The 72089-nt window shown below is 41.1% G+C and overlaps 2 long non-coding RNA genes and 2 pseudogenes across 2 annotated transcripts; 1 reads left to right on the forward strand and 3 right to left on the reverse strand.

The window, feature by feature from the left end:
• Positions 1 to 16567: 16567 nt before the first annotated feature.
• Positions 16568 to 18248, reverse strand: LOC129356006 (uncharacterized). Its single transcript, XR_008605341.1, has 3 exons — positions 18147 to 18248; positions 16775 to 16833; positions 16568 to 16673 (listed from the first exon to the last, which is right to left on the reverse strand). It is a non-coding gene; the product is annotated as an uncharacterized LOC129356006 (long non-coding RNA).
• A 714-nt stretch (positions 18249 to 18962) lies between these two features.
• Positions 18963 to 20018, reverse strand: LOC129356007 (uncharacterized). The gene is made up of 3 exons (XR_008605342.1): positions 19951 to 20018; positions 19757 to 19855; positions 18963 to 19387 (listed from the first exon to the last, which is right to left on the reverse strand). It is a non-coding gene; the product is annotated as an uncharacterized LOC129356007 (long non-coding RNA).
• A 333-nt stretch (positions 20019 to 20351) lies between these two features.
• Positions 20352 to 26384, forward strand: LOC129356002 (GTPase IMAP family member 9-like; annotated as a pseudogene).
• Positions 26385 to 40822: 14438 nt separating this feature from the next.
• Positions 40823 to 43037, reverse strand: LOC129356013 (interferon-induced very large GTPase 1-like; annotated as a pseudogene).
• Positions 43038 to 72089: the final 29052 nt, after the last annotated feature.

A 72089-nucleotide genomic window follows, 5' to 3' on the forward strand; every position in this document is an offset into this window, starting at 1 on the left:
AAATCCCTGGGAGGAGTTCGATCAAATACGAAGGCTGCAAACTGCAAAAATGGGTCAAAATCCGAACTTCAATCCAAAATGGCCGACTTCCTGTGGGGTTTAGACCATGGCTCCAAGAGACTTTTTTGTAAGTCCTGACAAGGTACACACGTGTACAAAGTTTCGTAATTGTAGGTTAAAGCATGGCTTGGGGCTGATCATTTAAAGTTTTCTAGGGGGCGCTATAGAGAAATTAGGCCACGCCCACCAAATATTGTGATGGATTCCTGTCCGGGAGTAGATGACTGTCCATCCTTGTGAATTTGGAGCAGCTGCGCCCGAAAATGTGGAATTGAGAGCCAAACGTATGGCGATGGCGTTACAGGTCACTTCGCCACGCCGCCACACCCACCTGCTGCATTGAAGCTGGTCGGGGTTGGAATCCTAAATACACCAACATGTCCTCTGTGTCTGGGAACAGATTCATGTTGATGAGGTCAAAGGGGTCAGATAGCGACCGTTGACAGTAAAACATGACACTTCCTGTTCTCAGGGGGCGTGGCCTACGTGATTCATCACTTGACCATAGGATATTGTAGGAGACCCGATGATGATCAATCACAGAAACTTTGGTGCCTCTGTGAGTTTCTGTGTAGGAGATATAGCAGTTTAATTTTTTATGGCGAGTAGGTGAACTTTGACCCCTGCTAACCCCTCTTCAGCATACTCCAAAACTCACCGTTTTGATAACTTTTGATGGGACATGCCTTATGAACAGACTGACCGAGTTTGAAGCCGATCAATGGAAATCCCTAGGAGGAGTTCGATCAAATACGAAGGCTGTAAACGGCAAAAATGGCCTCAATATTGGACCTTCAATCCAAAATGGCTGACTTCCTGTGATACTTGCACTATGACATTAATTGTAAATTTTGAGCATCTTGGGGAGCTCTACAAGTGTACCAATTTCATGTCTCTACGATGAAGTAAGTGAATAGCAAAGGGTCCTTTGAAATTTCTAGGTGGCGCTATTGAGCCATTTCTTGTGGAATTTTTGCGACGACTTCAAAATACGTAAATTTGAAACAGGCTTAAGGCCTCCGCCAAGTTTGGTGAGTTTTTGAATATGATAAAGCCCCCAAAAAGCCAATTCATTTGGAGGGAGAATCGTAATAATAAGAAACAGTAGGAAAACAATAGGCCTTCGCAGCGCTTAGCTGCTCGGGCCTAATAAGAAACAGTAGGAAAACAATAGGCCTTCGCAGCGCTTAGCTGCTCGGGCCTAATAATAAGAAACAGTACAGAAACAATAGGCCTTCGCAGCGCTTAGCTGCTCGGGCCTAATTAAAGCTGCAAGCAGCCTCGAACGGCCCTCGCAGCCAAGCGCCGCTCCGGCCTATTGCCACCGCGGGTGCTAGCAACCGTCGCCTCACGCCAGCCACCACAGAAGCTCTCACGCAGTTTTCAGCTCCTCCGCCCGCACCGCGGAAACTGTTGCTCAGTTTCCATCAACGCTGACCACGTGCTAACACAGAAGTTGTTGCGCAGTTTCCGCGCCCGTCCACCAGGCGGTACGCACTGATGCGTTCGGAGGCGCTCCTTGACGATTCAAAAAATGTGGCAGATTCATTGGTTTAGCGAGGAAATATAGCTGGCGGATTAATGTAGGACGCGCAGTGGAGTCAAAATATATTTCAATGCTGTTTTGCTCTTTAGAGGTCAACAAAGGTCATACGTATCCAATTTGGCGTCAGTCGGATGATCCACGTGTCATTTACAGCCGATCATATGCACATGGCGAAGTACTACAGTTCGTCATTTTTCATCGTTTTCAGCTGTGTTTCTAAAGCACTTTATTTCATTGTTGGAGTAATACTTACTCAGAGTGGCGAATTACTGAAATGGTTTGTAAGAAGTAAGAAAACGCTACATTTACTGCATGATTTAATTCAACAAAAAATTATCTGAGACATTTCTATCCTTTTGGAAATGTCATGGCAACGCTCTCACAAAGTTTTCACGCCCATCCGCCCGTGGATCTGTTTGTCATTGGTGGAGGAACACTGACACCTACTGGCGAAATACTGATATTGTTCTTCATCCTGTTTATCTGCTGTTTCATTTGTGGAGCAATACTGACCCCAAGTGGCGAATTACTGAAATGGTTTATAAACGCCAAAAATGGGATCAAAATCTGAACTTCAATCTAAAATGGCCGACTTCCTCTGGGGTTTAGACCATGGCTCCAAGAGACTTTTTTGTAAGTCCTGACATGGTACACATGTGTACAAAGTTTCGTAATTGTAGGTTAAAGCATGGCTTGGGGCTGATCATTTAAAGTTTTCTAGGGGCGCTATAGAGAAATTAGGCCACACCCTACAAATATTGTGATGGATTGCTGTCGGGAGAGGATGAAGATCCATCCTTGTGAGTTTGGAGCAGCTGCGCCCAAAAATGTGGAATTGAGAGCCAAACGTATGGCGATGGCGTTACAGGTCACTTCGCCACGCCGCCACGCCCAGCTGCTCCATCGAAGCTGGTCCGGGTTGGAATCCTCAACACACCAACATGTCTTCTGTGTCTGGGCACAGTTTCATGTTGATGAGGTCAAAGGGGTCAGATAGCGACCATTCAGAGTAAAACATGACACTTCCTTTTCTCAGGGGGCGTGGCCTAAGTGATGTCATCATTCGACCATAGGGTATTGTAGGACACCTGATGATGATCAATCACTCAAACTTTGGTGCCTCTGTGAGTTTCTGTTTAGGAGATATAGCAGTTTATTTTTTTACGGCGAGTAGGTGAACTTTGACCCCGGCTAACCCCCCTTCAGCATTCTCAAAAACTCACCGTTTTGATAACTTTAGATGGGACATGCCTTATGAGCAGACTGACGAGTTTGAAGCCGATCAATCGAAATCCTAGGAGGAGATAGATCAAATATGAAGGCTGTAAACGGCAAAAATGGGGTCAAAATCTGAACTTCAATCCACAATGGCCGACTTCCTGTGGGGTTTAGACCATGGCTCCAAGATACTTTCTTTTAAGTCCTGACATGATACAAATGTGTACAAAGTTTCGTAATTGTAGGTTAAAGCATGGCTTGGGCTGATCATTTAAAATTTTCTAGGGGGCGCTATAGAGAAATTAGGCCACGCCCACCAAATATTGTGATGGATTCCTGTCGGGGAGTAGATGAGGGTCCATCCTTGTGAGTTTGGAGCAGCTGGGCCTGAAAATGTGGAATTAAGAGCCAAACGTATGGCGATGGCGTTACAGGTCACTTCGCCACGCCGCCACGCCCACCTGCTCCATCAAAGCTGGTCGGGGTTGGAATCCTCAATACACCAACATGTCTTCTGTGTCTGGGCACAGTTTCATGTTGATGAGGTCAAAGGGGTCAGATAGCGACGGTCCACAGTAAAACATTACACTTCTTGTTCTCAGGGGGCGTGGCCTAAGTGATGTCATCATTCGACCATAGGGTATTGTAGGACACCCGATGATGATAAATCACAGAAACTTTGGTGCCTCTGTGAATTTCTGTGTAGGAGATATAGCAGTTTATGTTTTTATGGCGAGTAGGTGAACTTTGACCCCTGCTAACCCCCTTCAGCATTCTCAAAAACTCACAGTTTTGATAACTTTAGATGAGACATGCCTTCTGAACAGACTGACCGAGTTTGAAGCCGATCAATCGAAATCCTAGGAGGAGTTCGATCAAATACGAAGGCTGTAAACGGCAAAAATGGCCTCAATATTGGACTTTCAATCCAAAATGGCCGACTTCCTGTGATACTTGCACTATGACATTAATTGTAAATTTTGAGCTTCCTGGGGAGCTCTACAAGTGTACCAAATTTCATGTCTCTAGGATAAAGTAAGTGAATAGCAAAGGGTCCTTTGAAAATTTCTAGGTGGCGCTATTGAGCCATTTCTTGTGGGATTTTTGTGATGACCTTAAAAATCAAAATTTTTAAACAGGCTTAAGGCCTCCGCCAAGTTTGGTGAGTTTTCCAATATGATAAGGCCCCCAAAAAGCCCCCCAAAGAGGTGGGAAGAAAAATAATAATAAACAGTAGGAAAACAATAGGCCTTCGCAGCGCTTAGCTGCTCGGGCCTAATAATAATAATAATAATAATTAAAGCTGCAAGCAGCCTCGAACGGCCCTCGCAGCCAAGCGCCGCTCCGGCCTATTGCCACCGCGGGGTACTAGCAACCGTCGCCTCACGTCAGCCACCACAGAAGCTCTCACGCAGTTTTCAGCTCCTCCGCCCGCACCGCAGAAGCTGTTGCTCAGTTTCCATCAACGCTGGCCACGTGCTAAGACAGAAGTTGTTGCGCAGTTTCCGCGCCCGTCCACCAGGCGGTACGCACTGATGCGTTCGGAGTCGCTCCTTGACGATGCAAAAATGTGGTGCAGATTCATTGGTTTAGCGAGGAAATATAGCTGGCGGATTAATGTAGGACGCGCAGTGGAGTCAAAATATATTTCAATGCTGTTGTTCTTTTTAGAGGTCAACAAAGGTCATACGTATCCAATTTGGCGTCAGTCGGATGATCCACGTGTCATTTACAGCCGATCGTATGCACATGGCGAAGTACTACAGTTCGTCATTTTTCATCATTTTCAGCTGTGTTTCTAAAGCACTCTATTTCATTGTTGGAGTAATACTTACTCAGAGTGGCAAATTACTGAAATGGTTTGGAAGAAGTAAGAAAACGCTACATTTACTGCATGATTTAATTCCACAAAAAATTATCTGAGACATTTCTATCCTTTTAGAAATTTCATGGCAACGCTCTCACAAAGTTTTCGCGCCCATCCGCCCGTGGATCTGTTTGTCATTGGCGGAGGAACACTGACACCTACTGGCGAAATACTGATATTTTTCTTCATCCTGTTTATCTGCTGTTTCATTTGTGGAGCAATACTGACCCCAAGTGGCAAATTACTGAAATGGTTTATAAACGCCAAAAATGGGATCAAAATCTGAACTTCAATCTAAAATGGCCGACTTCCTCTGGGGTTTAGACCATGGCTCCAAGAGACTTTTTTGTAAGTCCTGACATGGTACACATGTGTACAAAGTTTTGTAATTGTAGGTTAAAGCATGGCTTGGGGCTGATCATTTAAAATTTTCTAGGGGGCGCTATAGAGAAATTAGGCCACACCCTACAAATATTGTGATGGATTCCTGTCGGGGAGTGGATGAAGATCCATCCTTGTGAGTTTGGAGCAGCTGCGGCCAAAAATGTGGAATTGAGAGCCAAACGTATGGTGATGGCGTTACAGGTCACTTCGCCACGCCGCCACGCCCAGCTGCTCCATCGAAGCTGGTCGGGGTTGGAATCCTCAACACACCAACATGTCTTCTGTGTCTGGGCACAGTTTCATGTTGATGAGGTCAAAGGGGTCAGATAGCGACCGTTGACAGTAAAACATGACACTTCCTGTTCTCATGGGGCGTGGCCTAAGTGATGTCATCATTCGACCATAGGGTATTGTAGGACACCCGATGATGATCAATCACAGAAACTTTGGTGCCTCTGTGAGTTTCTGTGTAGGAGATATAGCAGTTTATTTTTTTTATGGCGAGTAGGTGATCTTTGACCCCTGCCAACCCCCCTTCAGCATACTCAAAACTCACCGTTTTGATAACTTTAGATGGGACATGCCTTATGAACAGACTGACCGAGTTTGAAGCCGATCAATCGAAATCCCTAGGAGGAGTTCGATCAAATACGAAGGCTGTAAAAGGCAAAAATGGGTCAAAATCCAAACTTTAATCCAAAATGGCTGACTTCCTGTGGGGTTTAGACCATGGCTCCAAGAGACTTTTTTGTAAGTCCTGACAAGGTACACACGTGTACAAAGTTTCGTATTGTAGGTTAAGCATGGCTTGGGGCTGATCATTTAAAGTGTTCTAGGGGGCTATAGAGAAATTAGGCCACACCCTACAATATTGTGATGGATTCCTGTCGGGGAGTAGATGAAGATCCATCCTTGTGAGTGTGGAGCAGCTGCGCCCAAAATGTGGAATTGAGAGCCAAACGTATGGCGATGGCGTTACAGGTCACTTCGCCACGCCGCCACGCCCACCTGCTCCATCGAAGCTGGTCGGGTTGGAATCCTCAATACACCAACATGTTTTCTGTGTCTGGGCACAGTTTCATGTTGATGAGGTCAAAGGGGTCAGATAGCGACAGTTCACAGTAAAACATTACACTTCCTGTTCTCAGGGGGCGTGGCCTAAGTGATGTCATCATTCGACCATAGGGTATTGTAGGACACCCGATGATGATCAATCACAGTAACTTTGGTGCCTCTGTGAGTTTCTGTGTAGGAGATATAGCAGTTTATTTTTTACGGCGAGTAGGTGAACTTTGACCCTGCTAACCCCCCTTCAGCATACTCAAAACTCTCCGTTTTGATAACTTTAGATGGGACATGCCTTATGAACAGACTGACCGAGTTTGAAGCCGGTCAATGGAAATCCCTAGGAGGAGTTCGATCAAATACGAAGGCTGTAAACGGCAAAAATGGGGTGAAAATTTGACCTTCAAGCCAAAATGGCTGACTTCCTGTGATACTTGCACTATGACATTAATTGTAAATTTTGAGCATCTTGGGGAGCTCTACAATTGTACCAAATTTCATGTCTCTAGGATAAAGTAAGTGAATAGCAAAGGGTCCTTTGAAAATTTCTAGGTGGCGCTATTTAGCCATTTCTTATGGGATTTTTGCAATGACCTTAAAATACAAAATTTTGAAACTCCCTTTACGCGTCCGCCAAGTTTGGTGAGTTTTTGAAAATGATAAGCCCCCAAAAAGGCCCCTCTTTAGGGGGCAGAATAATAATAATAATTAAAGCTGCAAGCAGCCTCGAACGGCCCTCGCAGCCAAGCGCCGCTCCGGCTATTGCCACCGCAGGGTACTAGCAACCGGCGCCTCACGCCAGCCACCACAGAAGCTCTCACGCAGTTTTTCAGCTCTTCCGCCCGCATCGCGGAAGCTGTTGCTCAGTTTCCATCAACGCTGGCCACCTGCTAACAGAAGTTGTTGCACAGTTTCCGCGCCCGTCCACCAGGCGGTACGCACTGATGCGTTCGGAGGCGCTCCTTGACGATGCAAAAAATGTGGTGCAGATTCATTGGTTTAGCGAGGAAATATAGCTGGCGGATTAATGTAGGACACGCAGTGGAGCCAAATATATTTCAATGCTGTTGTTCTCTTTAGAGGTCAACAAAGGTCATACGTATCCAATTTGTCGTCAGTCGGATGAACCACGTGTCATTTACAGCCGATCATATGCACATGGCGAAGTACTACTGTTCGTCATTTTTCATCATTTTCAGCTGTGTTTCTAAAGCGCTCTATTTCATTGTTGGAGTAATACTTACTCAGAGTGGCGAATTACTGAAATGGTTTGTAAGAAGTAAGAAAACGTTACATTTACTGCATGATTTAATTCAAGAAAAATTATCTGAGACATTTCTATCCTTTTAGAAATTTCATGGCAACGCTCTCACAAAGTTTTCACGCCCATCCCGCCCGTGGATCTGTTTCTCATTGGTGGAGGAACACTGACATCTACTGGTGAAATACTGATATTGTTCCTCATCTTGTTTATCTGCTGTTTCATTTGTGGAGCAATACTGACCCCAAGTGGCGAATTACTGAAATGGTTTATAAACGCCAAAAATGGGATCAAAATCTGAACTTCAATCTAAAATGGCCGACTTCCTCTGGGGTTTAGACCATGGCTCCAAGAGACTTTTTTGTAAGTCCTGACATGGTACACATGTGTACAAAGTTTCGTAATTGTAGGTTAAAGCATGGCTTGGGGCTGATCATTTAAAATTTTCTAGGGGGCGCTATAGAGAAATTAGGCCACACCCTACAAATATTGTGATGGATTCCTGTCGGGGAGAGGATGAAGATCCATCCTTGTGAGTTTGGAGCAGCTGGGCCCAAAAATGTGGAATTGAGAGCCAAACGTATGGCAATGGCGTTACAGGTCACTTCGCCACGGCGCCACGCCCAGCTGCTCCATCGAAGCTGGTCGGGGTTGGAATCCTCAACACACCAACATGTCTTCTGTGTCTGGGCACAGTTTCATGTTGATGAGGTCAAAGGGGTCAGATAGCGACCGTTCAGAGTAAAACATGACACTTCCTGTTCTCATGGGGCGTGGCCTAAGTGATGTCATCATTCGACCATAGGGTATTGTAGGACACCCGATGATGATCAATCACAGAAACTTTGGTGCCTCTGTGAGTTTCTGTGTAGGAGATATAGCAGTTTATATTTTTACGGCGAGTAGGTGAACTTTGACCCCTGCTAACCCCCCTTCAGCATTCTCAAATACTCACCGTTTTGATAACTTTAGATGGGACATGCCTTATGAGCAGACTGACCGAGTTTGAAGCCGATCAATCGAAATCCCTAGGAGGAGTTCGATCAAATAGGAAGGCTGTAAATGGCAAAAATGGGGTCAAAATCTGAAATTCAATCCAAAATGGCCGACTTCTTGTGGGTTTAGACCATGGCTCCAAGAGACTTTCTTTTAAGTCCTGACATGATACAAATGTGTACAAAGTTTCGTAATTGTAGGTAAAAGCATGGCTTGGGGCTGATCATTTAAAATTTTGTAGGGGGCGCTATAGAAAAATTAGGCCACGCCCACCAAATATTGTGATGGATTCCTGTAGGGGAGTAGATGAGGGACCATCCTTGTGAGTTTGGAGCAGCTGGGCCTGAAAATGTGGAATTGAGAGCCAAACGTATGGCGATGGCGTTACAGGTCATTTCGCCACGCCGCCACGCCCACCTGCTCCATCAAAGCTGGTCGGGGTTGGAATCCTCAACACACCAACATGTTCTCTGTGTCTGGGCACAGTTTCATGTTGATGAGGTCAAAGGGATCAGATAGGGACCATTCTCAGTAAAACATGACACTTCCTGTTCTCAGGGGGCGTGGTCTAAGTTATGTCATCATTCGACCATAGGGTATTTTAGGGCAGCCAATGATGATTAATCACAGTAACTCTGGTTCCTCTGTGAGTTTCTGTGTAGGAGATATAGCAGTTTATGTTTTTATGGCGAGTAGGTGAAATTTGACCCCTGCTAACCTCCCTTCAACATACTCAAAACTCACAGTTTTGATAACTTTAGATGGGACATGCCTTATGAACAGACTGACCGAGTTTGAAGCCGATCAATCGAAATCCTAGGAGGAGTTCGATCAAATACGGAGGCTGTAAACGGCAAAAATGGGGTCAAAATCTGAACTTCAATCTAAAATGGCCGACTTCCTGTGGGGTTTCGACCATGGCTCCAAGAGACTTTTTGTAAGTCCTGACAAGGTACACATGTGTACAACGTTTCGTAATTGTAGGTTAAAGCATGGCTTGGGGCTGATCATTTAAAGTTTTCTAGGGGGCGCTATAGAGAAATTAGGCCACGCCCACCAAATATTGTGATGGATTCCTGTCGGGGAGTGGATGAAGATCCATCCTTGTGAGTTTGGAGCAGCTGGGACCGAAACTGTGGAATTGAGAGCAAAACGTATGGCGATGGCGTTACAGGTCACTTCGCCACGCCGCCACGCCCACCTGCTCCATCGAATCTGGTCGGGGTTGGAATCCTCAACACACCCAACATGTCTTCTGTGTCTGGGCACAGTTTCATGTTGATGAGTCAAAGGGGTCAGATAGTGAAAGTTCACAGTAAAACATGACACTTCCTGTTATCAGGGGCGTGGCCAAAGTGATGTCATCATTCGACCATATGGTCTTGTAGGACACCCGATGATGATCAATCATAGAAACTTTGGTGCCTTTGTGAGTTTTCTGTGTAGGAGATATAGCAGTTTGTTTTTTTATGGCGAGTAGGTGAACTTTGACCCCTGCTAACCCCCCTTCAGCATACTCAAAAACTCACCGTTTTGATAACTTTAGATGGGACATGCCTTATGAACAGACTGACCGAGTTTGAAGCCGATCAATCGAAATCCCTAGGAGGAGTTCAATCAAATACGGAGGCTGTAAATGGCAAAAATGGCCTCAAAATTGGACCTTCAATCCAAAATGGCTGACTTCCTGTGATACTTGCACTATGACATTAATTGTAAATTTTGAGCGTCCTGGGGAGCTCTACAAGTGTACCAATTTCATGTCTCTAGGATAAAGTAAGTGAATAGCAAAGGGTCCTTTGAAAATTTCTAGGTGGCGCTATTGAGCCATTTCTTGTGGGATTTTTGTGATGACCTTAAAAATCAAAATTTTTAAACAGGCTTAAGGCCTCCGCCAAGTTTGGTGAGTTTTTGAATGATAAAGCCCCCAAAAAGCCAATTCATTTGGAGGGAGAATCGTAATAATAATAATAATAATAATAAGAAACAGTACAGAAACAATAGGCCTTCGCAGCGCTTAGCTGCTCGGGCCTAATTAAAGCTGCAAGCAGCCTCGAACGGCCCTCGCAGCCAAGCGCCGCTCCGGCCTATTGCCACCGCGGGTACTAGCAACCGTCGCCTCACGCCAGCCACCACAGAAGCTCTCACGCAGTTTTCAACGCCTCCGCCTACACCGCGGAGCTGTTGCTGAGTTTCCATCAACGCTTCACACGTTCCAACACAGAAGTTGTTGCGCAGTTTCCGCGCCCGTCCACCAGGCGGTACGCATCGATGCGTTCGGCGGCGCTCCTTGACGATGCTAAAAAATGTGGTGCAGAGTCATTGGTTCAGCGAGGAAATATAGCTGGCGGATTAATGTAGGGGCGCAGTGGAGTCAAAATACATTTCAATACTGTTTTGCTCTTTAGAGGTCAACAAAGTTCATACATATTCAATTTGGCGCCAGTCGAATGATCCGCGTGTCATTTACAGCCGATCGTATGCACATGGCGAAGTACTGCAGTTCGTCATTGTTCATCATCTTCAGCTGTGTTTCTAAAGAACTCTATTTCATTGTTGGAGTAATACTTACTCAGAGTGGGGAATTACTGAAATGGTTTGTAAGAAGTAAGAAAATGCTACATTTACTACATGATTAATTCAACAGAAATTATCTGAGACATTTCTATCCTTTTAGAAATTTCACGGCAACGCTCACAAAGTTTTCATGCCCATCCGCCCGTGGATCTGTCATTGGTGGAGGAACACTGACACCAACTGGCGAAATACTGATATTGTTCTTCATCCTGTTTATCTGCTGTTTCATTTGTGGAGCAATACTTACCCCAAGTGGCGAATTACTGAAATTGTTTAAAAACGCCAAAAATGGGGTCAAAATCTGAACTTCAATCTAAAATGGCGGACTTCCTGTGGGGTTTAGACCATGGCTCCAAGAGACTTTTTTGTAAGACCTGACATGGTACACATGTGTACAAAGTTTCGTAATTGTAGGTTAAAGCATGGCTTGGGGCTGATAATTTAAAAGTTTCTAGGGGGCGCTATAGAGAAATTAGGCCACGCCCACCAAATATTCTGATGGATTCCTGTCAGGGGTGGATGAGGATCCATCCTTGTGAGTGTGGAGCAGCTGGGCCTAAAATGTGGAATTGAGAGCCAAACGTATGGCGATGGCGTTACAGGTCACTTCGCCACGCCGCCACGCCCAGCTGCTCCATTGAAGCTGGTCGGGGTTGGAATCCTCAATACACCAACATGTCTTCTGTGTCTGGGCACAGTTTCATGTTGATGAGGTCAAAGGGGTGAGATAGCGACCGTTAACAGTAAAACATTACACTTCCTGTTATCAGGGGGCGTGGCCTAAGTGATGTCATCATCCGACCATAGGGTATTTTAGGAGAGCCGATGATGATCAATCACAGTAACTTTGGTGCCTCTGTGAGTTTCTGTATAGGAGATATAGCAGTTTATTTTTTTATGGGGAGTAGGTGAACTTTGACCCCTGCTAACCCCCCTTCAGCATACTCAAAACTCACCATTTTGATAACTTTAGATGGGACATGCCTTATGAACAGACTGACGAAGTTTGAAGCCGATCAATCGAAATCCCTAGGAGGAGTTCGATCAAATACGATGGCTGTAAACTGCAAAAATGGGTCAAAATCCAAACTTTAATCCAAAATGGCTGACTTCCTGTGGGGTTTAGACCATGGCTCCAAGAGACTTTTTTGTAAGTCCTGACAAGGTACACACGTGTACAAAGTTTCGTAATTGTAGGTTAAAGCATGGCTTGGGGCTGATCATTTAAAGTGTTCTAGGGGGCGCTATAGAGAAATTAGGCCACACCCTACAAATATTGTGATGGATTCCTGTCGGGGAGTGGATGAAGATCCATCCTTGTGAGTTTGGAGCAGCTGCGCCCAAAAATGTGGAATTGAGAGCCAAACGTATGGCGATGGCGTTACAGGTCACTTCGCCACGCCGCCACGCCCACCTGCTCCATCGAAGCTGGTCGGGGTTGGAATCCTCAATACACCAACATGTTTTCTGTGTCTGGGCACAGTTTCATGTTGATGAGGTCAAAGGGGTCAGATAGCGACAGTTCACAGTAAAACATTACACTTCCTGTTCTCAGGGGGCGTGGCCTAAGTGATGTCATCATTCGACCATAGGGTATTGTAGGACACCCGATGATGATCAATCACAGTAACTTTGGTGCCTCTGTGAGTTTCTGTGTAGGAGATATAGCAGTTTATTTTTTTAGGGCGAGTAGGTGAACTTTGACCCCTGCTAACCCCCCTTCAGCATACTCAAAAACTCTCCGTTTTGATAACTTTAGATGGGACATGCCTTATGAACAGACTGACCGAGTTTGAAGCCGGTCAATGGAAATCCCTAGGAGGAGTTCGATCAAATGTGAAGGGTGTAAACGGCAAAAATGTGCTCAAAATTGGACATTCAATCCAAAATGGCCGACTTCCTGTGATACTTGCACTATGACATTAATTGTAAATTTTGAGCATCTTGGGGAGCTCTACAAGTGTACCAAATTTCATGTCTCTACGATGAAGTAAGTGAATAGCAAAGGGTCCTTTGAAAATTTCTAGGTGGCGCTATTGAGCCATTTCTTGTGGGATTTTTGCGACGACTTTAAATACGTAAATTTGAAACAGGCTTAAGGCCTCCGCCAAGTTTGGTGAGTTTTTGAATATGATAAAGCCCCCAAAAAGCCAATTCATTTGGAGGGAGAATAATAATAATAATAATAATTAAAGCTGCAAGCAGCCTCGAACGGCCCTCGCAGCCAAGCGCCGCTCCGGCCTATTGCCACCGCTGGATACTAGCAACCGTCGCCTCACGTCAGCCACCACAGAAGCTCTCACGCAGTTTTCAGCTCCTCCGCCCGCACCGCGGAAGCTGTTGCTCAGTTTCCATCAACGCTGGCCACGTGCTAACACAGAAGTTGTTGCGCAGTTTCCGCGCCCGTCCACCAGGCGGTACGCACTGATGCGTTCGGAGGCGCTCCTTGACGATTCAAAAATGTGGTGCAGATTCATTGGTTTAGTGAGGAAATATAGCTGGCGGATTAATGTAGGACGCGCAGTGTAGTCAAAATATATTTCAATGCTGTTGTTCTCTTTAGAGGTCAACAAAGGTCATACGTATCCAATTTGGCGTCAGTCGGATGATCCACGTGTCATTTACAGCCGATCATATGCACATGGCGAAGTACTACAGTTCGTCATTTTTCATCATTTTCAGCTGTGTTTCTAAAGCACTGTATTTCATTGTTGGAGTAATACTTAGAGTGGCGAATTACCGAAATGGTTTGTAAGAAGTAAGAAAACGCTACATTTACTTCATGATTTAATTCAACAAAAATTATCTGAGACATTTCTATCCTTTTAGAAATGACATGGCAACGCTCTCACAATTTTACTTCATGATTTAATTCAACAAAAATTATCTGAGACATTTCTATCCTTTTAGAAATGACATGGCAACGCTCTCACAAAGTTTTCACGCCCATCCGCCCGTGGATCTGTTTGTCATTGGTGGAGGAACACTGACACCTACTGGCGAAATACTGATATTGTTCTTCATCCTGTTTATCTGCTGTTTCATTTGTGGAGCAATACTGACCCCAAGTGGCGAATTACTGAAATGGTTTATAAACGCCAAAAATGGGATCAAAATCTGAACTTCAATCTAAAATGGCCGACTTCCTCTGGGGTTTAGACCATGGCTCCAAGAGACTTTTTTGTAAGTCCTGACATGGTACACACGTGTACAAAGTTTCGTAATTGTAGGTTAAAGCATGGCTTGGGGCTGATCATTTAAAATGTTCTAGGGGGCGCTATAGAGAAATTAGGCCACACCCTACAAATATTGTGATGCATTCCTGTAGAGGAGTGGATGAAGATCCATCCTTGTGAGTTTGGAGCAGCTGTGGCCAAAAATGTGGAATTGAGAGCCAAACGTATGGCGATGGCGTTACAGGTCACTTCGCCACGCCGCCACGCCCAGCTGCTCCATCGAAGCTGGTCGGGGTTGGAATCCTTAACACACCAACATGTCTTCTGTGTCTGGGCACAGTTTCATGTTGATGAGGTCAAAGGGGTCAGATAGCGACCGTTCAGAGTAAAACATGACACTTCCTTTTCTCAGGGGCGTGGCCTAAGTGATGTCATCATTCGACCATAGGGTATTGTAGGACACCCGATGATGATCAATCCCAGAACTTTGGTGCCTCTGTGAGTTTCTGTGTAGGAGATAGAGCAGTTTATTTTTTACGGTGAGTAGGTGAACTTTGACCCCTGCTAACCCCCCTTCAGCATACTCAAAAACTCACCGTTTTGATAACTTTAGATGGGACATGCCTTATGAACAGACTGACCGAGTTTGAAGCCGATCAATCGAAATCTCTAGGAGGAGTTCGATCAAATAGGAAGGCTGTAAATGGCAAAAATGGGGTCAAAATCTGAACTTCAATCCAAAATGGCTGACTTCCTGTGGGGTTTAGACCATGGCTCCAAGAGACTTTCTTTTAAGTCCTGACATGATACAAATGTGTACAAAGTTTCGTAATTGTAGGTTAAAGCATGGCTTGGGGCTGATCATTTAAAGTTTTCTAGGGGGCGCTATAGAAAAATTAGGCCACGCCCACCAAATATTGTGATGGATTCCTGTAGGGGAGTAGATGAGGGACCATCCTTGTGAGTTTGGAGCAGCTGGGCCTGAAAATGTGGAATTGAGAGCCAAACGTATGGCGATGGCGTTACAGGTCACTTCGCCACGCCGCCACGCCCATCTGCTCCATCAAAGCTGGTCGGGGTTGGAATCGTCAACACACCAACATGTTCTCTGTGTCTTGGCACAGTTTCATGTTGATGAGGTCAAAGGGGTCAGATAGCGACCGTTCTCAGTAAAACATGACACTTCCTGTTCTCAGGGGGCGTGGTCTAAGTGATGTCATCATTCGACCACAGGGTATTGTAGGGCAGCCAATGATGATTAATCACAGTAACTCTGGTGCCTCTGTGAGTTTCTGTGTAGGAGATATAACAGTTTATGTTTTTATGGCGAGTAGGTGAATTTGACCCCTGCTAAACCCTTCAGCATACTCAAAAACTCACAGTTTTGATAACTTTAGATGGGACATGCCTTATGAACAGACTGACCGAATTTGAAGCCGATCAATCGAAATCCCTAGGAGGAGTTCGATCAAATACGAAGGCTGTAAACGGCAAAAATGGCCTCAAAATTGGACCTTCAATCCAAAATGGCCGACTTCCTGTGTACTTGCACTATGACATTAATTGTAAATTTTGAGCGTCCTGGGGAGCTCTAGAAGAGTACCAAATTTCATGTCTCTAGGATAAAGTAAGTGAATAGCAAAGGGTCCTTTGAAAATTTCTAGGTGGCGCTATTGAGTCATTTCTTATGGGATTTTTGCAATGACCTTAAAATACAAAATTTTGAAACTCCCTTTACGCGTCCGCCAAGTTTGGTGAGTTTTTGAATATGATAAAGCCCTCAAAAAGCCAATTCATTTGGGTGGAAGAATAATAATAATAATAAGAAACAGTACAGAAACAATAGGCCTTCGCAGCGCTTAGCTGCTCGGGCCTAATAATAATAAGAAACAATAGGAAAACAATAGGCCTTCGCAGCGCTTAGCTGCTCGGGCCTAATAAGAAACAGTAGGAAAACAATAGGCCTTCGCAGCGCTTAGCTGCTCGGGCCTAATAAAACAATAGGAAAACAATAGGCCTTCGCAGCGCTTAGCTGCTCGGGCCTAATAAACAGTACAGATACAATAGGCCTTCGCAGCGCTTAGCTGCTCGGGCCTAATAATAAGAAACAATAGGAAAACAATAGGCCTTCGCAGCGCTTAGCTGCTCGGGCCTAATAAGAAACAGTAGGAAAACAATAGGCCTTCGCAGCGCTTAGCTGCTCGGGCCTAATAATAATAAACAGTACAGATACAATAGGCCTTCGCAGCGCTTAGCTGCTCGGGCCTAATAAACAATAGGAAAACAATAGGCCTTCGCAGCGCTTAGCTGCTCGGGCCTAATGAGGAGAATAACACATTTATGTAAACCTGTTTTATTTATTCTCAGTAAATGCACTTCTTAGTTTTAATTAGAACATGTATTTTACTGACCTTCATCGTTTGTACCAGCTTGTTGATCGTCAGTATCAGTTTCAACACATGTTGCATCAGGGTCCAACATGTGTTGGATAAGATCCTTTGGTTCATCATCAGTGCTGGGTACCTTAACATAAATCACAAAATATTTAATTTTATTGTCATAAAATGGATTGATGATTAAGTTATTTTCTATATATTTCAGATGTTTACAATGTTCCTGTGTACCTTCATTGTGGTAGAGGAATCTTCAACCTCACCCATTTGATCATAGTTTCTGTCTCTCTCTGAAAGAAAATTAGAAAAAGGTTTTGACTTTAATTTGCATCTGGAAACTCGACTCACCTACAGACCAGCATTACGCTCTGAGAGACAGTTAAAAAAAAAAAAAGTTTACGAAAAGTTTGCAAAGCAAAACTGTATTATTTGTTTAGAGATAAAATGAAAGAGCAACAACAAATCTTCCAAGACCATTTACAGATCATCAGTTAGTTTAGCTGCCCTTCTTCAATTAATCTGAGATTACACTAAAAAAAAGGTATATTAATTTCTGTGGAAAATCACTCAGAAGTGATTCACTTTGTACTCTACTGGCCAAAATGATAAAAACATTTTCAACATGTCTAATATGAATGGATGTGTATATTCTGCCTTCTGGTTCCTTCACTGATTGATTGCAGTTGTTGTCCGACTTAAAGGTTTCAATACACATTTAAATGTGTTGAAACTAAAGGTGTTTCAATAAAAGAGAACCTGCAACATGTTCTACCCTTCGCTTTGTACATAAGATAAAAAAAGAAGAGGGTTGATGAGTGAACCTTGGGGAACGCCCTGGGACAGACGGGCTATGGAGGAGGCAGTAATGAGTAATTAAAGTGTTCCTGCATGTATTTATAGGAATTCAGCTTTTCAGTGAAGGCCTCAGGGGCTTGTTAGACACCATGAGTTTCTTTTTCATTTTCAACAACCACTTTCAGCTTCTTTTATGGTTGAGCAGCACCATGACCTTGAGTCAGACTTTTATGTTGTACAATTTTCCTTTTTGTGTTTGAGATGTTAAAGTAAATATTACATTGGGGGGGTGCAGCCAGCAACAGCTTGTTTGCATTAAAGTGACAGTAACCCAACAGCTAATACAGATGAAGATAAAATGGGAAGCCAACAGGCAGAACTGCGCAGGTAAAATCTTGTGACCTTAGAGTGAGTTCATAATAATGTAATAAATATGTAGCCCAATGATCAATCCAAACTTTATTGAAATAAAATAGGTTCCCTTTAATACCTTCAGCCTCCAATTAATGTAAAGTTTGGATTTACTTCAGTCACCTTTTCAGGAACCAGATAATCATCTCCTCCAGACTTTTGAAATTCTATCAACAATTTTTTTTCAAATGGCTTTTTCTATGAAGCTGCATATTATTTTTTTAAACTATTTCACACACTTAGAATGAGGGAGTAAATATGTATATATGTTATCTCATAGTGAGAAAATTCAGGTGGAACAGCAGCATCAAGGCATGTAAGTTCACACAAAAATAAAAACATTATGAGAAACTGTGTGTATTAAAAAACTGAAGATCTGACTGAAATTTGTACTGACCTGTTCCAATGTGTCCTGTCTTTGTCAACAGTTCTCTGACTTGGTCCTCTCCTCCATCTTTATTGTTGAAAAGATGGATTCTCCATGAAAAACGGTCAACAATTTTGGGCGGATTGTTGGTATAACCCAGTGCTTCTCAATTATTTTCCGTTACGCCCCCCCTAGCAAGAAGAAAACTATTCGCGCCCCCCACTCCCCACCGTGACTATCCATCTCTGCATAACATTTTTTCCTTATTAACATTTTTTTCGCTGAAAAAACTCTAGCGGCTTATCGGCGTGATTGGGATGTAACGTATTTAAGTGACGCGCTAATTTATTTGGCTTCATGCTGTCCGCTGCGAGCATTTTTAGACACAGCAAACACAGCGGTCTTTCCTCTTCTCCAACTGTAGCCACAGTGAAGCCAAGCGCTAAATACGCTTCGTCGTATTTCCTCTTCTTAGCTTTCGGTTGACTTTCTGTTGTCTCATTATCTTTGTCTCTCTCCGCTTTTCTTTTCATCCCTGTGAAAAACTTTTTCATGTTGGGGGTTGTTGAATAACGGAGGCCATAGACAGAACGCAGTCGGAGCTTTTTGTTGACTTAACACTGCTAACCAAGGCAAACCTGTTGTCTTGTAAGTCATAAAATGTTGCACTGTCGCAAACGTGACAGAAGTAACAATGAGAGCGCCACTGCCGCCTACTGTGCGCAATTACACTTTATACTAGTACGGCCAAAAAAAGCCTGTTCCCCAGGATCACACGCCCCCCAGGTATCGCACCGCGCCCCCCAAAGGGGGCCCGCCCCACTATTTGAGAAGCACTGGTATAACCTAAAATAAATTGCTCTAGTGATGTATTTAACCTATCTCCTCCTGTGAAGAGCAGGAAACAATTTTTCATCCTCTGAGGCCCGAGGACTTTCTCTACAGCCTCTACAGCCTTTTCATCCTCTTGAGTGAAACGACCAACTTTGATCACCAGCAGGTAAAGAGAGGGAGTGGAGTCCGGCAAAAGATTCAGAAGAACTTTTGCAATCTGCTCCTGTGATGTTAATATGTCTGCAGTGTCTATCACTAAAATTTGTCTCCCAAACAGAGTTACAGGTTCCACACAAATATTTTGGTCACTGACTCAAAGTGTGTTTCTGCCTTAAACACTTCCCGTCCTAGAATGGTGTTTGCTGAAGAACTTTTCCCAACTCCAGTTTTTCCCAGAAGAACAATGTTAAGATGCTGATCCATGACAGAACAGCGATCTGTTGAGAAAATGCAAAACACTTTAGTTTCTGCTTGTTGTCTTCGGAGTTTACAGAACAATTTCAATGTAATGATATTGCAAAGCTCAATGAAAAAATAAAGATGTCAGTTTTTATGCACAATGTTAAGTGACTCAAGGTAGAAAAAAAATAATTTCAATCAACATTTAATAAAACTGATGAACTATAAACACATTATTATATGATAAAAAATTATATGATATGATAAAAATTTCTCGCTAAGGGGTCTGAGTTACAAGATTAATTTAATCTGTTATTCCTGGGAAATGGTGGTCATATATATATATATATATATATATTTATTTATTTATTTATTACTTATTTATTACTTAGAGCTTTATTACTTACTGATTTCCACCAAACGATTAAGGCTCAAGATGTCTCCTGTCGGGATCTGAGCTGAACACACTCCATCTCTCAGCTTTCGTTTTCTCCTCCGTCTTTTAACTTGACATAAAAATAAACACATGTAAATGTTGAGAATAAAAATCTCTCAGGTAGATTTCATCCGTTCTGTTGCGTCCTGCAAACGGTCCACTTACCTCTTCATAGGATGAGACAAGCACAGAATGTCTCGACAACAACTCGGACCAAGATGGCGTCACATTTTCACAACTTTTGTCTATAAAAGTTGTTGTCAGGCAACGTCACCTGACGTCTTTCAAAGTAAAATTCCTCGTTCAACTTTTTATTGATTCAGTTTGTTACTGTCTAAAGTAATTAAGACTGATTTGAAAATGATAATAAAACTAAAATAAAATGTTTTCACTTCTATTTAACCTACAAAATAAATGTTTGTTAATACATTTATTTGGAGGTAATTAAAGTAAAATAAATAGAGATAGAGGTGAAAGATATTTAGTTACAAATTTATAGTTTGTAAATGTTATATGATTAGCTGAGTTTATACAATTTACTTGGAGAGAAAAATAGTTCTTTTATTGACCTACTTGCTTTATTTTATTTTGACGGTGTATCACCGGAAATGGCCAAAACCTCGATCAAGTGTCGCTGATTTCTGAGCAGTAAATGACTGAAATAAAACTTCACAGTGTTGCTGTTGGGATGACGGACAGCAGAGAGAAAGGTGAGTTTGAGAATCTTTTACGTGTTTTTATTGTTGTGATTGGTTTAGAATAACTTCTGAATAGTTCATAAGACGCGTTCAGATTATGGAATAACTTTAAAAAGGATTTAATCGTCTTTTTGGTTCCTGAGTCTAAGTTCTGTTGTCATTCCTGATAAATGTGTCCGTTTGAGCCGTATGTGAGACGGAGTTCGGTTACAGTACAAAACAGGCATTGAAATTTATAAATATCCCCTTGCAGGGAGGAGTGACCTTGGTGTGTTGCCTATTGGGAATTTGAAAATATTATCTATTATTATTAAATTAATTGCACTACCGTCTCTGTCTCCAGGCCCCGCAAAGAGACTTGTCCGCAGAATGAGCAAAGAAGAACCTCCAAAAGGTTTGGTCTCAGCTGTGGTTGCAGTTTCAGTTTTGATGGGATTTTTTCCCCCCAAATACTTTAAAATTACATTTTATATTATTTTCTCAGTTACTGTGAATGAATTTTGTCTTTATTGAAGGATATTCAGCACAATGACAAAACTAAACTAAACACTAGTATTGAAAATTACAACTAAGGAATTAAATAAAATAATGTAAAATGTATTATATACATGGAAAAAATAAAAGACGTATTAATGTGTAATTTTGTTATGTTGGTGCCTTTTTACTCAGTTATGTCATCAATTTTGACAGAGTGTCATATATTTCTGAAATCATGGTGGGGACTCACAATGTGGGAAAAAAATTAAATATGTAAGCTATTTTATCAAAATACTTAGTGCACAGCATTTTGTTGAAGTTGTTGACACAGACACACCAGCAATTTAGTCTCTTGAAACATACCTGGAAATTGTCTTCCCTGTTCATTGAACTATGTTGAAATATTTCTTAAATTCCAACATCATACATATTTATTTGTGGACAAACCATTAATGCATCTGATTTAATATTGTTTACATGCTGTTCCAAATTACCATGTACTTTATCGATTCTAGAGAGGGAATCTGTTGCCATCGCAGACACAAAATACATTCTTTGAAAATCCAGAGTTATGTAAATTACATTTTCAATAACACAAAAATAAAAAATCGGTGAGAACAGATAACTTGGAGCTTAAGTTTTATTTGAGGGATTAATTTATTCTTTATGTTATTGAAAGAATAAATCGTGCAAGAAAGGCTCTGGTTTCCAGGGATGACTTTCATGTTTGCTGCTGACCATATCAGTCCCTCAACCAAGCAACAAGGCTGACAGATTGGGAGAAAAATGTTGTTGACACTTTCATGCTAATATTTTCTTACCTGTAGCTTTGCAATACAATTCTCAAGGTAAGAAAAAAAATCCTTTTTAGTTATTTTTTTCTCAATTATATGACCTCCATTATGTAGTTACATTCAGCCAACTACATAAACACTTAAGAAATTATTAATGTCGCTGGCAGATTTCAGTTTGAGAATATTTTCAACCAAGAATAGGAAATGAGATACAATTGTGGTCAAAAGTTTGCATACACTTGTAAAAAACATCATGTCATGGCTGTCTTGAGTTCCCAATAAGTTCTACAACTCTTATTTTTCTGTGATAGAGTGATCGAAACACATACTTGTTTGTCACAAAAACAGTCATAAAGTTTGGTTCTTTCATAAATTTATTATGGGTCTGTTGAAAATGTCACCAAATCTGCTGGGTCAAAAACATACATACAGCAACATTAGTATTTGGTTACATGTCCCTTGGCCATTTTCACAGCAACTAGGCGCTTTTGGTAGCCATCCAGAAGCTCCTGGCAAGCTTCAGGTCGAATGTTTGACCACTCTTCTTGACAGAATTGGTGCAGTTCAGCTAAATGTGATGGTTTTCTTGCATGAACCTGTTTCTTTAGTACTGTCCACATGTTCTCAATGGGGTTTAAGTCAGGACTTTGGGAAGGCCATTCTAAAACCTTAATTCTAGCCTGGTTTATCCATTCCTTTACCACTTTTGATGTGTGTTTTGGGTCATTGTCCTGTTGGAACACCCAACTGTGCCCAAGACCCAACCTTCGGGCTGATGGTTTTAAGTTTTCCCTGCAGAATTTGGAGGTCATCCTCCTTCTTCATTATCCCATTTACTTTCTGCAAAGAACCAGTTCCACTGGCAGCAAAACAGCCCCACAGCATAATACTACCACCACCATGCTTGACAGTAGGCATGGTGTTCCTGGGATTAAAGGCCTCACCTTTTCTCCTTCAAACATATTGCTGGGTGTTGTGGCCAAACAGCTAAATTTTTGTTTCGTCTGACCACAGAACTTTCCTCCAGAAGGTTTTATCTTCGTCCATGTGATCAGCAGCAAACTTCAGCCGAATCTTAAGGTTCCTTTTCTGAAGCAAGGGCTTCTTTCTTGCACGGCAGCCTCTCAGTCCATGGCGATGTAAAACACGCTTGACTGTGGAGACTGACACCTGTGTTCCATCAGCTTCCAAATCCTTGCAGTCCTGCTTTTTGGTGATTCTTGGTTGACTCTTGACCGTCCTGACCAATCAAAAAAATAAGAGTTGTAGAACTTATTGGGAACTCAAGACAGCCATAACATTATGTTTTTTACAAGTGTATGTAAACTGTTGACCACAACTGTACATGGGTTGGACAATGAAACTGAAACACCTGGTTTTAGACCACAATAACTTATTAGTATGGTGTAGGGCCTCCTTTTGCGGCCAAGACGGCGTCAATTCGTCTTGGACAAGTATGGAGCCAAGGGAATGCCATGATATGGCAGCCCAAACCATCACTGATCCACCCCCATGCTTCACTCTGTGCATGCAACAGTCTGGGTGGTACGCTTCTTTGGGGCTTCTCCACACCGTCACTCTCCTGGATGTGGGGAAAACAGTAAAGGTGGACTCATCAGAGAACAATACATGTCTCACATTGTCCACAGCCCAAGATTTTCGCTCCTTGCACCATTGAAACCGACGCTTGGCATTGGCACGAGTGACCAAAGGTTTGGCTATAGCAGCCCGGCCGTGTATATTGACCCTGTGGAGCTCCCGACGGACAGTTTTGGTGTAAACAGGAGAGTTGAGGTGCACATTTAATTCTGCCATGATTTGGGCACCGTGGTTTTATGTTTTTTGGATACAATCCGGGTTAGCACCCGAACATCCCTGTCAGACAGCTTCCTCTTGCATCCACAGTTAATCCTGTTGGATGTGGTTCATCCTTCTTGGTGGTATGCTGACATTACCCTACATACCGTGGCTCTTGACACATCACAAAGACTTGCTGTCTTGGTCACAGATGCGCCAGCAAGACGTGCACCAACAATTTGTCCTCTTTTGAACTCTGGTATGTCACCCATAATATTGTGTGCATTGCAATATTTTGAGCAAAACTGCTCTTACCCCGCTAATTGGACCTTCACACTCTGCTCTTACTGGTACAATGTGCAATTAATGAAGATTGGCCACCAAGCTAGTCCAATTCAGCCATGAAACCTCCCACACTAAAATGAGAGGTGTTTCAGTTTCATTGTCCAACGCCTGTAAGTGCTTCTGTTAATCTATGACAGAGTAGTAACTTGTAATAGTCCCTCCAGCGTGTCCTGGGTCCAGGTTGTACTCCACCTGTCCTCAAACGGCAATAGGAGAAAATTACAACTCAAGAAAGATTCAGTAAATCCAGGCTTTGTTTGATGACTTCAGTTTTGTCATCAAACATTAGTGAACAAAAAGAACGTCATGAAGACCAAGCAACAAGTCAGGCAGCTTGGAGAAAGACGTTGGAAAGATTAAAGCACACCTCAAGATTTATCATTTCAAGTTGTCAACCTAAACTGACAGGATGGAGAGAAGCAGCCAAGAGACTCACCTTAACTGTAGAGGATCTGTAGAGATGGCCAAAAGAAGAAATGTTTGCAGTTTGTTCAAAGTCATAGAGAAGAAAAGGCAAACATGTGGAAGAAGGTGTTCTGGAGGGATAATATTTTTTTTTTTTACTTTTTTGACTATATCAAAACTGTATTAAGTGGAAAACTACCATACATGCATTGAGGGGAAAAAAATCTATGTCTCATAAAGACTGAGATGGATGTTCACATTCAGCTAGACAGCTGAAAAATCTCTTCCTCCATCTACAAAGTATGGAGGAAGAGATGAATAGAAATACATACCATACTTTTCAATTCTTTACTTTTCAATACTTTTCATTCTTTGTTGGTTCAGTTTCAGACTTCAGACTAGTTCTTGTTGGAAAAACTGGTGCAGGAAAGAGCTCCAGTGGTAACACCATATTAGGAAGAGAAGCCTTCAGAGCACCAACCAACCACTCCTCAGGTAACAATGAAATATAGAACCTGGACAATAGTTTAATTGCATGTCATTCACTTCCATATTTGTTAATTTTGCCTATAAATTTGTATTTTCCATCTACAGAGACCGCTGAATGCTCCAAACAACGAGAAATGGTCTCCAGCAGGATGGTTTCTGTTGTCGACACTCCTGGTCTCTTTGACACCAAACAGTCTGAGGAAATAGTGAAGAGAGAAATCTCAAAATGCATCAACATGACGACACCAGGCCCACATGCCATTCTGCTGGTTATCAGATTTGGACGTTTCACAGCAGAGGAAAGAGAGGCTGTGATGAAGGTGGAGGAAATCTTTGGAGAGGAGGCCTGGAAGTACACCCTGATCCTCTTCACACATGGAGATGAGGTTCAGTCAGACTTTGATCAGAAGTTAAAGAATGCTGGACCTGAATTGAAAGAAATATTAAAGAAAGCTGGAACAGATACCATTTGTTCAACAACCTCCAAGTTAGTGATCGTCGACAAGTTCTGACTCTGCTGCAGAAGATCCAGAAGATGGTAGATGACAATGGAGGACAGTTCTACTCAAATGACACCTATGAAGAAACCATGAAGATGTTGGATGACAGAGAATTACAAATCAAACAGTACTACGAGAACAAACTGGAGGAGAAAATAAAAGCTGTTAAGGCAGAGTATGAGAAACTGCAGAGAGGAGCTGAAGAGGAACATGACCAAGTGGTGAAACAGTTGGAGCTCGAGTTGGAGGAATTGAAACGATATTACAAAGTCTTAGAGAGTGGAGTCCGTCAGTTTGTAGAGCACATGACCAAAGATGATGACTGTGAAAAACTGTGCAAACAGTATCAGGAAACACTGAAACTGAACTGAAGGACACAAGGCACACTTTGAGAATAAATGTGTGCAGACACATTTATTTTGTTTATTGATTCAGTTCTCTAACTTTCTATTATAAAACAGATTATGTGAATTTCTTTGCAATCCGATTAATGAAACTTATTTTTCAACCAATATTGTCACAAGGTCTTGTGATTTTGTTTGTTGTTTTGCACAAAACTACTTTCATCTCTGAGGGAAAAAAAAGTGTCCTCTTCCTGGAAGGTGTGCTGGCTCTGCATTCCCATCAGTTTGCATATAAGTGAACATTGCATCTTATAGCATCTGGAAAACAATAGAAAATGGGTGTAGAGGTTCACAGTTCCTTTTCTGATTCCCTTTCTGAGCATTAGCTCATAATGCTTAGAGTTTTTATATAAGGAAAATAAAGCTGGAAATTTGCAGTGTGCTGTAAAATACACATGTCCCTCTATTCAACTCAAATTGTGATAAACATGTTCAATTATTTACAGGTATAAAATCTTAAGGTATATAAGCTTCTTAGTTTGAAAATAGTCTTAGATTTTTTTTGTGTTTTTAGCCAATAGGGTTAATTGTGGTTCTCCTAACTGACCTAAAATAGTAGAAGTGTTGTCTGAAAAGATAAATGTGAGGAGGTGGAGTTTGGAGAAGATTATGGCAAAATGTCCGTATCTAGAGAATCTGCTACAGACGGTCAGAGAGGGAAGCAGATGCTTGGTGGAAGTTTTGGCAGGAGGAAGGCATGATTGGAAAGCTTTTTATTTTCCTTTTTTAACCATTTTGTCCTTGGCTCCTAATTGGCCTTCATTGGTAGATGTAAAGAATAAAAACACAGAGACTCATTAATGTTTTTTTACTTGAAGGTTGTAGAAGAAAAGTCTTTATTTATTAGATCAACATATTGTCCACAGCCATTTATAAAGTTGAAATAATGAAAATGCAAATACCTCTCATCTGCTATTGCATCACAAATTCAGAATGATAAATGAATGTTTTCAGTCCCTTTCCCGTGTCATAATGGTTAAACATCAACATTGCAGTATAAAGGGTTACCAATGGTGGTGCTTCTTCCATCTACTTGTACACTGATTCTTCTTGCTTATTATGGTGATTCTATGATGTTCCAGACAAATTTTATGTTTTGTTTTCAAATAGTGGGCCCGTGTCCCTACAGGACAGGAGAGGTGTAAAGGGGGTCGTGAGAAACAGGACTTTATAATTCATATTCATGAGGAACTGCTGAAGAACAAGCTTCCGGTCACTAGGTGGCAGCAGTGTTCAAGGCAGTAGAAATAGCTGCACAGCACAACAGCTGAGGATGCAAAGCCAAATGTTTTGAGTTAATGTCTTCAGTTATAGAGGAGAAGTTTGACAAAATGGCAGCAGAGGACAGTAAATCAAGTATAACAGAGGCAAATGACCAGGATAAGATTTATTTATTTTTTCCAAACACAAGAATAAAGTCATAAGATGACAAAGTTATATTATAATTTTAAAAAGACGCAGCATTGCCGGAAGAAAGTCATTAAATTATAAGTCAAGTAAATTTAATAAGAAAAAGAAGCTTCCTTATAGTAATCTGTGACGTGACCAGCTCAGTCAGACTGGTTTTCTTTCTTTGAAATAAAAAGTTATTTAAACAAAAGTCCTGCGGCTGAAAATTTGATTCTGATGTGTTGAGAGTGTTAAACCAATACCAACAATAATTTCTAGAGATCCTCAGTATTCCTCAGTTTAACGCAGTTTGAGAAAGAGTTATAATATTACAACTTTATAATTGCACAACTTTAATGACATATAAAACACAAACAACCCTCTCCAAAAAAAACTCTTAATCTGGTTCTAAGCAAGTAACACACCATGATATAGACTAAACTTACCTTTTTCACTATGAAAGCAAAATGTTATGATGCACTTTGCATCTCGTCTGACAAGCTGAAATATAAACTTGATGTGTGAGTGTAGCGTCTTGGGCTGAAAGAAAAGCAAGATCTACCCCAAACAAAAAAATCCCTATTTTGATCTTCAACTTATTTGCAACATTGACGATATGTGACGTGAATGAAAGCTTGTTTTCTATTTTTATTCCACAGTATTTCTATGTCTCAGCATCAACTGGCATCCAGTCATTCTTTAAATGAAAGGAAAACTTATGGACATTTTTTTGCTACCAAACAGCTGGACTTTCAACTTATCATAAACAAAAAGACCTATTATATTATTTACTGAAAAAAACAATTTCAACTACAGCTAATGCCGAGAACAGGTCTGCATTTGTTTTCTTTTTATTTTATGAAAAGGTAGAAAATGAATTGTTCTAAAATTCAGCTAATTTTGTTTAAGAAAACCATATGTATTTTTAGCATAATTAGAACAACACAAAGTCATCAATCTTACAGAAGGTGTAACAAAAAAGGATTATGTGAAGCAATTGGGCTGAGCTGGATTTGTTCATCATATTTGAGGATGAAAACTGAGGAAGTCGACCCAAATAGAACAGGATGAAGGAAAGCATGAGTTGGAGCGACTGAGAGTTAACCATAAAACCAGAACAGTAGAACAGTAAACCAATAGAAACCAACAACTTAAATAATGTGGAGTATAATTGGTGACATGGGAACCAGATGAGCAAAACCAAAGCAACTGAGAGCCGCAGTACAAAGGCAAAGGAGCTGAAGAGAAAGAGTTTGTTAACACACAAGGATAAAACTATTAACATTGAAAATAAAAACTCCAGAGTATAAATAAGATTGTTACACAGACACAGTAAACAATAACTATGATTAAGATAAAAACATTGACATCAAATATCAAGAAATAAAACAAAGTAGTTCCCAGATTCAATTCAGTTTATTAATATAGAACTGAAGGACAACAAATATCCTAACAAGGCAAAACATAATCCCAAAGTAACCCACTTCATAGAGAAACTTGAAATCATAACATGTCTTCTTAGTATTTCATTTGGTCAAATGTTATCTAAGGAAACTTTATAAACTTTATAAAAGAACAGAACAATAAAAGCATTACCTATGAATTATTATTGATTGAAAAAAAGAGATACAGGAAAAAAGGCATTCAGTGTTTTATTTTATCTTCAGTGAAAGAGATGAGTCCTAAATGTAAATTAGGTTTGCTTTAAAAAAATACTTATGTTATTGAACACAAGTATTTCAATAACTGAAATAATTGTGTTCTTATAACTAAGCATTACTTATATTTCACTTGATGTGAAATGACTACTTGAGGCTTTCCTTTGCCTGTTCTTTTGTGATTTTCTTCAATAATCAGAAATGTCAGAAGATTCTGAATCACATTCTTTGCAAACTCCTTGTTGTATTTGGCCATCACATATTTCCAATAATCTGATGCCTTCAGATTCACATCTGGACGAATATCCCAGTCTGGGAAAATGTCCTCATATTCTTTTTAAGGATGGATTCATTATTTGTGGCACTACTGCAAAAACTAGAATCACTGATAACAAGAAGAGCAGAAGCCTGTTCAGAGTTTATTTGAGTGTGAAGAAACTAACAGACCTAATCCATTTGGTCGATGCAAGGAGGAAAAGTGTTGAGTGTGGTTTTCTCCACCTGCATCACACGGTATTTTGCAGAATGGACACTGTTGGCCACATCCAATCACTCTGGTAAAAATCTCATTCTCTGGTTTCATACGGAGGACTGAGAGTTTTGTGTCAAAACTTGTGGATCTAAACTTGACTCTGAGAGCTTCTGTCATTTCCTCGAGAGACACAGTGAGAAACTGAGCAAACAGTTCCTCGTCAGCATCGTTCAGAATCAAGAAGGCATCAAGAGCATCTTGGGAAATCACCAGTTTATCACCCAGTTCTTTTCAGATATTTGCAACAAATGTCCCTGTGGGGAAAAAAATCTAATCTGTGTGCAACAGATCAGACTTGAGACTCTGGCAAAGACCAAAATTATTTTATTTCTCTTGTCGTTTGCAAACGGAGAACACACAGCAACCACAGCACAACAGCTGTACCTGCTATGAGCTCTGACTTGGAGCTGCAAGCTCCAAGTCAAACATATTCAATTCCAGTTGAACAGGTTTTGAAAATTATTAGAACTTGAACTTGCTGGTGTGAATATTCAGAACACTGTGGTGAGTCGGTCAGAACTCCAAAGAACGCAGAGTCGTACTCCAGGTGATTTAACTCGTACTTGCCGTTTATTTAGGTAATTTTGTGTGTGGTTCTAGAAAATAAACAACAATACAACATCAGTGTCTGTATAACATGACTGAAATAACATCACACATACTAAATAACTGCACTCTCAATGATTCTAAACATCACGTTTCTACATACACGCGTGTATAATTCTAAAGTGTGCACGTGAACAGAGCATGCTATTAATTAAGCGTAAAACTAAAATACTCAGCTAAATAAACAATATTATTAACAGCTAACATCACTTACTTGTATTTCCACGCACACACATCAAGGAAGGTAACAATAAACAACAGCCGGTTAAACGAACAAATGCGAAAGTAACTATACTCCTTTTTCACTCTTTTTTCTCTCTTTCTTCGTCTGCATGCTGCAGCTGCTCTAAGCCCCGCCCCTTAATGACTCATCATGGCAGTTTGTTATACAGCCTTTTTCACAGCCGCCCCCGTATTCACCTGTGAATACGAATATCAAAAAAAGGCTGAATAAAAGGAGGTGGTTAATCATCATTAGGCAGGGTAGGTAGGCTGACCAGCCTTGCCACGGGTCGAACATAGGTTCGTCCCTTCACAGTCACTTCAGCTGATCTGATCCGGGTGTCTGGCCCAGGAAAAACTTGAGAGACTTTACCCACAGGCCAGAGGGCTCGCGGAAGCTGGTTGTCCACGATCATGACCACATCTCCTACTTGTAGATTTGCTGATTCAGTCTGCCACTTCTGGCGGGCTTGGAGTCCTGGCAGGTAGTACTTCAGAAAGTTCTGCCAGAAATGGTCGGCTAGAATCTGGCTGTGCCTCCATCTTCTCCGCCCAAGAATCTCTGGGCTGTCATAGATTACTTGCGGCAGCGAAGCATCCCACCGTCCCATGAGAAGATAGTTGGGGGTCACCGGGTCAGGGTCTGCTACTTCAGAAGAGATGTAACCTAGGGGTTTTGAATTAAGTATCCCCTCAATTTCAATCAGAACGGTGTGCAGCACCTCTTCAGAGACGGTTTGGGCTCCGATGATGACTTGAAGAGCAGTCTTTAGCGAGCGAATTTCACGTTCCCAGCAACCTCCAAAGTGTGGGGAACCAGGAGGATTGAAAATGAACTTGATTTGCTGGCAAGCTAGCTGCTCTTTGAGGTCAGGTTGAAGGGCTTGAAATGCTTCCTGCAGCTCACGTTCTCCTCCTCTGAAATTTGTCCCCTGGTCACAGAGGATCTCCTTCGGTTTCCCACGCCTGGCTATAAAGCGTCTCAGAGCCATCAAGAAAGCATCTGTGTCCATACTGGGGATCAAATCAAGATGCACTGCTCTTGTTGTTAGACATTTAAACAGTAGTCCCCACCTTTTTTCATGAATGCGTCGGATCTTGATAGTGTATGGCCCAAAACAATCCACCCCCGTGGAAAAATGCCGGCTTGAATAGACGCAGTCTGGCTGGAGGGAGATCTGCCATCCGGGGTGGGTTAGGTTGACCTTTCCACCTCTTGCACTCAACGCAGGATCTCTGATGGCGGCGTACTGCTTCACGTCCCCGTAGCACCCAATATCTCCTTCTGATCTCAGCGAACACCCTTTCTGGCCCAGGATGTTGGAGCTTCCTATCATAATCTTGTATGATGAGTTGGGTCAGAGCATGTCTTGGGTCCAGAACAATGGGGTGAACTTCATCTATTGCCAGGTCAGGATTCCTGCGTAGACGGCCTCCTACTCTGATGAGCCCTGTTTTCTCATCATACTCAGGTGCAAGTAAAAGAAGACGACTAGATTTGGCAATAGGTTTACCAGCCGTTAACTGGGTGATTTCTTCCAAGAATGATTCCCTTTGGGCTCGTTGTAGAGCTTCTATTTCAGCAGCAGCGTAGGAATCAGCAGTAATAGGGTGGCTGAGGTCAGCCGCCCCGTGAAGGTGATGTACAATGGCCTCCAAGTAGCTGTCCCAAGTTTGGTGCTGGCGTGGATCTGGAACACTGGAGCTGGACACAGTTAGACAAACAGCTTGTCGTTTCAGCTCACCTTCAGCATTACTCTGGAGTGGAGGAGGTAGGTCAGGCCAGTAACCTGGAGCTAGTTTCAGGAATTCCGGACCATCTGTCCACCTACTGCCTTTGCAGATGTCTTGGATGGTGAGACCACGAGTTATATCATCTGCTGGGTTGTCTCTTGAGGGCACATACCTCCAAGTTGAAGCTTCCGTGATTTCTTGCATTTCTGCCACACGAGTGCCCACAAAAACCTTGTATCTGCAGGAGTCTGAACCCAACCAGGTTAGGACTGTGGCTGAGTCAGACCACAAGGTACAGCTGCGTATGGAAAGAGTTAACTCAGAGCTGACGACTTTGCAGAGCTGAGCACCTGTTAGAGCAGCACACAACTCTAACCGCGGAACAGATTGTTGCTTCTTTGGAGCAACCCGAGATCGAGCTGCAAGGAAGGCAACCTCAACTTCTCCTTCTGGACTCTCTGTTCTGAGATAAGCCACTGATCCATATGCCTGTTTCAGAGGCATCACAGAATACATGGATATCTCTTATACAGTTGGGCTGGTCTAGTCTGTGACTGGTGTAGCACCTAGGCAGGGTGATCTTGTGCAACTGTTCCAGCTCTGCTTCCCATGCATGCCACTTCTGCAGCAGCTCCTCAGGGAGTTGTGGGTCATCCCAATCCCTCTGTTTCTCCCACAGGTGGCGTACGATAACTTTAGCTCGAGTGGTATAAGGCACTATGTAGCCAAGAGGATCATACTGACTAGCTAAAACTCTATAGATGTTCCTCATAGTAGCCACTGAGCAATCAATGTGTCTGTGTTTGTAAGTGAGGGTGTCAGACTTACAGTTCCAGTGTAGCCCAAGGGCTGGCTCTTGGATGTCAGACTGACCTTGACTGAGCCACAGCTCACAACTGGATGACCTGAGGTCTGGAGGAAGATGGCAGATGACATCTGGATTGTTACTGGCCCACTGCCTCAACTCAAATCCCCCATCAGCCAGAAGGTGGCGCAGTTTATTAATGAGTGTCTTGGCGGCTATTGGACATGTGAGACTCTGTAAGCAGTTGTCCACGTAGAAGGACTTGTTAATGGCAACACGAACATCTTCTTCTGGTTGGCTGTGGTCTATGACATGTTTTCTGCAATGCGAACGTTGCGCAACAAGGGCTGCAAGTAGTTCCAAATGAAAGTACTTGCCACTCGTAGACATCAGGGGGGTTGTCTCGGTTCATGTCCCGCCACAGAAACCGAAGCAACGGTCGATCTGCTGGTAGGAGCCTCACTTGGTGGAACATGCCACGAATATCGCTGCTGAAGGCCACAGCATGTTCCCTGAAACGTAGGAGCACCGCTAGCAGGGCAGGGCCGAGAGTGGGACCTGGTAAGAGGAGTTGATTTAGGTTGTAGCCTTAGTGTTGAAATGAACAGTTGTACACCACCCGGTTCTTCCCATTATGTTGGACCATGTGATGGGGTATATACCAAGCTTCACCAATTTTGTCGGATTGATGGTCCACCAACTTCACTACATAGCCAGATTCTACAAGCTTCTCAATCTCCACCTGATAAGCAGCAGCTTGTTCTGGCGACTTGGCTAGGCGCTTCTCTGTGCTTCTCAGGAGAGGTAACACTGCTTCTGGTGTGGAGTTCAGTAGAGGCATGTCCTTGATTCGAAGAAGGGGTGTGGCATAACGTTCAACACCACCGACATTGACTCTCACCGTCTGTTCTTGCAGGAGCCTGATTGCTTCGTGATCTTGCCGTGACCTAACTGCTAACTTCTCACTGCGATAAGGGAGCACATCCATCTGCCATAACTTCTCTACACAGGAGAGCAACTCTGTAGGTGATGATGTAGATGTGAAGAGACAGTGACTCACATTCGTGATGGATTCCATGGCTTGTGCTGGTCCCTGTAGTGTCCAACCGAGGAGAGTCTTCACTGCTGCCGGCCCACCAGGTGGTCCCAGTTTGATTGGCTCCACAGGGGTTATAAGGTGTGTGTAATCGGCATCAATCAGTAACATAGGGCGGACTCTGTTTAAAGGAGGGAGAGGCAAACCTGACAAATGTTTATACTTCTCCTGAAGTGAGACAACTGGGTGGGAATGCTCTGCTAAACTCAGTTGCTCGGCTGTAAAAGCATTCTGGATGCTGTACACTTTGTCAGGGTTGGCTGCTGGGGAAATTGTGAACGACACAGCCGCCCCGTGGAGCTTCTCCACTTCTTGTCTGACTGTGCGAAGAGCTAACACCTCTTTGCTTCCTCTAAGGCCCAACTGTTTGGCCGCAGGCTGAAACAGAATTGTCCGCTCAGAGCCATCGTCTAAGACTGCATACGTCTCAAGGGACTTGTCACCATTCCTCAGGACTACCTTACTGATCTTCAGGAGCACCTTGCAGTTGTAAACTGGTCGGTCATACATGACTTTATTGGCAGTGTTAATAAGGCAACTTTCTGCTGAAGGTGGAACTGATGCTTGTTCTTCCTCTGCTCTCTCATTCACCTCATGCAGCACTAGCAGATGTCTCCTACCACAGGTTTTGCAGGGAGCTTTAAGTGTACACTTTGCCGCTTGGTGGTTACGTCCACAACGCCAACACTTATTATTCGCTTTAATCCATGTCACCTTCTGTTCTTTGCTCAAGGTCTTAAAATTGGAACAGTTGTTCAGGAAGTGCTTGTCGTTGTCACAATATGGACAGTAGGCCGTAACCTTCTCTATTCCCTTGGACTTGTTAACAACATGTCCAGGTGTAGGTGGTACTGCTACACTATTTGATCCAGAGACCTTCTCAGTACCCAGGAGGATAGTAGCAGTCTTACTTGAGAGTTTGGAAGTGCGCTTGGTATCAGGCTTCTTGTTAAACGACTCCTCTCTCTTCGGGGGCTTCATGCTGTCTTCCTGAACTTCCAGCTCATATTCTAGCCAATCAGCAAAGTCAATGAGGGTAGGAATGGCTACTCTCAGGGGATGGATAAATCTCTTAAAGCTGGCATTGAGGTCATAGGGAAGTTTACTTAAGAGTCTTGAAACATGAGAGCCACAAGCTAACTCGATTTGACCTCTTTGCCCCAGTTGTTCCAACATGCCTACTAGTGACCGGACGTTGAGGGCAAACAGACGAAAGCTCTTCACATCACCACAGCGTATATTGGACCATCCATTAACTCTGCAATCCGTTGCACTGCAAGCTTGTGGGGCTGTCCATACATTTTCGTGAGAGCCAACATTGTATCAGTGTAAGGTTGCCTTGAGTTGCAGTAGGAGTCTGCTACAAGTGAAGCTTCTTCACACTGGAGATGATCAGTGAGGATCTGGTACTTGTATCTTTCCGTAGCATCGCCTGGTAATAGATTCTCTAAGGCAATCTTCATGCGTGCAAACTCTCTGGGATCTGGTGATATAAATCTGGGGATTGTGGGCTTCGGCCCCCTGTATGTGGTTTCTCTTGGTGGCTCATTAAAGCTGGGAACTTGGACAAATGAAGATTCTCTATGTGAATAGGAAGGTGCGTTCTGTTGTGGTGTGTCTGCATAATACGGGCTCTGAGGCAGACCGCCAGATGTTTGGGAAACTCTAGGATTAGTGAAATCTAATCGCAGGTTTCTTTGGGAGCTGAATGTTGGATATTGTAGCTGCTGGTATGCTGGAGAATTGATATGGGGTTGGTAAGGTCCATAACCACAGCTGTACACACTTTGAGGTGGAGGAGGTGGGAACAGAGGCTGATGGGCTGCTGGCTGGGACTGTAAAGCAACCATCAGGCTCTGAACTGTTTACGAAGCTCAGCGTTTTCTTGGCGCATCTCTTCGAGAGCAGCACTAAACTCTGGAACGTGGCTGGTCTGCTGCTCCCCGGTGACTTGCTCCATAGATTCACAAAGCTCTCGTTCTTGCTCCATATCATCCCTCAAATCCATCATGTCGAAGCTCTGGCTAATGGGTGGTGATGGAGATCTGGCAGTTGGACGCACTAGTCCTTTGCTCCTCTGACAATTCCCCTGCAGCTGCTGTTCTGAATCTACTGTGAGCTCCAGGTCCACTTAGGTCATAATCTGACAGGTAGGAAGGAACTGACATCCGTCGTTTGGGTCGAGTGTCCAATGCCTTTGACTCTGGGTTCTGCATCTTAAAACAGTATTCTGCTCCTCCGGCTCGAAGGACCATTGAAAATTATTAGAACTTGAACTTGCTGGTGTGAATATTCAGAACACTGTGGTGAGTCGGTCAGAACTCCAAAGAACGCAGAGTCGTACTCCAGGTGATTTAACTCGTACTTGCCGTTTATTTAGGTAATTTTGTGTGTGGTTCTAGAAAATAAACAACAATACAACATCAGTGTCTGTATAACATGACTGAAATAACATCACACATACTAAATAACTGCACTCTCAATGATTCTAAACATCACGTTTCTACATACACGCGTGTATAATTCTAAAGTGTGCACGTGAACAGAGCATGCTATTAATTAAGCGTAAAACTAAAATACTCAGCTAAATAAACAATATTATTAACAGCTAACATCACTTACTTGTATTTCCACGCACACACATCAAGGAAGGTAACAATAAACAACAGCCGGTTAAACGAACAAATGCGAAAGTAACTATACTCCTTTTTCACTCTTTTTTCTCTCTTTCTTCGTCTGCATGCTGCAGCTGCTCTAAGCCCCGCCCCTTAATGACTCATCATGGCAGTTTGTTATACAGCCTTTTTCACAGGTTTGATGCACAGTCATGTAGCCACAGGATGGACAGGATGCAACCTCTTTCTTACTGAAAGGTCAGTTAATTGTTTAGATGATAAACATCTTCTTGCTCAAAATATGGGAGTTTCCAAAAATTAGGATGCTAATGGAACAATTTTCCATAACAAAAACAATGTTAGCCCTTGTACGTAGCTTCTGACATTCAATGGAGAAATTTGTTAGACCTTAGGGCTTATTCCATCTTATTGTTTACCTAAACTATCTGTTGTTTTCTGTTAACAAACACTGGTGCCTTGCTTTGTTACTTGTGGTGAGTCATTAGTCCACTCATCAATCTACTGCAACTGAGAGAGGTCAGCAGAAAACCTTTCTAAGTATTGCCTACATACTTTTATCAGACTGGACATTACTAATGTTAAATGAGTAATAATTAAATAAAATTGTTAATAGAAATAACAACATAATTTTCACTTCACATCCCGAAACAGGACATTTTTGTTGTTTTTGTTTTTTAATGGCAGCATCTATGTGGTTGATGAAGGACTTAAGATGTTGGTCCTCAAACTCATAAACTCCAGAATCAGAGAAAAAACTCTCCCTAATTCTATCAGATATTCATGATAGTATTCATGACCCCGCCTCTCCCCCAAAACATTCACTGTAGATCAACACCAACATCCATCCTGATACCACTGGGTACCAGTGTGTTAGAAAATGGATGGATTGTTTACTGTAGTAAAATACTTTATAGAAATACAAGAGAAATATTGAAGATTTGAGATTAACCAAACTGGTAAACATTGAAATATATAGAAGAGTTTATCAAAGGTAATATTTCTATCACTTCAGGTCCATATCTTCCTCTGAGTCATTTCTTTCCTTCCTCTGCCGCCTGATTAAATAGTTTATATTCAAATTAATTTCCTCTGCTGCTCGTCTGTTTATTTGAGACTTCAGGGTTACGGTCTCTGACCTCTAGGGTCTCTCTCTCTCTGTGTGCTTCAGTTCTACCTGGCTGCAACAGGTGAATGCATTGAATCTCATCAGCCAATCAGTGAAGAGCTTCATTCCAGCTGCCAGGTTCCTTTTTCCCTGGTTCTTGATCTGAAGTGATCTTGTTTGTCTGCTGACTGTTTGTGGGATTTAGGTGATTTTGCTGCAGCTTTATTGGGAAGAATTAAGGCTCATAACTAAAGTAATGTGTTTCTATTCACAGTGGAAGCTGCCATTTTTATTCTACGTTTCTCCTGTTTTGTGGTTAGACAGGGAGTTCAGGTGTTGAACCTTTTTCAGTTCTCCTATAGAAAGTGTTTTATAGTTAAAGGTGATGTTTAGTTTATGTTTTAGCTTTGGAGACCCTGAAGCTTAAAGCTTCTCAGTGTTTTCTGTCTTCTGTGATTGAGGTTTTAACTGAACTGTAAAATAAAATACATCTTTTTCTGCTGACATCAACTGTTTACTGATTTTGTTTGCACCCAGTGCCAGAATTTATCCTTAATTGTCTTGAGGAGGGGATGAAACTCTTCCTTAAGGATTCATGGACTCATGATTCAAGAGTTGTTGTTGTTGATCCAACACAGCCAGAGATCAGGTTGGGCTGTTAGTGTGCAGTTTATTATTGCTCTGTAATGTACAACAGACACATTGTTTTAACTAAAGTAGCAAGATAATATCAGACTGATGAAACTGTTATTTGGCACCTGATTTAAATACAAGATCATTTTTAAATAGACAGCAAATATTATTATGAAGTTATTTTTATTAAATTTTGATAACATTTTAATACAAACTTCTGTAGATCCACAACAATATATTTTATTAAGCATGTAATAAACAAAATGTCCTATTTCTTTATTTGTAGAATATATTTTATTTTAACAAAAAATGAGCAGCTTTTTATTTGTTTACAGAAGAATAGAGAATCAGCTGCTATGACATTTAGTTGGAAATAAAAACATTCAACATAATTATCACAACACATCAAGTCAACACAGAAATAAAGATCTGACAAAAAGCAAGTCATGTAAAAACTTTGAATTGAGTTGAACTGAATGTTTCTGTTACATTTGATGATAAATGCTGAGGATAAAAACCTAAATACATTTGAATGAAGTCTGAGAAAAACTCAAGATAAAACCCAGAACTAGATGTTTGTAAACCCTAAATCCTTTTGAATGTAACAAAATAATAAAAAGGGGAAGAATAAATGACATTTCAATGAAAGCAAAATGTAATGACATTGAATATGCTTTATTTAATAACATTCCTGCACCCACAGAGCAAAAATAATCAAGACAAAAGTAATTGGACATCAATCTTAATTCAATTCAAGTTTATTGTTCTAGCACTAACTCATAGCAAATGTAATCTCAACCAGATCCATTTAATATACAGAAATACATAATCAGTTCAACCACATCAGATTTAAAATTAAATAAATTAAATAAATTCTAATTCTGCGTTCAGATTGGTATTTAATTTGGTGAAACTTTTCTATCTAAGGAAACTCAGTAAATGCATCCAGTGATTGACTTTGCAGCAATGACCCACTGAATGATGTCATGATAATGGAGAATTGATCACATTGAGTCGTTAACAATGAACAATAAATTTGTACTGAAACTCTCCAATTATCCATATAATGTGGAAACAAACATTCAATCTTTCAACAAGAGTGTAAATATTTTCAGACAAGATATGTTGCAAACAAAAGTTAATAAAATAATAGAATAACAAATGCTAAAATTATAAATGATCAATGAAGAAAATAAGGAGCTGCAGTAAATTAGACTGAAGTTGTTTAATTTGGCTTTTGTTAAAGAGGTGAGTCAAATGTGTGAATTTGGCCTTTCAAGAAAAGGACAAAAAATTCTACATGCAAAAACCAATTGTGTTCTTACAACTAAACATGAATTATGAATTCACTTGATGTTGAATGATTTCTTGAGGCTTTCTACTGCCTGATCTTCTGTGATTTTCTTCCAAGTATCAGGAATGTCAGCAGGCTTTGCATCATATATTTGAGCAAATTCCTTGTTGTATTTGTTCATCACATATTTCCAATAATCTGACGCCTCAAGGCTCACATCTGGAGGAATATTCCAGTCTGGGTAAATCTCCCTATATTCTTTGTAAGGATGCCATTCATTCTTTGTGTCACTGCAGCTAAAACGTTTTTCACTGCTAACAAGAGAAGAGCAGATGTCAGTCGTGAGTTTTCTTGAGGTTTCCCACCTGTACCGACCTAATCCATCTGGTCGATGCAAAGAAGCAAAGTGTTGAGTGTGTTTTTCCCACCTGCATCACAGGGTATTTTGCAAAATGGACACTGTTTGCCACAACCAGTCACTTTGTTAAAAAGCTCATTCTCTGGTTTCATATGGAGATTTGAGAGTTTTGTTTCAAACTTTGTGTTTTTAAACTTTTCTCTAAGAGTTTCTTTCATTTCCTCCACACACATGTTGAGCCAGTGAGCAAACTGTTCCTGGTCAGATTTGTTCAGAACCATGAAGGCATCAAGAGCATCCTGGGAAATTACCAGTTTGTCACCAAGTTCTGTGCAGATCTTGACAACTAATGTCTTCAGACTGTCAGTGTTTTCTGTTTTTGCCTTTTTAATGGCATCATTTATGTGGTCGATGCAAAACTTAAGATGTTTGTCCTCAAACTCACAAATTGTAGACTCAGAGGAGAAATACTCCTTAATTCTTTTAGATGTCCATAATTTTACATAATCTTCATATAAACAAATGTACTTCTGAAAGTTGTTGAAGTCACCTTGAGAAATCAGATCCAGTAAAATGTAATACTGGAAGGACATTCGTGTGCTGAACTCCTCTTTTGTCATCATTTTATCAACAATATCAGGACCAAGAGAACGACAGATGAAGTTTTCAACAGCAGGTTTCAGACACTGATTAGTGAATTCTTCAGCTTTTTTCTGGCATTGATCTCGTTTGTGGAAAACATCTTTGAAATCTGTGCAAAACCTTTCTTTGTTTTTCTGCAGACATTTATAAGGATCATTTTCTTGGATAAAATCTTCATGCATTTTCTGAAACTTTCTGGCTGCAGATCCACAGATGTGTTGTTTCAGAGACACTTCAAACTCAATGTCTGTGTCAACATCAGCTTTGTTCAGCCTCTCATCAATGATGTGAAGAATCTCCTGGATGTAAGTATCATGATAGTTAGTTTTTCTTGATTTTATCACAAATACAATCATTGCAAGCAGAGATGATGCTGTCAGCCAATTCTCTTTCCGTTTTATGATTTGTAAGAATCCTTTTACTTGGCTTCTCCATCCCTTTTCTGTGTATGTAAAAGGCTCCAGTCCACAGTCTCTGAGGTTTTTTCACTCAGTAGTTCACATGCATGGTTTCCTTTGTGTGAAAGATTTGTTCGTAACTGATGGGAAACACTGGTGAAAATATTTGAAGTCTGTTGTTTAGAAAAAGACAAACTGTTCATTATTTCAGTCCACGTTTTATTAAAACTTTCATCAAGCTCTCTGTCAGTCATTTGAACTTTTTTCTTACGACATTCATCAATTAAATCACAAACTGCTTTCTCAATTCTTTCTCTAAAAGTGGCCTTGATATTGTCAAGTTCTTTCAATCCCTTCTTAATATCAGCAGCTGCTCTGATCTGGTTGAACATTGATCTTTCAGTTTCTCGTCGAAGACTCTTGATGCTGTTGGAGAAATCCTCTCTGTATCCTTCAACCAGATAAACATGACCTTCTGGCTGCTCAAAGTATTTCTTCAGGTTTTCAAGGATCTTTGTCTCCCACTTGATCAGCTCTGTGGTTGCTTCACTTTTCAACACAATGATGAATTCATTCATGTCTGATATTTCAGATGTTGCAGTAAATGAACCAAAATTAGAAATTCTTGTCTCTGCTTTGGTAACCCAGCTGTACATTTCCTTTTTGAACTCCCACTCCCATTGGTTGTACTCTGTGCAGAGCCTCATGTAAGCATCAGCCACCAGGCTGTTTCTGAAGCTGTAGATGAAGTTTTCATGTTTCACTGCGTTCCACAGGCTGGTTATCCACTCTCTGAACTCCAAGATGTCATTAGAAGTTGAGCCACACTTTCCCAGCTGTTGGATGATGTTTTTCTTGAGTTCATAGACAGTCTCACTGTATCCTGCATTGACTGGAGCCATTGGTGGGTTTCCATTCCAGAGTCCAGGAATGTAGCAGTTCCCAGTGTCTGGATTATACTCCATCACATCAGTGAAGCTCTTGTATTTCTCTTTCTTCTCCGTTCTAGCTGCTGCCTGGGTCATCTCATCCAGCTGTTCTAACAGCAGCTTCCTGTCTCTCAGGTTCTTCTCATGGGCTGAAACATCAGAAACGTTCTGGTGAACAAACTGACATTGAGGCTTTTTGCCGACCTCCTTCATCCTGAGGAAAGCATGCACCACTATCTGCAGGATGTCTTTCATCTCTGTTGAATTCTCCATGGCAATATTGATAATGGTGATGTCACTCAGCCCAACAACAAGTGTTGCCAGTTCATTGTCGTGCTCATAGCTGTTGTCCAGCTGTGCTAGCTCTGGTGACTTTAAGCCTTCAGTGTCGATGATCATCATGAAGTCACAGTTGAGAACTTTCTTCAAGTCTTCATTGACTTTGATGAGCAGCATGAAGGCACCTCTAGTGCATCGACCACTGCTGACTGCAAACTGGACTCCAAACATGGTGTTAAGGAGAGTGGACTTCCCTGTGCTCTGAACTCCAAGAACTGTGACGACCCGTATCTTGTTGTTTGGAGACACCAAGTCATTGAGCTGAGAGAGAACATCACTCACCCATCTGAGAATGTTGGAAGCATCTCCATCTACAAGCTCAATAGGAAATCCATCCAGCAACAACTGAGCACAGAGTTTTGGGCAGATGTTGCAGTTGTTGACGTGATGGATCTGTTTCTGGAAGGTAAAGAGAAGCTTCATAGATCTGACCCATTTCACGGAAGAAGTGCTGAACTCCCAGTGAGCTGCTGGAAAGTTGTTGGTCAATATTTTTTATCTCTTCTTTGTTCTCAGAATCTTTGGATTTTTCCTTGTAAAGCTCCCTGAGGCCAGAAAGTTTGATTCGAGACAAGTTGTCAAGGCTCATTCTCATCCATTTCAGAAAGTAACACCTTTCTCTTTGTTGGCTGGATATTTGCAGTAATGAAGCAGGTCATTGCTTTGGACATTGCAGAATCATTTTGTTTTTTTCTCAGTTTTTTTATGTCGCTCTGAAGTTTGCATTTGTAATTTTCAATGTTTTCTGAACCAACTTTTCGAAGACGAAATTCTTCCTTTTCCAAACAAGTCAATTCCTTCCATATTTTACTTGTAATGGAAGTTGATCTTCTTTGTATTTCATTATGTCTTTAATCTCTGCAGTCATTTCATCAGCTTTTTTCTTTCCATCCTGACACTCTGGAGAATCTTCATCAACCGTGATTCCTAGCTCATGGGCAACATCAGCCATCTGCTCTACAGACATTTTCATCTGTGGGTTATTAATTATGTCACTGACTGTTTTCCTCAGTAGTTTGACAAAATCTGCATCATTTGTTTGTTTTGTCTTTATTAGAATGTTTTTGTTCGTCAAAGCCAGACTTGTTGCCAATTTTTGAACAGAATCAACTCTGAAGTTCTTGCTCTGTTTGTTTCCTACTAAAAAAATCTTTGCTTTGTGGTTTTTGTTCATCAGCAGTTTGCAGTCAGAGTCCAGCTGGTCAAAGAAAACAAAAACTGCAGCAGATGTCTGACACAAAAAGGAGAATTGAGTTTCAAATGAAGCAATGTCTCCACGAAGGTTAGCTATAGCAACTGGTTCACTGAAGATGTCCATGTTTTTGTTTCCACAGGGAAGGTACCAGGTCAGTTCAGTCAGTCCATTGGATATTCTTCTCTCAATGTCTCCACACTCCATGTTGTGGTGAACAAAGGTGTCATGGTATTGCTGAGAATTACTCAGAAGTTTGTTTAGGATCTCTGATTTGGACAGAGAGCACTCACCCAGTCTCACAAATGAGACCATTGGAAGTTCAGAAAGAACTATTCTTTCTTCTATGAAGCCTTTTGATTCTGCAAGATTTGAAGGTCTGTACTTTTTAACAATGTCTCTCATGGCCCACAGCATGAGGGTGCACTGCTGTGTATCACAGTTAGGAAGCAGCAGAGGAACAGAGAACTGACACATGGACATTTTTAGAGCCAGTTCTTGCTGAACAAACCCATCAGAACACAGGAAGAGAGCAGTGATTAAATCAAGAGGATTTAGAAAATCATTCACATTTGAACTGGCAAGAAGATCATCCAAATTTAAATCATCAGATTCTAATTCATCGTCTTGGTTTGACATGAAAACTGATTTTATCTCTCTTGCTGTTACATTCACCATCATCAGTTTCTTTAAACAATACCATGAAAGATCAGATTTACATTTTGGAGGCTCATCATTGATGGTTTTCTCATTGATCCCAAGTATTTTACTGAGTGACAGTTTATCCCTGTAGAACTGGTCCAATCCCAGATCCTCCAGAAGCATCTTCAGGATGGTTCCTGTTTAAAATGAAGACAAATATCTTACTTTTGTCAATAACCTTAAGTCACAAATAATGGTTGTCTTTTAACTGTTAATGTCAATAATTAAATTTTTTCAGTAAGTCCAAAAGGTCCATGATATGCCCTGCAAAATATATATATACCTAATTACTTAAACTTAAAAAAAGAAAATTACAACCACAACTTTTCACGTATTTCACTGAGATTTTATGAGACAAACAACATAAAATAATTCTGAAGTAGAACTAATATAATAAATGTTTTTCAAATGATTCCTAAATTCATATCGTAATTCATATTAATAGGCCCGGTGGCCTTGTGGGGCATTGCCTGCCCACAGAGTCAGCTATGTCCTCCCCTGAACTGGAATCTCTTTATTTTTAATTTTCTATTTCTATTTTTTCTGTCTTGATTTGACACATTAGGGCTCCTACACATTTTTCAGCCATTACAACTATCTAATCAATAGTTAACATATCGCAATGTGTTGTTCCATAATGACACCGATGCGGCAGTGACGGCGACACTGCTGAGCTGTGCAAGTGTGTTAGAATCATGGCAGCAAACCAGCTAAAGCCAGAGAACTTTGCACAGGTTTCCCCCCAAAATAACCATGAATAGTTCAGTAATGCTGTTGGATGCAGATGTTAGATAAATGATGACTTGCTAATGCAAATACATCATGTTAAGCTTGTTAACAAGTTTTTCCTACTAATTTTCAAAAGTGGCTAGTAGGGTTACATTTACTTGATTAACTTTCTGAGATAAAAAAGAGTAATAATAAGAGTAGTTTTACTGCACTGTACTTTTCATTTTTACTTCAAATTCAAAAATACTATTAACCTTGAAGGAAAATTAAATGTTTGTAGAAACTCATTAATTCAGATTCATCTAAGAGTTTTTGTGATGGCTGTTGGCAGGAAAGAGTTTCTGCAACGGTCTGTGCTGCACTAAATCTGCCTTCCCAAGACAGTCTGATGAAGAGGATAGTCAGGATTGTCCATAATTTTCTTGATTTTATCTAGAATCCTTCTTTGCATAATCATTTCTAGAGGTTGTACAGCCATTAAATCTTCACTCTCCATAGGTACGCTGCTTTCTTAGCTTTTGCATTATGGGTTACTTTGATCGCACATTTGAACACTTTCACATTTAGCTTTCACTCACACACACCATGCAAAGCTGATTTCACTGATTCTCAAAATTCATATTAGAAACTTTAAGGTTATTTTTTTCTGAATTTTTTTTTTCAGATCCTCTTAAACATGGTGTGAGTTTCTTCTTATGAACTTTGAACCCGGTCATAACAGAATTGTGGTGTGATTTTATATTCAGCCCCTGATTTTATGTTTTATAGAAGCATCTTTTGCTTCCTTCTCTGGTTTCCGTTCATCCAGAGTTGATCTAATATTTCAGTAAACATTTCTCTCGCACACACTCAGCATGGCAGCCTATATCTTATTTTTCACTGAGAATAAATAATGATACCTGCAAGGAATTAAAGTATTTTGTGAATATTTAGTTGACTCCTTTTTATTTTTCCTACTTCACTCAGGATGTGCAATATTTCCATACTGACTGGACAGCCTGCCATATGGAAGACCAAAACTGACATAATAAAAAATAGAAGTAGATATTTTGTTTTGTCTTTTCCTTGTACAAGCCCTCCTTCTTTTGTCATTGCCTCCTGTCCTTTTTCTGCTTCTCTGTGTGCATCTTTATGTTAATGAGGAGAGCTGCCATCCAGCTCTTCTACTATTGGCCAATAGAGCTTTGGAACCAACGTCACTGCGTAAGAATTGTGGGGCGTTTACATTTCGTGCAGTTGCTTGGTGCCATCTTTACAGGCCACAAACCAAAACAAACTTTATCAAGGTGTTTTTATTGTGTTACCAACTGCAGTGAAGTTAGTTTCGAGTTGGACATTCCAATATCTGAGGAGTAAGCGACGTTTAGCTTAAGGTTGATCCGATTTATGAACGATAATTTCGGCCAGCCGTTCTCAAGCTCCCTCCTCAAGTGCTCAGAGGTTCACTTAGGGACTGTCAACAAATTTCCGAATCAAATATTCCTGTCACACAAATGTTAGTAACTGCCATGCCTTGTGACCAACTGATGGGTTTTTGAAATAAAATTCAAATATAAATACTTAGGACTGTAGGATTCTATGTCTGTTTCCTAAAAGACACTGTTCCTGTGTCTTTTAGTGATGTTTGCAACAGTAGGAAGCGTGCTGAATTTGGAGACAGATGACCTGGAGACAAAAGCTGTCCTGACAGGAGGAGCAGAAAGAGAAGGTATCAAAGACTAAGGCTCAAAGTTTTATGACCTGGAGGGACACAAGAGCTGAAGTTTTATGACTCAGAGAGACACAGGATCTTGAGAACAACGCCTCAGCAGCAGTATAAAGACTGGATGGCACCATTGTTTGAGTAGAGACTTGCGACTGACTCAATATTGGGAGCTGTTTTCCACCTGCCCTTCCTATCTCTGGACAGCTGAACATGAAGGCTGGCAGAACATGGTTCACAGACAGATAAAGAAGGTGTCTGAGATCTACTTTCTCCGTTCCTTCGAGTGTATTGCATCTTCAATCATCTTTCTCTCTTCCTTTCCAGAGTGTTACAGAATGTCTCGGTGATTTAAACCTGACACCAACTGAGACAAAAAAGTGGTAATTCATGCTTTTACATGAGATATTAAAATGTCAAGTCGTATTCAAAATTTTGAATCATTTTGATATTAAATATGTTTTCTTCAATAGCTTCCATATTGTGTGCCACATTGACTAGAAATCAGTGTGTAATTGTTCTACTAAACTGTGTATGAGGCACATGCATTTCTATTCCATTTTAACTCTTTTTTTTGTCACCTATTTTTTTAGTTTAAATTTTGTATTTCTCCTCAATAGCTTCTAGGTCATGTGACCAATTGAGTCAAAATCAGGGAGAAATTGTTCTACTAAACTGGAGATTTTGATGTAACCAAATTTTTATTCGATTTGACCTTTTTATTCCGTCGATACACACCTCTACATTACCATGTCACCAGGTGACTCTGAGTCTGTCCAGTCACTGAATAAATGCTTAGAATAGATAAATGTGTGGATGAGCCAAAACCTTCTGCAGTTGAACAGAAACAAAACTGAAGTTATTATCTTTGTGCCTAAAGGAACAATCTAGAGTTATAGATCTGGAGTCAATGCACAGCATCAGTTATCTTAACTAAAACCTAGTGATCAGGCCCGAAACTTGGGTGTAGTGATGAGCTCTGACCTGAACTTTTAGAGACACATTAAGACAGTCACAAAGTCGGCCTTCTATCAGCTTAAGAACATTTCATTAGAAGACTAATGTCTCAGCAAGATTTACCGGTCGATCTACGTTCTTACCCTCATCTATGGTCATGAGCTTTGGGTCATGACCGAAAGAACGAGATCTCGGATACAAGAGGCCGAAATGGGTTTCCTCCGTAGGGTGGCTGGGCTCTCCCTTAGAGATGGGGTGAGAAGCTCTGTCATCCGGAGGGACTCAGAGAAGAGCTGCTGCTACTCCACATCGAGAGGAGCCAGTTGAGGTGGCTCGGGCATCTCCTGGACGCCTCCCTGGTGAGGTGGTTCGGGCACGTCCCATCGGGAGGAGGCCCCGGGGAAGACCAGGACACGCTGGAGGGACTATGTCTCCCAGCTGGCCTGGGAGCGCCTTGGGATTCCCCCGGAGGAGCTAGAAGAAGTGGCTGGGGAGAGGGGAGTCTGGGGCTCCCTTCTTAAGCTGCTACCCCTGCAACCCGACCCGGATAAGCGGCAGACGATGGATGGATATGATTGACATTTTAATAGAGAGCAGTGTGTCTCATGTAAAAGCATGAATCACCACTTTTTTGTATCAGTTGGCCACAAGGCAAGGCAAGGCATTTTGTTTGACAGTAGTGTTTGGTATGGAAATTTGTTGACAGTCCCTGTTGACTGTTCCCATCACACACATACATGATCTGTATACAATCTTTATATAATCTGTAAATCTAATTTGCCATTATTTACCCTGTATTATAAAACAACTAATATATATACAATCCATTCTTTATATTCCTGTGTATTCTGTGTAATCTTTGTATACTATGTACATAGCTCTCATATTTATATTTATACAAAACATTTTATGGCCGAAATTAGCGTTCATAAAACCTTGAGCTAAACACCACTTGCTCCTTGGATATTGGAATATCCAATATCCAATTGGAAACTAACTTCACTGAGGTCAGTAACACAATAAACACCTAGATGAAGTTTATTTTGGTCTGTGGCCTGTAAAAATGGCACTGAGCAACTGCGTGAGACGTAAACGCCCCACAACGTCCTATGCAGTGACGTTAGTTCCAAAGCTCTATTGGAGCTGGACATAAAAGGTAGCTCTCCTCATTAACATAAAGATGCACACAGAGAAGCAGAAAAAGGACAGGAGGCAATGACAAAAGAAGGAGAGCTTGTTAGACAAAACAAAATATCTACTTTTCTTGACAAAAACGCATGTTTAGGGGAAATGAAAAAGAAAATATATATATTTCTTGACGGAACTCAGGGGTGGTTCTAGGATCTGACCTTTAGGGGTGTTTAGCGCCCAGCAGCACCAAGAGAAGTTAATTGTTGGTGCATTTTTCTAAACATCACTACTTTTTTACATACGTTCACATAAGAAATTTAATAGTTTTGTTCAACTAAAACTGTTAACAACTACATACAGATCTGGAAGAAATGAAGAGACCCACTGCACTGCACATTGAAAACCTCCTGGTTATTCCACCAAATATTGATTTCTGACTCTCCCGGAGTTAAAACATTAATTTTGTTGTTTCTAAATGAATATAAACTTGTTTTCTTTGCATTATTCAAGGTCTGAAAGCACTGCATCTTTTTTGTTATTTTGACCTTCTCTCATTTTCTGAAATTAAATACTAAGTTTTTGCTTGGAATTTTGGAGACATGTTGTCAGTAGTTCAACAATGTTCATTTTACTTAAACATGTACCTATAAAGAGTAAAATCAGAGGACTGATCATTTTTTCCAGCTGTATATTTATATATATGAAACAGAATCAGTCTACATCATACCTCCCAACATCTGCTGACATTAATGAGACACAAGCAGCTGTGGAGTCACACAGTCCTAGCAGGGTCTGCTCACCCAGAAATTAAAATAAAAGCTATTCAGAACAAAAAGCATTTTACTAAATTCATGGGATTAATAAACCTAAAAGCAGTTTATTATCAATGTCCTTAACCTGAACTTCATTTGAAAATCATACTTAGAATTTGCATTACCATTACTTTTATTTGGACATTATGCAGCTGTTGGCCTTTTTGTGTTTAAACAAAAAGGCCATCTATAGAAAAGTGAACATTATGAGTCGGGGTTTTACTATTTCAGTTCACAGTTCATGGGTGTGTCATAGTTCCAGTACAAAACACCTTTTTCTTCACAAAGAAAGTGCCTGCCTCTAACATTTTGTGCTGTTCTTTAGTTTTACTTTATTTAAGTGACTCCAGAGAGATTTGGGAAATTAATCACAAAACAACACAACAGTCACTAACCAAAGTCCAAAAAAAACAAGCGTAATTAACAAAGGCTAAGGACCAGGATCAGACTAAGCCATTATTTATCCAAATATTTTACACACATACATTTTGTACTGAACAACTACAAAATAATATTCAAGTAAATAAAGCCAATGCTGTACACAATTTCTATTCATGAAGATTTCAATAATAATTCTAAATTAAGTACTGCATTGCCCATTGCAAAAAATCGATAAGCATAATATTTTGCATTACAATTGCCATCTAACTAAAGGTGTTGATGAAACAAGTCGGGTTCCTTATGGCTGGTTAAAATAATCTATATAATGGTCTTTACTGTTTCTTTAGAGGCTGATTCTAGACCAGATTTACCACAGGGGACCTTGTGTATTCTATGGAGAACACTTAAAAAGAATTACACAAAAAGAATAGCAATATATGATGATATATATACTTATATTAAGTCAGTGAGAGACACTTAATATAAGTATATAAGCTGGGGGGACTTGTGTCTCCAGAGATTCAGGTTGCAGGTCCCCGACCTACCAGATGGGAAATGTGATCCTATCTAGGGCTATTGTAAATGAATATTTTAGTAATCGAGTAATCTATTGATTATTCTTACAATTTATTGAGTTATTGGATTAAAAACAACATTGGTAAATCCAACATAACAGCAGTATTACTATTGCATATCAATATTGGTCCAATTTTTTACATTTGAGTTTTCCTAACAATAACTTTTCCGTAGTTTAGAAAATTAACCTGTTCACTTTCTAAATTAACCTGAAGAAAAGTTATACAAAAATCTGAAATTATATTCAATTCAATAATGAAGAGGCAGGCTCACAATATGCTTATGAAAATGTCTATACTCCAGCTTTTGTTTTTTTTTCTGCCAGTTTAATAGATGAACTCTGACCTTGCCCAGACATTTATAGGTTTGTGTTCAGCATTAATAGCGCGACGGGATTTTAACATCTTGGTTGGTTACGAACAGAAACATCTACCAGGTAAGTAACGCCTCCCATTAGTGGCGACCGGGATAATATGAAATTTAAGTTCCGGTTCATCCTTAAAGCTACGAATCTAAAGCACAGCCGCCCGCATTATTCAGTCTGTCTGCTCACCTGTATAAACACACCTGCAGCCTCTTCCCGCCGTTTGCTCTGAACGGGCTCCCGGTGGAGAAAAGCTGCCGTACTCCAGGCATCGCTCCCGTCATTTCAAGGATGCTTATTGGTTCCCCAAGAAACTACAAAAACCCGGACATTTTCACGAATCAATAAAATCCTCCCAGGCCGAACTTGAACGTTGGACTGTAGGCTGCTAACACTTAGCTTTCCTCAACAACTCAGGCGAAAGTGAGAGCGCTGCTCAACGCAAGTACCGACCCGGCCAGAACACGGTGCATTAAATAATAAAACATGAAATTGTTCAGGCTGGAATGTGCGTCTTCCTCCTCACGTGTGTACTTTTGCCAGTTTTTGCTTCTAAGTACGGTGGAGAATCGGGTGGTAATTTAAAAAGACTCGGGTTGATAGCAGCTCGCCGAGGTGCGTAACCTGAGTCCGTCTCTATGCCACCGTGACGCAACGTCGGTCCGTAGCGTTCTGGGGTCCTTTAGCTCCCGCCACGAGAATTTAGCTGACCTTAATATTTCCTGTGTTTTATTTTGGTCATTATTGGAGAGCATTATTGTTACATTAATGTTGATGTGTGTGTGATAGGCGTGTCTATCGGACAGTTATGTATCGGTTCAACACGAGACGTAACATCTAACGTTTCTTTATGGAGGGGTGGTAATCCTATTCAGGGGTGATGAGGTACATTTTTAGGCCTAGATACGCCCCTGACGGAAATGTATGTGTAAGGACAAGTAAAAACTAAATATATATTTATGCTTTTATTTTTTATTATGTCAGTTTAGTCGTCCATATTGCCACTCTTCATGCTAACAAATGTAAAGAAAAAAGATAGATATGCCTCTGAGTCAGACACTACCCACTGTTTTCCAACACTGTGTTTTTTCTAGATTTATTTTAGTACTTATATAAAAGAATGGAGGCTGCCTCTGCTGAACATAAAAATGTAGATTTCCTGAAAAGATGAGAGTAGGCTTACGCTATTTCATATTTTACATTTCTATGTAAAATATGATGCATTACTGAACTAATGAGACTGATGAGTGAAAAGTAAGGTCAGGGGATGTATTTTCCACATGAGTTTGTGGGCAGCAACAATTACTGGATGAATGAAAACTCTTCATCTTCAGAGAGGACATCCTGGAGAAAAGGAAAGCCTGATTTCTTCTTGCAGCCTAGTAAGTGCTGTAAGAACAGCTGGAATGTTGCATGACCTTTTCCTGAACTGAGTTAATCATGTATACAATGTAGTTTCTGTAGTGACTGTCGCTGGTTGTGACAGTAACTACAGAAATAAGAATGGTAATAATGTTTCCTGAAAAAGCTGGGAGAGCACTTATTACATTCATTTTCATTGTCAGATTTATTTGTCTGACCTTTATTATCTGTACCAACTTGTTGATTGTCTGCAGACTCACCAGATGTTGATGTAGGAACCTCTTCCTTCTTACCCTTGATATTTGATACAGATGTACGTTTAAGCCTCAGCCTCTTAAGATGAGTAACAAAAAATATATAAGTCTCACATATAGATTAACTGATGGTTACATTACTTTCATTATTTTATGAATGCTCCTGTGTACCTCCATTGTGGAGTGGACTCTTTAGCTTCACACTTGTCCTGATCGTTTAAGTTTGTCTGAAAGAAAAATGACATAAATATTTTGATTATTATGGTTACCTCTTCACTCTCATCTACAGGGCAACTGTCATAAAATCAATTGATCAATCAATTTTTTATATAGTCCTATAATTATTTAGAGCAGCTGGTCCTGTCTATTTTTAAAGACCTGCTGAACTACATGGAGTAAATAACATACCTTTCCAGAAGATCTGCCTGAGGGCCGACTGTCATTCACAAAAAAGTTTTAACTCTCTCTTTGCTCCCTTAACGATGACTGGAGAACTGCAGCTGCTCAGATTTTCTTTTATATTCTGCTGAAAACCTTTTTCACTTTCGTTTTCTCTCCCTGCGCTTTGCAAGAGATTGCATGGTTTTATGAAATGAACAAGCACTCCACCCTGGTGAATAATTTATATAGTATGTTAGATTTGAACATATTTGAGCATACTTTAAATAAGACTAATCATGAGTATACTTTAAGTTCACTTAGGATTAGTAAACTCAGAACAACAAATTTTGTGTTTAGTGTATTTTATAATATTTAAATAATATTTAAATTGTATTAAAGCACAATTTAAAGTGTACTAAGTGTACTTCAACGTACTTTTTTTGGACAACTTAAGTTAAACTTAGTGTACTTTAAGTGTATTGCTTTTCATAAAATCCATCCATTCATTTCTAATGGATCGGGTCGCGGGGGTAGCAGCTTCAGAAGGGAGGCCCAGACTTCCCTCATCTAGCTCCTCCGGGGGAACCCCAAGGCATTCCCAGGCCATCCGATGGGATGCCTCCTGGCCGCCTCCCTGGTGAGGTGTTTCGAGCACATCCCGCCTAGGAGGAGGCCCCGGGGAAGAGCCAGGACACGCTGGAGGGACTATGTCTCCCAGCTGACAACACAACAATCTCCAAACAATAACATCTCTACCACCGAAGTGAACAGGTGTTTCTGTTTATCATATGAATATATTATTAAGGTTTTTTGTCAAATTTGTCCAAATTTCTCTCCTACGTTTTACCAAACTAATTCCAAGGAAAAACCACAAAACACCCATATATTAATATTGGCAATACTGGCCCCTTATATACTTGGCATTGGATTAATACAAAAATATTTAGTATCTATTCATCTTCTGCAAGCAGTACCTGCTTCTCTGAAGATCAGATCAAAATGAGGAAGCAAGAAATGGTGCAACTGGCCAACATTCTGTCAGAACTAGTTTTGTGCTGGTTGTATGAAGCACTAGAACTATGGCTGTAATGTGCATTTTATTCTTTGGTTTGAATTTTCTTGTAAATAAAATCCATGTGCAGATATTGATGTATGTTCTTTGACTGAATTACCAAGATCCAACATGGTTCACGCTGTTTTAGAAAAAAGAAAAACTAAGTGCCTTATAGATCTGTGTGTACAGCGAAACAATCAGCAGATCTGGAATTTTATCATTACGTTTGGATCACCAATTAATTTCTATAAGACAAATGAAGTATCTGGGTTTATTTGAGTTAATTAGAATCACCACCTTAAGGTTCTTCATTGCTGAGTGTCACTTCTGACAGCTCCAAAAAGCTCATTGTCCGCCCACTTTCACACATTCCCACCCACATTGTGTACCACAATAGTGAGGAAAGATTAATGGAGCCACTCCTATCTTAGGTAGAACAGAATGAGACATAACCGGTTAGAGTGATACTTGACAATTGAGAAGTAACCATGCAGTGTGTGTGTTAGAGTGAAACAGCGCAAGTCGTCTAAAAATATATCAGGAGCATATTTTCTCCTGCAGATGTATTTTGAAGTCATGATGATCTTCATTCCAGAAATGACAAACTGCAGGAAGTTCTTGTGAACTGATCACCAAGGAGGCTATAAGTAGCAATGAAAATGTTTTCATCATGTTTTTCTCTTTATCTGTTCTCTTCTGTTTGCCTTTCGCTTTTGGATACAATTTTTTCCCCTCCCATTGGTTACTGGAAGCCACAGGATTCACCTGAAGTGAGCAAACATTCCAGTCCTGTTGCTTTTTGCGTCAAAATATTTTTTATTTAAAAGCCCTTTTTAATTAATGAGGTGTAAGCCATAATCATCCAAGTGTTTATTTTTCATCCTCTGAATGTAAATAATCCAGGACTTCCAATTTTTGAACTGGATTACTAAAATAAATAAACTTTTCAAAGACATTCTTATTGAAATGCATGGATATATAAACTGGTTTTATTAGAGATTTAGAGATTTATTTTGTTGACCTCTTAAGGAACAATTAGTCAAACACATCAATCTCTAGACAAGCAATGCCCAAAAATGGTTGTTCTACCAAATGTTGACTCAGAGAAAATGTGACACAAACAACAGAAGTGAGGATAATAATAAATGTTCTCAAGTAAACATGTGTTACCTTTATCATTTTCAACTTTCATTTACTAACCTTTATCATACGCATCAATCTTTTGATTGTCAGCATCACAGTCAACACATGTTGATGCAGAGTTCTCTTCTCCCTCACCAGAAATGTTCTATCTGGGTCCTTATGATAAAGGAGAAAATGTCTCATATAGATGGATGGATAGTTACATTATTTGTATTATATTTAGGACATTTACTGTGTGACTGGGTACCTCCATTGTGGAACCAAACGCTCAAACACCACTGTTATGTTGATTATTTATGCAGCTTCTCTCTGAAAAGAAATAAAAAAAACATTGTTTTCCATTGGTAACCTTTTGACTCTCACCGGCAGATAAACATTTTTCTTCCCATTGACAGTTGCCAGCAGCAAATCTGGGAAAAGCCCAGTCAGATTTATCTCCATTAGCAGATCCTGCAAGGCTATTTCCCGTTTTTCACAACCTCTTCAGTTGTAATACAAGCCATATAATACCCAAGTGATTTGACTGACATCAGACTGTCTTGCTTAATTGGCCCATTTTTTACAACACAACAATCTCCAAACAATAACATCTCTACCACCGAAGTGAACAGGTGTTTCTGTTTATCATATGAATATATTATTAAGGTTTTTTGTCAAATTTGTCCAAATTTCTCTCCTACGTTTTACCAAACTAATTCCAAGGAAAAACCACAAAACACCCATATATTAATATTGGCAATACTGGCCCCTTATATACTTGGTATTGGTTTAATACCAAAATATTTAGTATCTATTCATCTTCTGCAAGCAGTACCTGCTTCTCTGAAGATCCGATCACAATGAGGAAACGAGACATGGTGCAAATGGCCAACATTCTGTCAGAACTAGTTTTGGGCTGGTTGTATGAAGCACTAGAACTATGGCTGTAATGTGCATTTTATTCTTTGGTTTGAATTTTCTTGTAAATAAAATCCATGTGCAGATATTGATGTATGTTCTTTGACTGAATTACCAAGATCCAACATGGTTCACGCTGTTTTAGAAAAAAGAAAAACTAAGTGCCTTATAGTTCTGTATGTACAGCAAAACAATCAGCTGCTCTGGATTTTTATCATTATGTTTGGGAATTTTTACAAGACAAAATGAAGTATCTGGGTTTATTTGCATTAATTAGAATCACCACTTTAAGGTTCTTCATTGCTGAGTGTTGCTTCTGACAGCTCCAAAAAGCTCATTGTCCGCCCACTTTCACACATTCCCACCCACATTGTGTACCACAATAGTGAGGAAAGATTAATGGAGCCACTCCTATCTTAGGTAGAACAGAATGAGACATAACCGGTTAGAGTGATACTTGACAATTGAGAAGTAACCATGCAGTGTGTGTGTTAGAGTGAAACAGCGCAAGTCGTCTAAAAATATATCAGGAGCATATTTTCTCCTGCAGATGTATTTTGAAGTCATGATGATCTTCATTCCAGAAATGACAAACTGCAGGAAGTTCTTGTGAACTGATCACCATGGAGGCTATAAGTAGCACTGAAAATGTTTTCATCATGTTTTTCTCTTTATCTGTTCTCCTCTGTTTGCCTTTCGCTTTTGGATACAATTTTTTCCCCTCCCATTGGTTACTGGAAGCCACAGGATTCACCTGAAGTGAGCAAACATTCCAGTCCTGTTGCTTTTTGCGTCAAAATATTTTTTATTTAAAAGCCCTTTTTAATTAATGAGGTGTAAGCCATAATCATCCAAGTTCTTATTTTTCATGCAGTGGATGTAAATAATCCAGGATTTTCATTTTTTGAACTGGATTACTAAATAAATAAGCTTTTCACAGACATTCTTATTGAAATGCATGGATATATAAACTGGTTTTGTTAGAGATTTAGAGATTTATTTTATTAAATAAATCTCAAAATCTCATTTAGTCCTGCAGTAAATATTAGTAACAAAACATGCATTTGTGTTTTTAAAGGGAAACTTGGATAAAGGAAGTTTTTATTTAGCAGCTATATATAATTATGACTACAAAATAATACTGTTCATTATACTATTTAGTAATATCAAGAATACCAACATTATTTTGGTATCTAAAAGAAATACAGAGAACAACCTACTTTCCTCAGAGTATATTGAGAAATATAACTAAAGTAGTAAAACCAGTTGTTAATCCTAAGTTTTATTTTGTAAATAAAAATACAGATCATAAATACAGTTTAACTGACTGCTCTGCGGTTCCTCTAGAAAAAATGGTGTGAATCAAAAGACGAATGAAGTTCTCACCTCTGTCTGTTGTGTGCAAACTGCCTGCAGTTAGAACAAAGACCACGTGGGGGCAGCATAAAGCAACTTCTATCCTTTTTAAACATGTCGACTGTAACTCCTGACACCTAAAACAAAACAAATCAGTTTAAAACTACTAATTAAAGCTGAAGCAAAACCTGGAACTCTTTTGTGGACTTCATGACAGCCATTAAATTATGTTAATGTCAATTTAAAGAAGTAAACTTTGAATGTGGGACGTCTGTCTTCTTTCATCAGGAGAAACACTTTCAGGCAAAAAGGCTGATTAATTAGCCAGGTGGTCTGTTTCCGTCACCATGGTGAGGCTGCTAGTTTCATTTTCTTTGTGTGGGAATAAATATCTGTTGGATAAATATCTGAACTGAGGTTTACTATCAAGCTCTTTGTCTTATTTTCCCAACCTGATCTAAGCAAGGGGTTAGTACCTCCTCTATCGGACAGGCTTAGTCATTACACCGTCCCTAATTTCATCAATATTTCTTTTTCGATTTTAAAAATGTATCATACATACCAGAGGTTATCTATCCGCTTTTGACCAAACTCCCATATTAATGTTTCCAGTCTAACTGATATGTATCACTGCTTAAGAAAATAAGTGCATTACTTGTTTAAATGATCTCAGTTGATTTTTGGGACTTTTGTGTTTTTGAATAACTTTAAATAATATTTGTGCTCTTTAATTCTCAGTACTTGTATTTTTAAAATTATAGGGAATGTGATAATAGCTGAAAACACAGAGTTAAGAGTTGTCCAAATTGTTGCTAAAATTTAATTTGAGATGGAGAACTTGCATCTTTGAGCTGTAGTCAAAATAAGAATATATTCCATACTGCTGAAGATTTAGAGTCAAAGACATTTTTGACTCTGTCTGTCTACTGGTACTGGTGTTTTGGAGCGATGTAGCCAGCTGAGCGTTTAAATTTGATAAATTATTTGTACAGGAAGGCATAGATTAGGATGATGGTAACACAGCCTTCATACCTCTGCAACCTGGACATTATCAGCAAAGATTGATCAAAATACCAGCAGAAATATGCAAAAGTACTGATCAGTGCTTGAAGGCAGTAATAATATCAGATTCTGATATTTGCCCAGACTTTCATGTTGGCGCATCCATATTCATTTTGTTTATTCTCCATATGACACATCAAGCCTTGTGTCTCGGGTTGATTCATCCATTTTGCAGATCATTCCCAAAAACAAATTGTTTCTAGTCTAAAGATATTTTCAACTATTAGCATACCTTTTTGTCAGGTTCAAAGTGAGTGGCTCGTCTACTCCAACAAGCTGTTGGTGTTTCCTGCTGTGCTTGTGACCTCTAAAGGAAGTGTGATAGTCGAGAGTAAACCATTGTCATACCTGTAGAATGCCGTTATAAAAGGTGAGGCTGGTGGCTTTATGTTCTTTATGTAGATTTTATTATTATTTATGGAAAAAAGTAATCTTCTTTTTGAAAACAGGAAGCAGAGAGAACCAATGACTTCCACCATTGGTGCTTTTGGCCTTCTACGTTTCTCCTTTTCCATTATGACAGGTAAAGTTATTCTGTTGAATTTAGACCCCATATGTTGTATATACACTCTGACACTGGTATCTATGATTGCTGCCACTTCACAACCTGAACCTGCGGTTGAAATAAAATGTTTTTGTTCTGACAGAAATCTGCAGGTCTCATCGCAGTTCCTCTGTTTTCCAGCAGGGGGAAGCAGGGTTTTTGGAGGCCAGTGTGGAGGCTGCATCCTTCCCTCACTCTTTATATTGACCCCTGTGCTGCTACACTGAAGCCAGATCTTCTCTCACTGCCGAGATACAAGTTTATCTCCAACTATGGGTCAGTTTGCATAAATCAAAGCAACAGTACAATATAGTATCTAAACTTAAACAACTATGACCCACTGAGGGACAATGGTTATTTCTACTCTATGAATGTGAAATGATGGTCATTTATGTAACATATTGCATTTGAATTTTTGATTTTCTAAGCTACATAGAGTTAACCAATTAGTAATCTTAATAATTTAACCATATATTAATGCGGATGGATATTTAAATCCCATATGTATACCCAATTTATTTTTATATTCTTTTGAAGTCTAAACTTGTTTTGTCCTTTCTATGAAATAGATTAAAGTTCCAGTAGCTCATTTGCCATCAAGGCGCCCTGGTTCCCCAGCACCTGACGCAGACCTTGTTTGGCCGGGCGAGCCGGCATGTTATGCATCTTTGTATCTCTCATGGTATGAGGTAGGCAGACTGGACCCAGACATATATATATCTGTGCAGAATATGGACTGGAAAACCCGAGATCAAAGTGGAAAACACCCCCAAAGGTGGTGGAGAACGCCAGAGCTAAGATCCTGTGGGACTTCCAGATCCAGACAGACAAAATGGTAATGGCGAAAACAACCAGACATTGTCGTAGTGGAAACATCAGAGGAAAGCCGTTGTGGTAGATGTAGCAATACCAAGTGATTGCAACATCAGGAAAAAGGAGCACGAGAAACTGGAGAAATACCAGGGCCTCAGGGAAGAACTGGAGAGGGCCTGGAAGGTGAAGACCACAGTGGTGCCTGTGGTCATCGGGGCCCTCGGGGCAGTAACCCCCAAACTGGAGCAGTGGCTACAACAGATCCCAGGAACAACATCAGACATCTCAGTCCAGAAATGTGAAGTCCTTGGCACAGCCAAGATACTGCGCAGGACCCTCAAGCTCCCAGGCCTCTGGTAGAGGACCCGAGCTCAGAGGATAAGAAGGGAGGGTGAGAAGGGATTTTTTTTATTATATATGTGTGTGTATATATATTCTGTTGTACAGGATTTTAACAACATATGTTGTTAATGTAGTAAATAATTATGGCGTTGACCTTGCAGAATACCACTGATTGATTGTCACAAATAGTAATTATTATATTTTCAATGACATGATTACAAAAATCAAAAACATTCCTGCAATATGTGACATAAATCCAGCACCTTCATTTTCCCAGATTAAGGTTAGAAAGGTGTGTAGTCAGACTGCAGCATGCATTTTTCACATTATTATTTAAACCTGGTTATCCTCTGGATGGTAATGCTTTCTTCCAGATTTCCACCAGAGGGCGTCATAACAAAAGTACCTGAAAGGTGGATCACCACACCGCTCATATCTTTATGCAGTGAAGCAACAGTCCTGAGCTACAGGGTTTTTCCAGACCAGATGGTGGGGAAACGGTATGGGAAAATAAAAAACAATAACACAAAATGTTTCACTGTTACGGAAGAGGATTAGGGCCACTGGAAAAAAAAAAAAAAATGTCCGAAATTTTTTTTTTCAGTGGTTCAGAAAAGGTTAAAAAAGAAGAAAAAAATTTGTGGCCCAGAAAAAAAAAAAAAAAAAAAAAAATTGTGCCGCAGAAAAAAAAAATCTGTGACAGAAAAAAAAAAATTGTGGGCCAGAAAAAAAAAAAAAAAAAAAAAAAATCTGTGACAAAAAAAAAAAAAAAAAATTGTGGGCCAGAAAAAAAAAAAAAAAAAAAAAAAATTTGTGGGCAAGAAAAAAAAAAAAAAATAAAAAAATTAAAGCTGCAAGCAGCCTCGAACGGCCCTCGCAGCCAAGCGCCGCTCCGGCCTATTGCCACCGCGGGGTACGAGCAACCGCCGCCTCACGCCAGCCACCACAGAAGCTCTCACGCAGTTTTCAGCGCCTCCGCCCGCACCGCGGAAGCTGTTGCTCAGTTTCCATCAACGCTGCGCACGTGCTAAGACAGAAGTTGTTGCTCAGTTTCCGCGCCCGTCCACCAGGCGGTACGCATCTATGCGTTCGGCGGCTATCCTTCACGATGCAAAAAAATGTGGTATAGATTCATTGGTTTAGCGAGGAAATATAGCTGGCGGATTAATGTAGGGGCGCAGTGGAGCCAAAATACATTTCAATGCTGTTTTACTCTTTAGAGGTCAACAAAGGTCATACGTATCCAATTTGGCGCCAGTCCGATAATCCACGTGTCATTTAGAGCCGATCATATGCACATGGCGAAGTAATGCATTTCGTCATTTCTACACCCCAATGCGGTTCGGTCAGCAGCCAGCATTCATAGAGTTCATCATGTTATCGTTTTTAGTCAGTATTCACATGATGAAACCCACATAAATTATAGAATAACAGTAAAACACAGCAGAAAAAACATGTGACTGCCTCTTAAAAGTGGGCGGGGCTACAGTGAGGTCATCAAGTGACCATGGAAATGTGTTCAGGGCTGTTCTCTAGAAAGACAGAGGAAGTGTGATGATGCAGCTGTGATCTTGCATTTGGAAGTCATTTAATGTTGATCTTTCATGGTAAATAGTGAAAGTTTTACACTAAGCCAAGCCCACATGCTTGATGTGAACTACAACTGAGATCTAAATGCAGTGCAACTTTGACGTTATCGTGAAATGAGTCAGGAAAATGATGAAGGTTAAGATGTATCAGTTTAATAAACTGCACTGTTCAGTAATAAACCAAGGGCAATGCACATTAAGAGAGCACAGTTAACTTTCAGCACATTAGAACAATAGCACAGGCTCAATCCCATCCATTAATTAGGTATTAATCACAGGAAGTGCTGCAACTAAATATTACAACCCCAATGGATCGGTAAAAAGATACTTAGCATTTTTTCAGAGCTCTTTCAAACGACATTTTAAACATCTTCTATACATAATAACAAACAACTCTCAATGTATGAAACTGGATGTATCAAACACACTATTCAGTTTATTGAATTAGTCAAGCGCTTCGTTAGCATTAAAACGTTGCAGGCCTCAGGCATTGGGTTAGCATCCTCCTCAGAATAACTGTTCCAAACATGACGGCTTCCAGAACCAGCAGGAAGGAATAAATTACTCACCGCACCGCGAGTTACGACTGTTTAAACGAACAGCAATGGGCTCTTTGCACCTGCCGCGCTGACGTCACAACTGTATACCCGAATGCGGCTCTTTTTTCCACTTTCAGAAACTATGACTGCTATAAAAGACAAAGTCGTACTTAAGACACAAATAAAACAATACTATGTACTTTGTTTAAGTTTTCATGGATTTCCAAGCCATCCTCAATTAAGACAGCTTGTAAATATTCATTGCTACAAGTTAAAGCTACCACTTGAAGCTAACGCCGTACACACCGCTCTAAACACCGTCTTAATGAGCCATTCACAACAAGCATGCAAAAGTAATAAAACGAAATAACACAGAAATCTTAAGCAACACGGCCATATTTTTCTAAAAGTAATAACTCTGAATCTGAACAGTCAGCTGAACTAGAACTCCGATACCAGAGTAAGCTCTGTGCTCGTTTTTCTTCGTCATACTTCAAGCAAAAACTCTGAACTGTAATCTGCCCCCCCCCCCCCTCCCCGCTGCTTTATTGTCGTTAATAAACACACGTAATATGCTTGAAAATAAGGCACAAACAGTGTCCGGTAGAATGGCTGAGAAATCTTTAGATAATTAAATAGCAGATTTTTACTAGAAAGCTAGCAGGCTTGTGCTAGCAGTTTAAAGAAAATAAAACTCACCTTCATATCTGTGAATGTATAACGAGGCGAACATCTTAAAACCTTTCTTTGCCTTACTTGTTGGGTTTCGGATCGATGTACATTATTAATTGTTACCTTGGAAAAACATTTCAGCCGTGTTTCCCGAACGTGTAAGCTGAGGTGCAAAGAGCCCATTAAACTTCTCCAACTCCGGTCCAACAGAGCCTTCTTGCTCCAAAGCGTGGTTCGTATTTGCAACTCCAAAATCCAAGAAAAATGTTGAGCGTAGTCCAGTTCTGTGGCTCCAAAAAGCAAGCAAAATGTTCAGGAAAACTTTGCAGCTCCAGCTGTCGCCTGTTATTACGTAGCGTCGATCTGTTTTCTCATTGATGGAGTACCACTGCCTCCTGCTGTCGCAATACTGGTATTGCACCAGCAGTACCAGTATATTGCCACAAGGTGCCAGTGGTACTCCATCAACACTGACCCCAGTGTGTTCTTACTTCTTACTACTTGTCATAAGTTTTGCTGAATGACTTTTTTTGTATTATTTCTAGCAAAAATGAATGAATGTTTGTACTTTAACCCACAAAATAAACATATATATAAAAAGTTATAATAATGTATATTTAAATAATTAATAACAACATAACCTATGGGCTGCTGTTTTCTAGGGGGCGCTATAGAGAAATTAGGCTACGCCCACCAAATATTGTGATGGATTCCTGTTGGGGAGTGGATGAGGATCCATCCTTATGAGTTTGCAGCAGCTGGGCCCGAAAATGTGGAATTGAGAGCCAAACGTATGGCGATGGCGTTACAGGTGACTTCGCCACGCCACCACGCCCACCTGCTCCATCGAAGCTGGTCGGGGTTGGAATCCTCAACACACCAACATGTTTTCTGTGTCTGGGCACAGTTTCATGTTGATGAGGTCAAAGGGGTCAGATAGCGACAGTTCACAGTAAAACATTACACTTCCTGTTCTCAGGGGCGTGGCCTAAGTGATGTCATCATTCGACCATAGGGTATTGTAGGACACCCCATGATGATCAATCACAGAAACTTTGATGCTTCTGTGAGTTTCTGTGTAAGAGATATAGCAGTTTATTTTTTTATGGCGAGTAGGTGAACTTTGACCCCTGCTAACCCCCCTTCAGCATTCTCAAAAACTCACCGTTTAGATAACTTTAGATGGGACATGCCTTATGAACAGACTGACCGAGTTTGAAGTCGATCAATCAAAATCCCTAGGAGGAGATAGATCAAATACAAAGGCTGTAAACGGCAAAATCGGCAAAAATGGGGTCAAAATGGGAACTTCAATCAAAAATGGCTGACTTCCTGTGATACTTGCACTATGACATTAATTGTAAATTTTGAGCGTCTTGGGGAGTTCTACAAGTGTACCAAATTTCATTTGTCTACGATAAAGTAAGTGAATAGCAGAGGGTAAAAAAGAGTGTTATTGCAATTTCTAGGTGGCGCTGAAGAGACATTTCTGTTGCAATTTTGCTAAGACTTTAAAATACGTAAATATTAAACAGACTTAATGCCTCCGCCAAGTTTGGTGAGTTTTTGAATATGATAAAGCCCCCAAAAAGCCAATTCATTTGGGTGGAAAAATAATAATAATTAAAGCTGCAAGCAGCCTCGAACGGCCCTCGCAGCCAAGCGCCGCTCCGGCCTATTGCCACCGCGGGGTACTAGCAACCGTCGCCTCACGTCAGCCACCACAGAAGCTCTCACGCAGTTTTCAGCTCCTGCGCCCGCACCGCGGAAGCTGTTGCTCAGTTTCCATCAACGCTGGCCACGTGCTAACACAGAAGTTGTTTGCGCAGTTTCCGCGCCCGTCCACCAGCGGTACGCACTGATGCGTTTGGAGGCGCTCCTTGACGATGCAAAAAATGTGGTGCAGATTCATTGGTTTAGCGAGGAAATAGCTGGCGGATTAATGTAGGACGCGCAGTGGAGCCAAAATATATTTCAATGCTGTTGTTCTCTTTAGAGGTCAACAAAGGTCATACGTATCCAATTTGGCGTCAGTCGGAAGATCCACGTGTAATTTACAGCCGATCATATGCACATGGCGAAGTACTACAGTTCGTCATTTTTCATCATTTTCAGCTGTGTTTCTAAAGCACTCTATTTCATTGTTGGAGTAATACTTACTCAGAGTGGCGAATTACTGAAATGGTTTGTAAGAAGTAAGAAAACGCTACATTTACTGCATGATTTAATTCAACAAAAATTATCTGAGACATTTCTATCCTTTTAGAAATTTCATGGCAACGCTCTCACAAAGTTTTCGCGCCCATCCGCCCATGGATCTGTCATTGGTGGAGGAACACTGACACCTACTGGCGAAATACTGATATTGTTCTTCATCCTGTTTATCTGCTGTTTCATTTGTGGAGCAATACTGACCCCAAGTGGCGAATTACTGAAATGGTTTATAAACACCAAAAATAGGATCAAAATCTGAACTTCAATCTAAAATGGCCGACTTCCTCTGGGGTTTAGACCATGGCTCCAAGAGACTTTTTTGTAAGTCCTGACATGGTACACACGTGTACAAAGTTTCGTAATTGTAGGCTAAAGCATGGCTTGGGGCTGATCATTTAAAATTTCTAGGGGCGCTATAGAGAAATTAGGCCACACCCTACAAATATTGTGATGGATTCCTGTCGGGGAGTGGATGAAGATCCATCCTTGTGAGTTTGGAGCAGCTGGGACCGAAACTGTGGAATTGAGAGCAAAACGTATGGCGATGGCGTTACAGGTCACTTCGTCACGCCGCCACGCCCAGCTGCTCCATCGAAGCTGGTCGGGGTTGGAATCCTCAACACACCAACATGTCTTCTGTGTCTGGGCACAGTTTCATGTTGATGAGGTCAAAGGGGTCAGATAGCAACCGTTCAGAGTAAAACATGACACTTCCTTTTCTCAGGGGGCGTGGCCTAAGTGATGTCATCATTCGACCATAGGGTATTGTAGGACACCCGATGATGATCAATCACAGTAACTTTGGTGCCTCTGTGAGTTTCTGTGTAGGAGATATAGCAGTTTATGTTTTTATGGCGTGTAGGTGAACTTTGACCCCTGCTAACCCCCTTTCAGCATTCTCAAAAACTCACCGTTTTGATAACTTCAGATGGGACATGCCTTATGAACAGACTGACCGAGTTTGAAGACGATCAATCAAAATCCCTAGGAGGAGTTCGATCAAATACGGAGGCTTTAAACGGCAAAAATGGGGTCAAAATCTGAACTTCAATCTAAAATGGCCGACTTCCTGTGGGGTTTAGACCATGGCTCCAAGAGACTTTTTTGTAAGTCCTGTCAAGGTACACATGTGTACAACGTTTCGTAATTGTAGGTTAAAGCATGGCTTGGGGCTGATCATTTAAAATTTTCTAGGGGGCGCTATAGAGAAATTAGGCCACGCCCCACAAATATTGTGATGGATTCCTGTCGGGGAGTTGATGGCGATCCATCCTTGTGAGTTTGGAGCAGCTGGGCCCGAAAATGTGGAATTGAGAGCCAAACGTATGGCGATGGCGTTACAGGTCACTTTGCCAAGCCGCCACGCCCACCTGCTCCATCGAATCTGGTCGTGGTTGGAATCCTCAACACACCAACATGTCTTCTGTGTCTGGGCACAGTTTCATGTTGATGAGGTCAAAGGGGTCAGATAGCGACCGTCCACAGTAAAACATGACACTTCCTGTTCTCATGGGGCGTGGCCTAAGTGATGTCATCATTCGACCATAGGGTATTGTAGTAGACCCGATAATGATCAATCACAGAAACTTTGGTGCCTCTGTGAGTTTCTGTGTAGGATATAGCAGTTTATTTTTTTATGGCGAGTAGGTGAACTTGACCCCTGCTAACCACCCTTCAGCATACTCAAAAACTCACCGTTTTGATAACTTTAGATGGGACATGCCTTATGAACAGACTGACCGAGTTTGAAGCCGATCAATCGAAATCCCTAGGTGGAGTTCGATCAAATACGAAGGCTGTAAACGGCAAAAATGGCCTCAAAATTGGACCTTCAATCCAAAATGGCCGACTTCCTGTGATACTTGCACTATGACATTAATTGTAAATTTTGAGCATCTTGGGGAGCTGTACAAGTGTACCAAATTTCATGTCTCTAGGATAAAGTAAGTGAATAGCAAAGGGTCCTTTGAAAATTTGTAGGTGGCGCTATTGAGCCATTTTTTATGGGATTTTTGCAATGACCTTAAAATACAAAATTTTGAAACTCCCTTTACGCGTCCGCCAAGTTTGGTGAGTTTTTGAAAATGATAAAGCCCCCAAAAAGGCCCCTCTTTAGGGGGGCAGAATAATAATAATAATTAAAGCTGCAAGCAGCCTCGAACGGCCCTCGCAGCCAAGCGCCGCTCCGGCCTATTGCCACCGCGGGGTACTAGCAATCGTCGCCTCACGTCAGCCACCACAGAAGCTCTCACGCAGTTTTCAGCTCCTCCGCCCGCACCGCGGAAGCTGTTGCTCAGTTTCCATCAACGCTGGCCACGTGCTAACACAGAAGTTGTTGCGCAGTTTCCGCGCCCGTCCACCAGGCGGTACGCACTGATGCGTTCGGAGGCGCTCCTTGACGATGCAAAAAAGTGGTGCAGATTCATTGGTTTGCGAGGAAATATAGCTGGCGGATTAATGTAGGACGCGCAGTGGAGTCAAAATATATTTCAATGCTGTTGTTCTCTTTAGAGGTCAACAAAGGTCATACGTATCCAATTTGGCGTCAGTCGGATGATCCACGTGTCATTTACAGCCGATCATATGCACATGGCGAAGTACTTTTTCGTCATTTTTCATCATTTTCAGCTGTGTTTCTAAAGCACTCTATTTCATTGTTGGAGTAATACTTACTCAGAGTGGCAAATTACTGAAATGGTTTGTAAGAAGTAAGAAAACGCTACATTTACTGCATGATTTAATTCAACAAAAATTATCTGAGACATTTCTATCCTTTTAGAAATTTCATGGCAACGCTCTCACAAAGTTTTCACGCCCATCCCGCCCGTGGATCTGTTTCTCATTGGTGGAGGAACACTGACACCTACTGGCGAAATACTGATATTGTTCTTCATCCTGTTTATCTGATGTTTCATTTGTGGAGCAATACTGACCCCAAGTGGCGAATTACTGAAATGGTTTATAAACGCCAAAAATGGGATCAAAATCTGAACTTCAATCTAAAATGGCCGACTTCCTCTGGGGTTTAGACCATTGCTCCAAGAGACTTTCTTGTAAGTCCTGACATGGTACACACGTGTACAAAGTTTCGTAATTGTAGGTTAAAGCATGGCTTGGGGCTGATCATTTAAAATTTTCTAGGGGGCCCTATAGAGAAATTAGGCCACACCCTACAAATATTGTGATGGATTTCTGTCGGGGAGAGGATGAAGATCCATCCTTGTGAGTTTGGAGCAGCTGGGCCCAAAAATGTGGAATTGAGAGTCAAACGTATGGCAATGGCGTTACAGGTCACTTCGCCACGGCGCCACGCCCAGCTGCTCCATTGAAGCTGGTCGGGGTTGAAATCCTCAATACACCAACATGTCTTCGGTGTCTGGTCACAGTTTCATGTTGATGAGGTCAAAAGGTTCAGATAGCGACCGTTCACAGTAAAACATGACACTTCCTGTTCTCAGGGGGCGTGGCCTAAGTGATGTCATCATTCGACCATAGGGTATTCTAGGAGACCCGATGATGATCAATCACTCAAACTTTGGTTCCTCTGTGAGTTTCTGTGTAGGAGATATAGCAGTTTATTTTTTATGGGGAGTAGGTGAACTTTGACCCCTGCTAACCCCCCTTCAGCATACTCAAAAACTCACCGTTTTGATAACTTTAGATGGGACATGCCTTATGAACAGACTGACGGAGTTTGAAGCCGATCAATGAAAATCCCTAGGAGGAGTTCGATCAAATAGGAAGGCTGTAAACGGCAAAAATGGGTCAAAATCCAAATTTCAATCCAAAATGGCTGACTTCCTGTGGGGTTTAGACCATGGCTCCAAGAGACTTTTTTGTAAGTCCTGACAAGGTACACACGTGTACAAAGTTTCGTAATTGTAGGTTAAAGCATGGCTTGGGGCTTATCATTTAAAGTGTTCTAGGGGGCGCTATAGAGAAATTAGGCCACACCCACCAAATATTGTGATGGATTCCTGTCGGGGAGTAGATGAGGGTCCATCCTTGTGAAATTGGAGCAGCTGGGCCCAAAAATGTGGAATTGAGAGCCAAACGTATGGCGATGGCGTTACAGGTCACTTCGCCACGCCGCCACGCCCACCTGCTCCATCGAAGCTGGTCGGGGTTGGAATCCTCAATACACCAACATGTTTTCTGTGTCTGGGCACAGTTTCATGTTGATGAGGTCAAAGGGGTCAGATAGCGACCTTCCACAGTAAAACATGACACTTCCTGTTCTCATGGGGCGTGGCCTAAGTGATGTCATCATTCGACCATAGGGTCTTGTAGGAGACCTGATGATGATCAATCACAGTAACTCTGGTGCCTCTGTGAGTTTTTGTGTAGGAGATATAGCAGTTTATTTTTTTATGGCGAGTAGGTGAACTTTGACCCCTGCTAACCCCCCTTCAGCATACTCAAAAACTCACCGTTTTGATAACTTTAGATGGGACATGCCTTATGAACAGACTGACCGAGTTTGAAGCCGATCAATCGAAATCCCTAGGAGGAGTTCGATCAAATACGAAGGCTGTAAACGGCAAAAATGGGGTGAAAATTTGACCTTCAATCCAAAATGGCTGACTTCCTGTGATACTTGCACTATGACATTAATTGTAAATTTTGAGCATCTTGGGGAGCTCTACAAGTGTACCAAATTTCATGTCTCTACGATGAAGTAAGTGAATAGCAAAGGGTCCTTTGAAAATTTCTAGGTGGCGCTATTGAGCCATTTTTTATGGATTTTTGCAATGACCTTAAAATACAAAATTTTGAAACTCCCTTTACGCGTCCGCCAAGTTTGGTGAGTTTTTGAAAATGATAAAGCCCCCAAAAAGGCCCCTCTTTAGGGGGGCAGAATAATAATAATAATTAAAGCTGCAAGCAGCCTCGAACGGCCCTCGCAGCCAAGCGCCGCTCCGGCCTATTGCCACCGCGGGGTACTAGCAATCGTCGCCTCACGTCAGCCACCACAGAAGCTCTCACGCAGTTTTCAGCTCCTCCGCCCGCACCGCGGAAGCTGTTGCTCAGTTTCCATCAACGCTGGCCACGTGCTAACACAGAAGTTGTTGCGCAGTTTCCGCGCCCGTCCACCAGGCGGTACGCACTGATGCGTTCGGAGGCGCTCCTTGACGATGCAAAAAATGTGGTGCAGATTCATTGGTTTGCGAGGAAATATAGCTGGCGGATTAATGTAGGACGCGCAGTGGAGTCAAAATATATTTCAATGCTGTTGTTCTCTTTAGAGGTCAACAAAGGTCATACGTATCCAATTTGGCGTCAGTCGGATGATCCACGTGTCATTTACAGCCGATCATATGCACATGGCGAAGTACTTTTTCGTCATTTTTCATCATTTTCAGCTGTGTTTCTAAAGCACTCTATTTCATTGTTGGAGTAATACTTACTCAGAGTGGCAAATTACTGAAATGGTTTGTAAGAAGTAAGAAAACGCTACATTTACTGCATGATTTAATTCAACAAAAATTATCTGAGACATTTCTATCCTTTTAGAAATTTCATGGCAACGCTCTCACAAAGTTTTCACGCCCATCCCGCCCGTGGATCTGTTTCTCATTGGTGGAGGAACACTGACACCTACTGGCGAAATACTGATATTGTTCTTCATCCTGTTTATCTGATGTTTCATTTGTGGAGCAATACTGACCCCAAGTGGCGAATTACTGAAATGGTTTATAAACGCCAAAAATGGGATCAAAATCTGAACTTCAATCTAAAATGGCCGACTTCTCTGGGGTTTAGACCATTGCTCCAAGAGACTTTCTTGTAAGTCCTGACATGGTACACACGTGTACAAAGTTTCGTAATTGTAGGTTAAAGCATGGCTTGGGGCTGATCATTTAAAATTTTCTAGGGGGCCCTATAGAGAAATTAGGCCACACCCTACAAATATTGTGATGGATTTCTGTCGGGGAGAGGATGAAGATCCATCCTTGTGAGTTTGGAGCAGCTGGGCCCAAAAATGTGTGAATGAGAGTCAAACGTATGGCAATGGCGTTACAGGTCACTTTGCCACGGCGCCACGCCAGCTGCTCCATTGAAGCTGGTCGGGGTTGAAATCCTCAATACACCAACATGTCTTCGGTGTCTGGTCACAGTTTCATGTTGATGAGGTCAAAAGGTTCAGATAGCGACCGTTCACAGTAAAACATGACACTTCCTGTTCTCAGGGGGCGTGGCCTAAGTGATGTCATCATTCGACCATAAGGTATTGTAGGACACCCGATGATGATCAATCACTGAAACTTTGGTGCCTTTGTGAGTTTCTGTGTAGGAGATATAGCAGTTTATTTTTTATGGGGAGTAGGTGAACTTTGACCCCTGCCAACCCCCCTTCAGCATACTGAAAAACTCACCGTTTTGATAACTTTAGATGGGACATGCTTTATAAACAGACTGACTGAGTTTGAAGCCGATCAATCGAAATCCCTGAGAGGAGTTCGATCAATACGAAGGCTGCAAACTGCAAAAATGGTCAAAATCCTAACTTCAATCCAAAATGGCCGACTTCCTGTGGGGTTTAGACCATGGCTCCAAGAGACTTTTTTGTAAGTCCTGACATGGTACACACGTGTACAAAGTTTCGTAATTGTAGGTTAAAGCATGGCTTGGGCTGATCATTTAAAGTTTTCTAGGGGGGCTATAGAAAATTAGGGCCACGACCTCCAAATATTGTGATGGATTCCTGTCGGTGAGTGGATGAGGATCCATCTTTGTGAAATTGGAGCAGCTGGGCCCAAAAATGTGGAATTGAGAGCCAAACGTATGGCGATGGCGTTACAGGTCACTTCGCCACGCCGCCACGCCCATCTGCTCCATCGAAGCTGGTCGGGGTTGGAATCCTCAATACACCAACATGTGTTCTGTGTCTTGGCACAGTTTCATGTTGATGAGGTCAAAGGGGTCAGATAGCGACCGTTCACAGTAAAACATTACACTTCCTGTTCTCAGGGGGCGTGGCCTAAGTGATGTCATCATTCGACCATAGGGTATTGTAGGGCAGCCGATGATGATCATCACAGTAACTTTGGTGCCTCTGTGAGTTTCTGTGTAGGAGATATAGCAGTTTATTTTTTTACGGCGAGTAGGTGAACTTTGACCCCTGCTAACCCCCCTTCAGCATACTCAAAAACTCACCGTTTTGATAACTTTAGATGGGACATGCCTTATGAACAGACTGACCGAGTTTGAAGCCGGTCAATGGAAATCCCTAGGAGGAGTTCGATCAAA

Source organism: Poeciliopsis prolifica, unplaced genomic scaffold (assembly GCF_027474105.1).
Source record: "Poeciliopsis prolifica strain line A6 unplaced genomic scaffold, Auburn_PproV2 SCAFFOLD153, whole genome shotgun sequence".
In the NCBI taxonomy this organism is placed as follows: domain Eukaryota; kingdom Metazoa; phylum Chordata; class Actinopteri; order Cyprinodontiformes; family Poeciliidae; genus Poeciliopsis; species Poeciliopsis prolifica.